Genomic DNA, 72,089 nt, shown 5'->3' on the forward strand with positions numbered 1-72,089 from the left:
TACACATATTAAGTGTGAATTGTTTTTCTATTGCGTTCTTCACTAGTGCCTGAAGCAATTGACACTGCTCGTGGCACTGCTTAGTTTCTACTTCCAATTATTGATTTTGGAACTAACAACTATGACTATGATTTTTCATAGTTGGTGATGATAATTCTAAGGCAGAATTTCATCTTGAATTTACTATAATTTTTTCTTACCTTACGTGAAGGAATATATGAAAATGTATTTTGGTTAAAAATTTCAATGGGGAGAATGCTAGTGCTACTAGTTGCCACTTACTTTGCAACTAGCATAATATAACTTGCCTATTTTGTTAGCATTTTTTAACTCAATTACTTTGAATATTTTCATGTTTCATTTTAACGATATTAAGTAGGAATTTTCAAGATTATAATTGATAAAGAGATTTAGTTAAGCAATGTTATTTCAAAGGACTCCTAGTATGATCTACTTACCTTATTTTAAAATATATCGCAATTGAAGAAGTTAAAGTGAAGAAGATAACTTTTAATTCATGCCTTAATAAAGAGTGTAATTGGGGCACAATTTCAACACTGTAAGGAAATCATACTAGCTCAAATATACAAGTCTAACAATGCCTATATAGTGAAGACTTTGTTATCGTTTTATATACAAGAGATAGAGAGCACTAATTTGTTCAAGAAATGAACTTTTGTTGAATGCATATTATATTGGAAATAAATTGTTCTGATCTATTTGTGACTAAGCTTTCAAGGGGGAAAGACTTAGTGGGAGATTGAATCTAGATAAATATATAGGAGTGAGGTTGTAACAAGATGAGTGAGTAAAACTTATGATGGAGTACTCTATTAGCAAAGCCTTGTAGATATAGGAAATCGTTCTGAGCTACGTAACCAATTTGCGTGTTCAATGTGTTAGCTTTTTAGTTCTAATTGTATTTTTAGTTGCAACTCACAATGTAACACCTCAAAAATTTCCTGATGTAAAAAATTACGTAATTTTTTTAAACTGGTAATCCAAGAATTTTACAAAAATTAAACTAATAGGTTTCTGGAAATAAGAATCGAGTCAATTTTATATCAATAATTAGTGGGTATCAATTAGTAATTAGTTAATAAATAATTAGAATTATATCGACAGAATTTTGATATATAAACTAGCTTGTAAAGGCAACAAAATTAATAAGGAAAATGTCTTAAGAGTGAGGAATAGGATTAGAAAAGGGTGAGGTCCATATAGGTAATTAACCCAAGGTTACCTAACAAGAGTATCCATAGCTTAAAAATGGGTAGAAAGAACGATTATCATCTCTTATTTCACGTTTTCATTTCCAAAACCGTGATAAAAATTCTCCAAACTTTTGCAAGAAAATTTCCTTCAACCCTGATTTTAATCTATCTGTAAGGTAAGCAATATTTTTAAATAATTTTCCTCATTTACTAACTAACTAAGCTTGGTTTCAACATTTTCTCTATAATGTTTGCGTTTCACGTTAATAGTAAATTGGAGGAGGCTTTTGGATTTGATGATTCTTGATGGAATTTGTCAAGAGATTTAATATTTTTAAAATTTTAAAATCATCTTTTGACTATTAGAAATTATATTTTTACATGAATTAAACATTTTCTCTCTTTTACTCTCATTCACGCAAATTTTCTTCTAGAGAGAAAGGGCTTTGATTTTTTTGTTGATTTTAGGGTAGATTCTAAATGTTTTTAAGTTTAGAACAACATTAGAACAATGAAATTCGAATTTTTATAAGACTTAATTGAGTTCTTGAAGCTTCAATTCAAGTTCTAGTGACAAAAAGATTTTAAGACTTCTTGTTGATTTTAGTGGGATTAGAAGAAGTTTTAGGAGTTTTTGAGTTTTAAATCATTAATGAATAAATTTCATATTAAATGAGTTTAAATTAGATTTATCTTAAATGGTTTAGGAAGTGAAACTAGGTTCTCAATTTAACAAATTATATCATTTCACTATATTTGGGTGTTTTAATTATTATTTAAGGTTATAGCAACTTGATTTATTATTTTTGACATTAAATTTAAATCCAAAGAAGTTTCGAAGGCTAAAGGAAAGGAGAAAGTATCTAAAGCATAGTTGGTTTCAATTTGTGCATTCTAACTTTCTTTATACTTTATGTTTTTGTCTAAATTAATTGTTTACAAGCTAAATGTATGATATTGATATTATATGACTAATTTGTTGAGAAACTTTTTATTTTCTATATTGATTTGAGTGTATGGTGATTTATGATTATATTGATGCTTATGATTTTTTCTTGCAAGGTTAAGTGATTCTATGATGTTGTTTAAATTGAATATGTGTTTTGGTGGAATATTTTTTGTTGTGATTACATGTTTTATTTTTTAAATGCCCTAATAAATTATTTTTGGATAGTTCACAGGTATACTTGGGGCATGTCATATAGTAGATAAAGCTCTCTTTGTATATTTTTGCATTATTTTTCACACCCGAAAAAGTCAAAGCTTTAGTTGTAATAGTGACTTTGGATACTAAATTGAAAAGCTTACAAATTTAGCAGACTCTAATGCAAACAATAGCGATTTGTGGACTGGTTGTGGAAAGGTTGGATTTCAACCTTTAGTTCGGTTACGCTTGAACTAAAGGTTTCTTAGTGGGAGATATGATGATTGTGGGTATGTACACTTGGCTGTGGAATTGATATCGGTGAAGGAAGTGTGGGAGTATTATATAAGGGAAAGATGTTGTTCTCCAAGCTATTCTTTCATTTTTTTGATCTTCCTAAATCTTTTTTTTCTAGCCTGTTCTGGAAGAAAGAAGGGTTAAAGAGCGTTATGCATGGAGGACGAGACGGAAGTGTGAGCCTAAGAAACTAGAAATTTTGTAAGCTGGTAAGCTTGCTAACCTTTCCTTATTAATGGATTTAGGAAAAAAAGAAAGAAACTTAAGGATTATGGTTATCCATCGATTCTATTCTGTTATGGGTAAGGTTGCATATAACCATTTAGATGACCTCTACATGTAAAAGAATTATGGATCTTATGATGATGAATTGTCTTCGTTGGAATTATGAAATGTTTGTTATGTTTTATTAACTAAAGAGGCTCGAGTAGCAAGGGAAAAGATAAGTAGATGGATTTTGCGTCAACTTCCAGGTGAGTTTCAGAACTCAGGTCTTAAATGGATATTTACTTTTTCAGTATCATGTGTTGGGTATGTTAACTTCTTTCTGCAAATAATGAATTATTCTACGGTTGAATGATGATATATCATGATGCATGCCGTGTGTAGATATGAAAATACATAAATGTTTGTAAGTAACCACATTGGATAAATGAAATGTTTGGAGTAATGTGTGTCATGCATAAACAGTAGTAATGGTTGACTGCTTGTGTATGAAATGCATGCGTATGAATGATATGCAGAGTCATGTAGGTCTGTCAAAGTGTGATTGAGATGGGAGGCAGAGAAGGAGAATATGATATGTTATAAATTTTGCCTCTGGTATGACATGTGAACCGAGATTGGTGAATGACCTCGTCCTTGGGGGGGAACACTTAGGTGTTCAAATTAACAAGGAAGATTTGTAGAGGCTCAGGCGGATTATAGAGAAAATGAATATTAATGATAATTGGCTTTTCAGAGGTTTGAGAGGACTGTACAGAGAAGGGTATGCACCAGTATATGAAAGGCTTTTAAGGGTGGTAAACGACTCTAAGGAGCCGAAGGCTTTAAGCCGTATAAATGAATGCAAGTCTATGGCCATGGCATGATCTAGTGGAGGTCCGCGAGATAATTTGCGTATGTGAATTTGTGCATATGTCCAAGTCTATGTTTCTGCAAATATTGGATCTGCTTTCATAAGTCTGCCAAGAATGTGCTCGTTTACTTGTAATCTATTTCTATGCATGAATCTAAAGGTATAAGCTATCTGTTTATGCAAGTCATATACAAGATATGATAGTCTACCAGATTCATTTGCTTGATTGGTATGAGTTTATTCTCTTATTTAATTCGTAATGAGGGTCTTATTTCATGAATCTGTTGATATGTATCACAAGTATGGAACCTCATACTTGGGTCTGAAGCATGAATCCATAAGGATCATACTACAAATTTGAGTCCGTTAAGACAAGCTACCAATAGCAGTCTGTAGAAGGAACCATTCGCTAAGATCTTCTTATTCAGTTATCTGTATTTGTTGATGCGAGACATGCTATGGGAATTATCTACGGGTTTTCTTCATAAGCCCATAAGTAAGAATCCACAAGGATTTCCTCTCAAGGAATTAGATGTATAGGAGTCTATAGAGGCAACAAGTGAAGATAGTATTCGCAGGGATAATCCGCCAAGAGGTCAAACATTTATAAATCTGTATTCTGACATTAACTCTATAAAATCTCATCAGTGGAAGCTTTATATGTGTTAGGTCTTGTATAGTCGAATACAAAATCTTCTGTTGTTAAGCCGTCAGTAGTAGATCAAATGCAACCGACTAAGTGGAATTATACTTCAAAATGAAACAGTAAATAAGTGATGGTGTCATTAAAGATAATGTACCAAGTACAAGTGAGCTAGTTAGTTTGATGTAAATACTATGCCAATAAGATTGGCGAACCATCCTAGTACAGACAAAGTCAGACTTGAAATCTGAATCATGAAGTACCAGCTTGTTAGCATTTTGCTGATGTAAGGTATGGATAAATCACTAAGTTCATTTGACATTACGTATGTGTTATTACGTATTTTAGGTAAATAGGGAAATTCGAAGTTTTGAGGAGGGATCAGGCTAGAATCTATCTTGTTCAGACGGACATGTTTCTTCGTAGTAATATGCATAAAATGGGTTGACCTAAAGGCAGGGCCTCAGGGTCAGAGTCAAATTTGTAATTAAGTAAATATGACAATATAGTAAAGCTACTTTTGTGTAATTTCTATATCTTAAATTAAAGGTATATATATTTGAAATAAAGTCTTAAATTGGCGTAGTCAAGTAACTAACCATTTTAATTAATATTTTTATTAAGTGATTATGAATTGTGGATTGTATTAATGAATGTATTAATTTTATAACCGTGTTTTAGTAATAAATATATTGAGTATGAATGCCAAAATATATATTAAAGAATGTGTTAGTTAAATTTTAGAATAGAAACGTAGCACCCTGTAGTCTGGATTAACCGATCGGGTTGGGTATGGGGTGTTACATTATGAGTTTGCTCAATGCACTTGGGAGATTCGTTTTGTAGCTCTTTGTGCATTCTTAAGGAATTTGTTGATAATTCGTGTCACACAATCCCCAAAGATTCGTTATTATGTACCTATTTGATTTGTTTATGCATTATTTTTTTAAGACTGGTTGGATATTCGTGTATCCGTTTACGATGTTAAATTTGGTTATTTGGAGAAATGTTTTATATTAATGAAATCTTTGTTATAGTTAAATGTATATGAAATTAGATGTTTTCCTTATGTAATGTAACCATGAATTTTAATGTGTCTTGATATAAATGTGGAATGTTATAATCTTGGTGGTTTAATTATGTCTTGTACTACTTGAAATGTTTATTATTATTATGCTTATTAAATTCCATGAGATTTAATGTTGTTGCTTGTTGGTATATTTTTAATTTAGCTTGATATTTGGCATAATGGAAATTAGTTATGCGCCACTAAGCTTAGTGGAAAAGCTCGACCGTGGATTTATGTTACATGTGCAGGTTTAGAAGGTTTGTGAACATTCATTAGGGTTGAACAATTCCACTCTTGGGAGTCTTAATGGGTCTTTTACTTTTATGGCCTTTATTTGGACTTTGTTTTAGCTTTTTTCCATGTACTTAGGCCTAGGATACTATAAGGTCTTTGGTTCACTGCCTTATGCTGATTTGAGATATATTGGTATAGTGACACTTTATTTGGTACATATGTTGCTTATGAGGCTTTTTTTTTCAAATGTTAAGATCTTGATGGTTTTGCATCATGGTTTCATTCTTATAATTTACTTACACAGTCAAATTTTGATTTAGCATGCTTTTAGTGAAGGATTTGTATGTTTTGGACTTGTTTTTACAAATCTAACTTGCTAGTATACTTTTGGTAGCATGCCTATTTTATTTCTGAAAGGTTTGAGACATGTTTGCATGAATTTAAATGATGATTTTATGGATTTTCTAGACTTATATCTTGAGAGAGTAAGAGCATGTCTCGAGACAAAAGGAACAAAATTGGTTGATCATGCATTCCTAAGTGCATGTCTCAAGACATTCCATGCTTGTCTTGAGATGTCTCGAGACATGCATTGCATTTTGATAATTTAGCCTCATAAGCACTATATGTACCCAAAAAAGTGTCTTGAGACATGATCCATTTGTCTCGAGATATACAACTTCAGAGATAAATGTCTCAAGATTTGTTTGGTACATATGGTGCTTATGATGTCAGATAAAGTGTCTTAAGACTTGGCATTGCATTTTGATCATTTAGCCCAAGATTCGTAACATGGACGTATTTTTTATTTTTATATTTACTTCAAAACATCATATGCGGGCCTCTTTAAGTTCAATTTTCATCTAAAATGATCTTTACACATCCAATGAATCGATTTTCATATTAAAATTTTGTGAGAAATATTTGTATGGCCATTCACTTGTGTTGATATGACAACGAATATGGTGTTTTACGGTCAATCTTTTTTCAAACTAGGTGTAGGGTGTTACACACAATACAATTGACCAACAACTCAACACTAACAAGTAACATATCTTAATAACTATAAAACCACTCGGATTCTCGATCTTGATTTGCTTTCCTAACTTGGTTCTAACCTTCTCCACATTAGCCTTTGTAAATGGAAACAAATTCAATCCATGCATCTAGATCCAAAATTAAACCATAATAAGTATCCTGCACACCATGATTGTAACAACCTATTTTTAGTGAAATCGAAACAGTAGTTTCAGAACCACAAATCTGAGTCAAAAAGAAAATTTATTTTAATATTATTGCATGGTCTGCATTATGATAGGAAAGACGTATGAAAATTTCGATAAGAAAATTTTACTAATTTCATGTTTAATTATAGAAAGGACCAAATTGCATACAATGCAAAAGTTGAATTCTAGTAGCTAGAAGGATTAAATAGCTATGGAATTCAAAATTTGAGGTCCTTATAAGGAAAATAGACCATTAAGAGAAGTTAGTAGATATTTATGATGGTTCATCCATGGAAATTTAAGAAAAGAAAAGGACTAAATTGGAAAGTGGAAAAATAAAATATGATAATTAAATTAAATAACAAAATATCATCTTTTTCATTATCTTCCCCAAATTATTTTCATGGAAACCCTAGCTAAGAGAAAAGAGTTCAAGCAAGCTAAATTGGCTTAATTGGGTAACCATTCTTGTCCAGTTTTTAGTAATTTTTTCTATTTTTGAGATCGTAGTAACCTAATCTACCTATTTTGGAGATTAACTTGTAAAGTTATCAAAGTATTAAAATTTTTCCATGGATGAGTATGCTGAAATTTTGAATTTGTGATAGAAAATGAAAGGTTGTTGATAGATAAACAACTTTTGTAAAGTGAATTTTGATGAAATTGTGATTTAGGGACTAAATTGTAAAGATGTAAAATTCATGAAAAATTTTTGAATGTTATGAATTACATGGGTTGTAAATGTTATATGAAAAATCTAGTTAGACTTGTAATAAGGATTAAATTGCATGAATTTCATTTTCCGAGCCTAGGGACGAAATTGTCATTTATTAAAAATATAGGTGCAAAATGGTAATTTTTCCTAGTATGTGAATTGTATGAAATTGAATGTGAATTGTATTCAAATGAGTTAAATGTACTCATATAGATCAGGATAGACCTAGTTCAGAATTGGATCGAGGAAAACAAAAAGTATCGGATTAGTAGCCTACGAACATGAACAATTATCGAGGAGGTCCGTGTAACTAAATTATGTATATTAATATGTTTGAATTGAACGTTGTATATGTGTGAATTGTATAAATGTCTTATGTATGAAAATCATCATATCCGATAATACCCGATAAACGTTAAGTCTCGTTTGAATAAATAAAATTCGATAGATACAGGATTTCCCATATTGGTTGTGGTCCTTCATATGTTGCAGACACACCATAACTCTTACGATCATCCTGTTATAAGCCCTCTTGAGTTTCAAATTACATGGTTCCTGCGAGCATCCTGATCGGTATTGATTCTGCATGTGTTGTAGTCATACCGTAGCTCTTTATGAGTGTCCTGTTATATGATCGATATGGATCCTGCATATAATACGGACATACCATAGCTCTTTGTGAGCGTCCCGATATAGGCTCTTTATGAGCTTCCTGATATGCCTCGCTTGAACTTCTTGATATATGGCTATCCGGAGCTTCCTGATAATAGCTCTTTGAAGTTACCTATTCAGCTCACATGAGCTTTCTATTTCAAAATTTTATGAGTTTCCTGTTATACATCCCGGATATGCTTTCTGTTACATGGCTTATATGAGCTTCCTATTATATGGCTCGAGAGAGTGCTTCCTGATTATGTACCCTAATGGGTACCCCTAAATATGAGTTGAAGGATTACAGTTTTGTACACTTTGAGTGTACTACATGTTTATCCATCGATATTTCAAATAAATTCAATGGGCAAAGTTTTGATATGGTTAAACTGAGCTTAAGATGATTCGTCATGGAAATGCACATGTTAAATGGAAATATGATATGAAAAACATATGTATATGAAAGTTATTACATGATGAGCTCATCCTTGATTCTTGATGTTTACATGTAATACATGACTAACAAGTTTCTTTAGATTATATGTATTTAGGCAAATTGCCAAATTTCTTTGGATGAATTTTGTATGTTTATCTTAAATTGAAATGATTGGTAAGTTAATTTTCTGTTATACGAACTTACTAAGCATAATATGCTTACTCTGTTTTCTTTCCTCTATTTTATAGTACTCGAAATCTCGTGAAGGTTGGAACTTGGTCGGAGACACATCATACTATCCCTTAGACTTCTCAGTATATAAAGCAAACTAACTTTTGGTATAATGGCATGTATAAGCTAAGTTAAGCATAAAGAAGAAATATTTTGGTTGGAATCAGCCATTGTAATGGCTTGTAATAGTTATATTTTAAAGTAAAAGTATATATAATTGTGTGTAGCTTTATCAGGCTTGGTATGTGTTCGAAATGACTAAGTGATGCAAAGCATATCGTTATATTGATGGTTAAATTGAGTTAGCACATTAGGTCCAATATGCATATAGGTGATATTATGTCATACTTAATACATGAAGTTGGCTTGATTTGAATGGTTTGAATTGGTTGGTGAACATGTTTATTAAGTGTTTTTGTAGGTGGAAGGCAATTAGGGTGAGAAATAAGACTTAGAAATGGCCTTATTTTGTCCACACAGGCATGTGTCTCAACCGTGTGTCACACACGGCTATGCGTACGAGTGTGTGGTTTGGTCGTGTGTCCCCTACATCTTAAAATTTGAGACACAGAATGCTTCGAATTGCTCACACAGGTAGAGACACGGGCGTGCGTCTCAACCGTGTGTGCCACACGGCCTAGCACATGGGCGTGTGACCCTTGCACCTAATTTTTGAAAATTAAATTATCCAGACGGCCTAGCACACGGACGTGTGGCTGGCCATGTGACCCAAGTCAGAGAGTTACAGGGGAATGGACACGGGCTGGGACACAACTGTGTGCCTCACATCGAATGCCCACACGTCCTGGGACACAGGCATGTCACTTGGCCATGTGAGCCACACGGCCTAGCCACATGGGTGCGTGTCCCCTGCACTTAAGAAAAATTTTGAGATTTTGTGAAAAATTTTTTGAGTTCCTGATTTAGTCCCGACTTGTTTCTAAAACATAAATTGGGTCTCAAGGGCCCATTCAAGGGACATTATGATTGAATATGTTTTATTTCGGTTATGAATAGTAAATGATATGTGTAAGCTATTTTTAAATCTGTAAATACTGGTAATACTCCGTAACCCTGTTCCAATGACGAATATGGGTTAGGAGTGTTACAATAATCTAACTATCATTTTCTTTGTAGATTCCTATAATAACCCATCATTTGGAGCCTTCTCTATCACATTAGAATTGGAAAAACTAATAACCATCTAATTAACACCCATTTAATGAACTGTCGTTACCGCCCTAACTCGCCAAGTATTCTGCAAAGTATTCCACACTTCCATTTTGTTTGAGGGCTTCTCAGCTATTTTTTTCATCAAAGTTAATTTCAAAACATGAGAAACCTTATCTATACTTTCATCCAGATCAATCTTACACTTATTTCCCATTTCAAACCAGACCTTAACATGCAATGGGTAAGAGTACTTATATAATATGTCCCTTTTATTGTTAGGATCTAGTGCCCTAAGTATAGTATTTTTGTTAATTTATACTTAAAAATTTTCAAACTAGTTGGTTTAAATAAAAAATATCATTATTGATCTGTCGTAATTCAATGTATTAGATTAAACTAGTTGTTATACTTGAGGAGCTTGGATACGAGCAACTTTAGTATGTTTGAGTTATGTTTTCTTAGTTTAGTTTAAATTCAATAAAAAGTGCATTTTAAGTCTTTTATTGACCTTAGGGGCCGAATGAGGCCTAAAGGTGAGATAAGGTACTTAGTAAATGTGTAGGAGACTATTCAAAGGCATAAGAACTCAAATCTAGTCGCTATGTTGCAACACAGGGAGTGTGATGTCGCAATGCAGGGAGTGTGATGTCACAACATAGGAGCAGAATGCCAGGATTGTTATACTGCCTTGGGTGTCATGACATAGCCAAGGGATGTCGTGGCACACCTTTGAAACTACCTCTGAACCATGCATACTGCCTTCAATATCTCGACACAAGGACTAAGGTGTCGCGACATCAGTCCTGTATAGGAAGAACTAACGAGCTAGGGGCATTTTGGTCTACACAATGGAAATTAAAACACGAGAACATCAGTTGACCTAGGGTTACGGACGACGACAACCCAAACTCTATAAATAGGCTATTAAAACACTTGTTTAAAGAACAACTTTTACATTCTAAGTTTTTCTTTGTAAATTTAGTCTTTAATTTTTCCTTTCTTTTAGGCTTTAGGTTTATTTCAATTCTTTTCTATTTCATGTTCATTGGAGAACGTGAGTTGTAACTATGATCAAACTACTGTGGTTTCTGTGCTTCAATTAATATAATTCAGGATTCTCTTAACCTTTTCTTTAGATTCATTATTTATGCTTATATTTATTATCAAGATTATTGTGTTCACAAGATCCACAAGGAACTAATCCTTTTATGAGGGATTAGTGAGTGGAAGTGTGATTAATTAATTGCTATGTAGGGTTTTCTTAGCGGATCAGCTATTTAGTAGAGAAAGAAGTTAAACCCTAGGCTTGATGACCCTAGGAAGTCATTTAGGTGAGAATTAACCCAAAATTAGTATGACCTATCTGTGAGCACCTTCGCCCTGAATCGGTTTAGACTGTGAGCTCGAGAGATAAGTAGTTCTTGCTGACTTGTTAGTTTAATGGAAGATAGAGAGATCTTGCTAGGGTAGCAACTAGTTAATTGAGTAGAAACCCAAAATAGCAATTAGTTATGATTACCAAAGTGAGCTAATCACTCATACTTAGATTTGATTAAGTTAGAACTTATATATACGAAGCTCACTTTCTTTTTGTTATTTTTATTTCATTATTTATAAAACCCCAAAATATTTTTTTTATGTTTTATCGTACTATAATTTATTTAAACTACTAATCACTTCTATTTCCATTTAGGTTGACATTAATTTAGTACTCGCCTCCTTTGGGTACAATCCTCGAAGTACTTACCTACTTCGTTGTAACTACTAACCAGTTTTTTTAATAACTAGCAACCAATTGTTATGTCTTTGTGTGATGAGACTAAGGTAGAGCAGCGGCGATCGAAGACTGGCAAAGAAGTGGAAACCAGCAAAAGGTATAGAAGCAGCTATGGCAATAGTGGCGAAGAAAAAAGTGAAAAGCAGCAAAATGAAGAGAAGCAGCAGTGGTGGCAACGACAAAAAAAACAAAAAAAAGCAAGGAAAAATTTAGGGATTAGGGATTGGAATGGGAAAAGAGAAGGGGAATATCGGGACTAGGGTTATTAAAAAGTGGGGACTAGTAACAAGGGTAAAATTTTGGGGCTAATAAAATTGGTTCAGGTTGGGCCCAAGCTGAAAAACCCTTGCTTGAAGCCTTGCCCATTTTTAAAGCGGGCCTCATTCCTAAACCCAAGCCCATTTTTTGAGCCTATATTTTTGCTCAAATACTCCCATATTTTGGGCGGTCCTTCAGGCCAGATCAGGTGGCTCGGGCCATGGACCGATCTAGTTTCAGTACATGACTTGTACTAGGGGAACACCTATAGAGCTAGCTACTAATTCAGAGAAACTAATTCGCCAAAATCCTCGACAGCAACAGTAAATGCATAATAAATCACCTATTGTAGGTAATTTACCACCCCAAGACAATCCATTGTTTGACAAGATTAACAATAATATCCCAGAGGACTTACCACCACAAACATAACTTCTCGCAAACATACAGGTAATGCAAAACGAAAGAACCTTAAGGGACTATATGCTGCCAAATATGAAGAAAGTTCAAGGAAACATCACAAGGCCGGTCATCACGGATAACAATTTTGAAATAAAACCGGCCATGATTCAGATGATCTAGAACAATTTGTAGTTTAGAGGCACAATGACGGAGGACCCAAATCAGCATTTAAAACGGTTCCTTCAGCTTCGTGATACATTTAAATATAATGGGGTCATCGATGATGCTATTCGTCTTCGGCTGTTCCCCTTCTCCTTAATCGATAATGCATTTTCTTGGTTAGATTCACAGACATCAAGATCTATCACGACATGGGATGAACTTGCAGGGAAATTTCTACAAAAGGCTTTCCCTATTAGCAATACGGTCTAACTAAGAAGAGATATCACAACATTTAAACAGTTAGAAGGAGAGAGCTTTCACGAAGCTTGGGAGCATTTTAAAACGCTAATACAGAGACGCCCACATCATAGGTTACCTGAGTGCCTGAGACTGCAAATGTTGTATAACAAATTGGATGTGCACACACGTTCAAGACTAAATGGAGCCATATGAGGAGCTTTAATGAACAAAACATACAAAGATGCGTTTGAACTGATAGAAAACATGGCAATAAACTCCTGTTAGTGGCCAATTGAACACTATACATAACTCAATTTGATAGATCAGTATCCAATTTTAATGAATTTCGAATTTCCCTTTTTTATGTGTTCATACAAGCTTAATTTTCTAAAAATTTTAAATTCGTGAGATTAGGTAAAATTAAAGGTTTACATTTGTAATAATAGGTTAAATAGGATGTTTAGAAACTTAATTAAGGTTTAGCAACAAAAATCGAGTGAGGAAACCTTATATTTCGGTAAAATGAGTTGATTTCTAACTCATTTGATCTAATTAAAAGGTATTTGATCTTAATTTAATAAATCCTTAATGAATTTAAGCAAATAGAATATTTTCCCCTTTTAAAAGATCGCATAAGCTTGATTTTTTTTGAAAAAAATTAAATTGGTGAAATTGGATGAAATTGATGGTCTAGATATGTAATTAGATGATAGTTAGGATGTATGAAGTTGAAATCTAAACTTAGAAGTGAGATTTAAGTGGTTAAACACCTATTTCAGCAAAATTAGTTAAGTTTTTGGTATAGATGTTAAGAGGCTTTGATCTATGATTTTGGAATAATTTAATGGTGTTTGTTGTCATTAGTAATGCCTTTGTAATGTGTTTTATGCGTATGAAAAGTTCCAATTCATTTGGGAGCCTCCACAAGCATGGACAAAGGCAAATTAAAGCTTACTTAAGCATGATAGTTGAAGTAATGGTTGCTAAGTGAGTGGTCTAATATACTGCATTTAAACTCCATTACACAGGCTAAGGTAACATATGTAAATCACCAGCTTAATTAATATGTGAACCTTGATTTCTTCTGTGCAAACCATTGCAATTTTGTTTGAGTGTAGGGTATGCATTCTGTGCGATTTTAATGAGCCAAATGCATGAATTTAAAATGTGTATGTAGTTATAAGAATAAAATAGGCAAGTTGTAGTTGTAAACCATGTACTTAACATGATAAGTGTGTATAAATTGTGCATTTCATTATTGCGTGCGTGTGTGTGAGCATAATATTAAAGGCGAGCTAATGTACTAAAAAGGTATGTGTATATATACAATATATATATGCGCGGGTTTTGTTATATATAATATATATGAGTGGGTTTTGATATATATAATATATATGCGTGGGTCTTGATTATATATATAATATATATGCATATATGAGTCTTGTTTTATATAATATATATATGTATATGGGTTTTGTAATGCTTGCAAACTAATAAAAATATATATAATGTGAACTCTTATAACATATAAATTTTACTGATAATGTACATCTATGCATGCATGAACCAATATGTGAATTATGAGCTTTACGGTAATCCAAGCTCTGATTTAGTGTAAAATTATATTATTGTGAAATGTTAGGTGCGAGCTCAACTATAATGCGAGCCAATTATATTTGTGTAATGTGTTATATTGTGAACCATGTTAACTTGGCGAATTATATTACTATGGCGAATTGTGTTAATTTGGTGATTTGCATTAATATGGCGAATTGTATTAATTTGCCAAACTGTGTATTGTGAGATTTTGAGTTATATTGTATGTCAACTAAGCTATTGCATGCCCTATGCTAAATAAATTATACGAATAATGATTTATGTGAGCTATGTCATGAATGATATGTGAATTGTGTTATGTGTGCAATATATGTTGCATAAAAGTTATATTATTTGCGAACCATGTTCTATTGCGAATTGTGAATTGCGAACTGTGTTATAATGTGTGAGCTCTGCTTAACTGTGAGCCCTATTATACTGAATATTGTGAATGTGTTAAATAGATATTTAGGCATTGTGACCTTATGGAACCATTGGATATAGTTGGCATGTCATAGGATTTTGAGTACTCGCCCTCATTATTCTGATGAGCATTGTACCCGAAGATAGCGTTGGAGAGATAAGGGAATGTCGAGCATAGCTCCATTCAACGGAGATAGCGTAGGGCTCTATGAGTCGAGTGTGTTGAAAAGTGTAAGCATTAATGCTACACTTATATCGGAGATAGCATAGGGCTCTTTGAGTCCAAAAGTGAGGCGTTATAAGAAGATCTGTTTATCCAATGTGTAGTGATAGAGTCCAATTATAGGTGGTGGTAGAGTCTCCTATATGTTTCATAATCACAAAAATGTCAATTTATCATTATTTGAGATATATGAGTTACGATGTGGTATGAATGAATTATTATATTGAATGAACTGTTATATTGTATGAACTATTATATTGAATGAACTGTTATTATGCATGAACTGTTATTTCATATGAATTGTTATTTTATGCGAACTACCTGTTCTATGTGAACTGTTTAATTCGTGTTAACTATTATCTTGTGTGAGTTGTGATAAAAAGTGAATCATTTAGGCATGCCTATTTCACTTAACCTGACTGATGTGTTTATTTGTAGATGTTTGAGCACTCACTGAGCTTTCATAAGCTCACACACTCTTTTATATCATTGCAGTGATTTAGCTTGTAAAGAGGTAGGGAAGTGAGTCATCCAAGTGATCCATAACGAAGCTATACCTTGGTAATTGAGGAAGGCAATGTGGGACCAAATAGTGAGATTTAGAATTATACTTTATTATAATCGTTGGATTGTAATTAGACATTATGGACTCTTTAATTGGTCTGATTTGGAACTTTTATCACTGCTTCAGATAGATGATTGAATGGTAGATTATGAATATATGATGAATGGTATGAGCAATTGTTCGACTAACTTGTAATTGCAGCTTGAAGGGTCGCTGGGTATCGAGGTAAGTCTTATATGTTTTATGTGTGATGTGGAAATTAATCATGAGTTTAGTTTGCATGAAATGTAAAATTGGACAAATAACGTAAATAGTAGGTGTCCTATGAACTAATTAAATGATGATGATTTTATGAAGAAATGCATGATGTTTTAATGAATCTTCCTAAATAAGATATATACGTATAAATTCTACAATACTATTTTCAGACATTGTGAAATGGAGTTTTTTTTTTCAACATTTTACTATACTACGTTTTAAATCTAATTATATGTTTTTAAACAAAACGGTTTTCCAAGCCCTTACAAATATAGACTTTTAAAAATACCTTATTGCATGCATGTATGTTTAACTGAAGTTTTCGAGGTAATTACCTGTTAAATACTAAATTACGAAGTAGTCTTGTTGTTGATTCGATGATCAGAGTAGCGCAACGAAAGCATGATTTTAGGATTTTAAATATTCTCTGAATGATGCGTAGTGTGATTGGTCAGTTGGTGTGCTTTGTGGTGGTTTAAACGAAGAGTCACTTTGGTGGCTAATGTGACCTTCGAAATTCGAGTCGGACCGTCCCGGTAGGGTTTTGGGCACCACATATGATTTCGGAATTTATTACTATAAGTATCACAAGGCTTGATTTTTATAAAAATTTTAAACTTTTTTTGTTCCTAAAAAACATTGCTTTCTAATCCAATTTTTCCAACATTTATCCCCTTGATTAACAACCACTATCAATACAACTTCCACGAAGAAGACAAAGAAAAACTCGAAAGATCTAGACCTTAAAGGAAATTCCCTACAATATGTTTGAACACCATAGAGTAATTGGATGAAAGTGTACTTATTAAGGTGGTAACCATACCCTTTTGTAATGATAAGAAATTTTAATTCTCTAGACATGTTTGGCTGATAGAGCGCAATTACACTGTAATTTTGTATGTTATGTTTGGTAATATAAATTGTAATTGCACAACTATATAAATTTAATTTCTGAAAAAGAGTAATGATTATTACGAAAAATCATTAATAATATTTGAAAAGAAAATTCTTTAAATAAATAACGATTTTCATATGTAATATGTTAGACCAAGAAAGTATTTGACAGTATGATTACTAAAAAAATTAACAAGAAAAATAAGCACCCTATGCAATTGTATCTAATTACCCTAGCCCTCCATATTTGTTAAGTTATTCCTTCTCTAACATGAAACATAAATCTCTTGTAATCGTCAGTGAGTCTTTGGCTAAATATAAAAAATTTAAAATTAATGCTATATAATTTTGTTAAAATTAGTATAAATCATGTAAAATAAATAATATATAATTTAGTAAAATATTTAGTAAGTCAAATTGTATTAAAAAAACATTTCTCGTCAATAAAAATTTTAGATTATTTAAATGAGGTTAATAAAATAACATATAATTATATTTTTAAAAATAAAATATATATCCTAAAATTATAATACTATTATTATATTAAAAATTATTAGACTTAAACCATGTACAAGCGTGTTTAAAAAGTAATAGAATAAATGGATTTGAGTATGATTATTTGTAATTTATTCATGTAATTACTCAATTTCACATTCTCCTAAGAATGAAATAGTGTAATTGGAGTGCTTCGAGTACACTCAATTCAATGGGATTTACTAAGTGTATTGTTAACCAAACATGCCCCATATAAGTAATTATTAGCAATTACATCCAAATTTAATTATTAGATAATTTTCAAACACAATGCTGTTTTGTTGGTGGAAAAAACTCGAGATCCAACTTGAAAAGGAATTCTCATGATGCGATGTGAGAAAAGAAAACTCTAAAAAATCAGAGAAAAGTACCAGAGATGATTTGGGGTTTCTGGAATATGGAGTTGTGGAAAAAAATAATTGAACACTTTAGTTTTAGGGCAGAAGTTAAAGTAGGTGGTGAAATTTCCTTAATTCAATATGGGAACAAATGAGGTAAAGAAGAAGTGGTATAAAGATCATAGCATCTTTGTTTCTCTATAATGCAAGGGTTGTTGCTTACATAATTCCACTAGTAAAAGCCTTCATTTGTCACTTTAACCATGCTTTCCCTCCCTTATCCAATCTCAACGAACCCTGTTTGTCAAATAGGGCCACTTTGCCAACATAATGTTGCACACCAATCCCTCTTTGTAGGTAGGGGCTAACAATCCACTCCCATGGCATAAAATAAGACATTTGAAAGCAACTTCACCAATGATTTTATGTAGAGGGGAAAGAAATCAAACGGTACTTCGATTAAATTATTGAAGTGATCATTTATTAATGAAATGAGTTAAGCATGGAATATATTTTTATATGTGTGTTGTTCACGGTGTGGCTCTACTTACCCCATTAGGAAAGCTTAAAATCAACCCCTTAAATGGAGTAAAAGTTAAAGATGAAAGACAAACCTCTTTTTCATAGTCACAAATTCCAACGCATCACCATGAATGTGATTATTCACTCTCTACATAAATTGAGATTAAAGTAGCATTGCCATTATAATACAACTTTGAATTTTTCGCTATATATAATTGTCAACATATGGATCTCATAATTTATTTAGTTATATTTTGATTTAAACCGTTATATTGATGAATAATTTTAAAAATCCCTAAAAAGAATTTTTTTTAAAAGAAAAACTGATGAATTTAGCACGATTAGACAATAAATCGGCGAGTCGGAGTTGAAGAAAAAGGTAAGGAGACAACGCCACGTGTACTCGTATATCTACGGCCCACTTAGCATAGTGGGACCCAAAGTCCATGCTGGTCACGGTTCCCTAGAAGCGTAAAATCCGGGAAATTTTACAATTTTAAAGAAAATAAATAATATTTGATGTAGGGGGCCGTCTCACAATATCCTGCCACGTGGCAAGCAATAACCGTTGACTACATACATGGTGCAATGTGGGCCCACATGGTGCTTTTGAGATCAATAACTGCACAAGCATCCACGTGGGTTTTTTTTTTTCACTTGGGCCCACCTGGAAAATATATTTAAAAAATTAGACGCCATCTTTGCCGTTTGTTGTGAAGACTTTGGGAAGGTTGGAAGACACAAGCGAAACTAGATATATTAGATTTTGTTGGTCTTATCTCTTATGGAAAATGCTTTTATTTTTAGTTTTGAACTCAATTCAAAATAATCACCATTTCTTTTTTCGTTGCAAAAATTCAATCATATATCTTATTTCAATTTAGGAAATTACTGGTTTATCCCTATAAATATAATATAATTACAAATATATATTGAAAAATCATAAAATATAACTATACTAAGAATATAACCTATTTATATCAACTACCCCAAGGATGAAGCTAAAAAAATTTCTTTGACGGAATTAAATTGTATATTTTTTATTATAGTGAAAATGTAACTTCACAATTTTAATAATCTTTATTTATATAATTTTTAAATGATTAAATCAAATTTTTTATCATTTTTAGAGGGTTAAAGTATAATTTTACTATTACTAATTTAAAATTTTATCAATTATAAAGGGACCTAAATGAAAAAAATTTCATTATAGAGGTGGCAAGACTCTGCCTACCCCTAACTCCGCCCCTGAACTACGCATTATGAGATTTAAACCTATCTATGATGATTGTGCATACTTTAATTCGTTAGAATTTGGTCATCATATTTTACAAAAATGGAGAAGTTAATTGAATTAGGTAATATCATTAATCTAACAATTAATATGTAGCAAATTAACTATTAAAGTTGATGTATTTATCCACAATTGAAGTGACTTGTTAGGTTTGGTAAAATATAATGACCACCTTTTGAGAAATTAACATATAAGGGTGAACTTTTCAATTTTCAGAAAATGAAATTATCTTAAATTTTATATGTAAGAAAAAAGATCTAGTAAATGGAGATCTACAGACACTAAAATAAAAACTTAGTTATATTTTTAAAAATATAAATATCACCTTGAGACACTAATTAACATATTTTTCACAAAGATATTCTAGCCATCTAAATTGGGTTGCCTCAACAGATGTCTCTAATGTATTCCTTTTTGTTTGAAGATTAGGGTTGAGTGATACCTTTGAATTGAAATGCTAATTTGGAGATGATCTCCCTCAATAATTTCCTCATCCTCAATCCTGAGCCTTGTAAAGTACTAGAGAATCATGAATGCATATATGAATACTCAATAAAATTAAAATATCAAAGTTCATGATGATTTCAGCTCAAATCTTTTCATGCATAAAAAAAATTATATTTTGTATAAAATTATTTTAAAAAACACCTCATAATGTATGTTATTTTGAAAATTAATAATAATAACACAATTTTATCATGTTTTAGTTTGGCATATAATATTCATTCTTCCTACATGCTTTTCAGATATATGCCAAATGAACTAAAATGACGTATTCTCAGTAGCTCACAACATCCCAAAGCTATGAATATATATAATATAGGTAACGTATTTAGTCGATAATAAGTAGAGAATTTGTTTTTGAGTTTTATATCCTTCTTGGATAATTTTAAAAGTGTGCCCATCAGTTTGGTTTATTTAAGATTCATTTTCCAAATAATTTTTGCAATCATCGAGTTAGATTTTTTATTTTAAGGTATTTTACGGAGCGAGCCCAGTAACTAATCATTGGCATCTGTAGACCCATTAAGGAGTAAATGTTAGCCAGGAGTTTTAAAACTGCTCTATACCCAAGACGCGGATCAAACCCTCAACCACTGGTTAAGCTAAGATAAACCCTTGTCATCTCACATTATTCTTGTGATGAATTTTTTTTTAAATATTGGGTATAATTATAAGATATAATATTTACATTTATAGTGAAAAATTTAAGTTTAAACTCTTGAGTTTTTTCTCTTATACTATCACTTTTTACTTAAAAGTATCTCGGAATTAATATCAACAATGTTGACTTATTTTGCAAAACTATCATTTTTATCATTACGTTAACCATGCATTTTACCATTGTTGAATAAGTGAATAGGGTGCAAGAAAGGTTTTTTTACTATCATCTTCTTAGTGCTAATGATATATTATAGTACTAAAAAGATGATCTATCCCATCTATTTCTATAAAAAAAATTCCAGGAAAAAACCCCTGATTGAAAGGTTGAAAAAAGGATCAGGAAGAGAGAAACTTTCAAGTGTTACAGGAAAAATAGAGGCTTTGCTTTTTAGGGACAAAATATTATTTATCCAACAATGACCACTATAGCAACCGATCAAAGTTTTAATTTGATGTGATTAACCAGAATAAAAGTTTTAAGTTGATGTTGATTATTATGACTTAAAAGATGACTGATGGATAGTGAAATTTATAAAATATTGTGATAATAATAGAAAAGGATGTCCCATAGAAAATCAAAGTTAACAATAATATGAGAGAGAGGCACCCTTTTAAACACTATTAGAAAGTAAAATTTCAATAGGATAAGCATATTATAGTGGATTACAATCCTAAGGATATTATTTTGTAATTATGATTAGATGCCATTAAATGAATTTATTTATAAATCATTTTTTAAATAATTTGAGCTTGATTTGATAAAAAAAAGAATTATTAAAATATTGACTAGAAATTTTTAAATCCAAAAGAATATGATAATGAGGTCTTTGTTTAATAACAAGATCGAGTCATTGAAAATTTTGAGATTCACATGTGTGGATTTTCAATCCAAAATTTACTATAATTTGGAATATAATTATTTGATCTAAGATAAAATCGTTTGATGTATTAGTAAAAGTTAAGTACTGAATATAATTTTTTTTGCTTAATAATAGTAAATATTGATTTTTGAAAAATCATTATTTCATAATTTTAATCTTATTAATATGATATACACTCAAAAGAATCTTAGTAATATGGCATTATTTATTTTATTTTGAATAGTTTTGGATAAAATTAGAGATAAATTTTGAATATTTTAAATTTCAATGAAATGAAGAAGTAATTTATTTTAAATTAATATTTTTCACATTAACAGATAAATAGCTAATATCATTATCAAACACAATTTAAGAAATTAAATGTTGAAAGTTTCCATTTTCAATGATTTGGTACACCCTAAATCTAGATATATTCCATAATGATTAATTATAATTATAATTATTTAGATGTGTATTATTTATATTTAAAACCCTAAAAATGATTAATTTTTCATAAATCTAAAAAGATATTCAATTAGTACTTACTTTTTTTTATAAAAAGTAGTAATTCAAAATAATCCAAATCTAGAAAATGTAAGCAAATGTTGAAAGGTGGTGATAAAAAAAAATGTAGATTCCTAATTTATGATATTTAAATCAATAGTCGACAAAATTTAACTTAATTGGTAGAGTTCTTTCATTCCAAAAATTAATTGGCAAACAAAATAATAATCCTGCCAAATTGTATAGTCGATTTCTTGCTCAAATTATTGTCGGAAATAGATGCATGCATGTTACGAAAATTTAATGGATGCATGGGAATGGTGAAAATGATTGCTTTGAAAAGTACAATTGTAGCTAAGATAGATCCATGTATATATACATAATCTACAAAATACAACAATAGAATCCATTCTTTGTCTACAAAATTTATTCTCTAGTTAGACAATTTCAATAAGGAATTACAAATTAAGTGTTTTTTCATGAAATATATTCTTATAAACAATTGACTCGAGCTTAGTTGAGGATAAAGAAAAATGTCCATGATTTCTTAAGTTTTGATTGCTATAGTTAAAAATTAAGCAATTAGCAAGAGCATCTGTCTGTCTGAGGAGGTGTAAACTTTTTTTTTTGTTTTAGACCATTTATAGTTATTAAATCTAAATTGTGAATGTTAAATTTTGAGAAACTTAAAATGTATTTAATTTTTTGTCGATTGAGTCTTAGCTCGATTGGTATGGCATTGTTGGCAATACAGGAGGACGTAAATTTAAGTGCGTTGAAGCACATTATCTTTCTATTTTTGGGTTGAGGAAGGGCTATGGATAGTTCTAGATATTATGTTAAGAAAATAGATATGATCAAAACATATAATGAAATTATTCAAAAAAAAAAAGTATGTTGGCTCCGCCAACTCGAATGTATATTATTCATATATTAGCCATAAGATGATATTCTCAATGGTGCAGCTTAGGGAAAACAAGGGACTCCCTTGATTAAATGGTATAATGCCTTTTGCAGCCCTTTTAAATGTTAAAAATTCAAATAAATCATTTTAATACACTTCTAAGAAAACAAAATTTCAAACTTTATCCTTATTTTTAAATGAAAATTTTAATTGATTCAAAAATTCCAATAGATGAAATTCTAAATTCAAAGAGTTTTATATAAATTGTAAAAGAATATAAAAGTAATTAATTGTTAACGATACTTATGTGTATATATTCCGAAGAGAAGACCCTGTAAATGGGCATCATGCAGACAAACATTAAGCCTAGCTGCCTAAGTAATTAAGAGCCATTCCTGCCTAATTCCAGTAAGACAAAATAAATAAAAGATGTAACAGAGTTGGCCCAAAATTCACGTGAAACCATGTATGGGCATGTTGGGAGGCTGTGGAGGCGCCTATTTTGATGTCATTACACACGTGGCTATTCATGGAGACGTCATCAGACAATAACACGTTTGGGTTTGGCCCCCATAGATTGTAAGACTTTGAACTGCCCCCCAGTTAAACCCCACCCACACGTGAGGGATATCTGCCTTGGTTTCCCTCTCCATCGTGTTAAGTTGATTGATGTGTTTCACCCAAAACCCCCTTCTCCACCATTTCATCTCCTCCCTGTTTGCTGATACGTGTTTCATAATCATTATATTCTTATATATACTTATGTTCCAATATGCAAAAACAGATAACATTTGATTCATATAATTGAAGGGATGATGATGAAAGATGACAGAAGCACCCAATTCTTTTGGAAAAATTATATATATATGGTTTGGTTGTTGAATAAGATGGGATATTTTAGACCAAGTTGTAGCGAAGACTTTGAAATATTATTAATTGAATCCAATCCTGGAGAGACAAGGATGCAGTTTCTCAGTAGTGACAACAGTTTTATCCTCCTTTTTTTTCTGTTTTTTTTCTGGTGAAGGTTTTGTCTGGCATTGTTAACACTAGGATAATCACAATGATTATATGATAAAAAAAATACATATTAAAAACTATAAAACATGCCTTTAAAAAAAATTGATATGATGTTGATTGGTGTGGTTGAATGAGAGGAAAGATAGGAAATGAAACAGACATTTGGACAACCTGGATAAATAAACTAAAGCTATCAGAGGTCTCAGCCACATTATTCATGCAAAAGCCGTAAAATGCTCTTTACGGTCTCTCCAATCTGAATGGACCATTTGTTTGTGTTGTGGACTCACATTATTCATTCAAAAAACAACTTGAAAACTTTAGTTTTTGCTTCATTGATTGCTGATTGAAACTTTGTTTATTAAGCAGATAATATACCTTTCCTTTTCAGAATTTAAAAAAAATATATCTGCAGATATCAATGGTGGATCAGTTAACATTCAACCAAGTTCAACACTAGGAACAGATAATGTTGTTCTTTTTTTTCTTTTTTCTTTTTGCAGTTTTCAAGGCGAATGTTTGAGAATTAAACAACCATTAAAAAGAAAAACATATTTTCAAGTTTGATTCTGAGCCAGGTTTTAACGTGCCCAACCTTTTCCCACCTGCTTAAATTCTTGGTTTATATAAACCAGACACACTGTTTGAATCTGTATACATTTGAGCTCCAATAAACAAACACTGGTTATAATAATAATAATCATCATTAGTCAACTAAACCACAGTTGAGCTTGTTATATTATATATTCTTTTATCTGCTACTAGCCTACTACTCCCTACTAACTACTCTTGTTTACTCAAACAAGATGATTTTGACTCTAGTTGCAACCTTGTATCATCATGCATTGACTAACTTTTTTAAAATAAAAAAGTTATTTAGCATTTTAAAACAAGAATAATGGAGCAAAGAGTGGTTGAGAAAACGTTGCAGATTTTCAAACCTGTTATTTTCAATGGTGATGTGTGTCTGCTAGATATGCCGAACAGTAACAGATACATCAAAAATAATAATTCATGGCGTCATGCGTGCCCTGTTGATGCTGGCTTCTCGGCCCGATCCAACGCATCAGTTCGGTTTACTGGACTTATGGCTAAAGGTAGCTTTAGTCCGGCTTGGATCTCTTTATTTTGGTTTGGTTGTTTCTGCTCTTTTTGTGTACTTTATTTCTGTTTATGTCTTTTATGCTTTGGGATTTGGCTCCTTTTGCTTCTGTTATGTTACTTTAGCTATGAAATGAATTTTCGTTTGAAAAAAAAATCATGGCTAGTTATTATTTTGACGGCACTACTTGCTTGAGTTATATGATTGCCTCTGCTATTCATTTTGGGTTCCTTTTCGAAGTCCTAAAATTTGGGTTATTCTAGTTGGGTCATAGCACCTTGGTTTAGTTTGAGCCCATTTTAATGCTTTGGCCATGTTGGTCTCGGTTCAGTGGCTATTGGTCTCGGTCATAGCACAATTCTTTTTATGAAATGAATGGTAAGAAAAATAAAAACAAAAGTAAACTCATGTTGTGCTAATGAACATGCAAATAGTATTAATTCTGTTCATATATGGCCGGTACATATTGTTACATGAAGAGATGATCCTAATTTATGTGTTAATTGATTCATAAATGTTCATATAACCAATTAATATACTGATGAGTGATTTCAGTGTCAAGTCATACTTCTTCCAGACAATTTTCAAAATAGGCAAATAGAAAATACCTATTAAGAATAATTCTAATCAGCTGAAGGGAAAAAAAAAGTTGAAGCTAGCATTAGATTTTAATTGAAGATCATTGGTAGTTTCAAATATGTAAGTAAGCTTTCATATGAAGCTAATTTCTCCATATTATTTGATGATGTAACGGTAAGAACTTGTGAGGCTTGAGACCAAGTGGATCATCTCCTCCATTGAATTAGCAACTTGGTTCTTTCTCATTTCCTCCAAACCCCAAGTTTTTCAGTGTTGCAGGGGAATGATTTCAGCATGTAACAATGGCTAACTTCCACATACCTTATTCTAGGCATCACACTCTGAACCAAATCCCACTCCACTTGTAGCCTAGCAAGGAACTTGAGACAAAGCCCCTCAACTTTCCATGTAATGGTTTTACCACCCTCGAAGCTTGGATGCACGAATTGCAGGTCTCCATTTTCGATACAAAGATAATGCAAATCACGAAGTGACTTGGGATTCATCCACATTGGCGTCGTCACTCCACGGTAATACCTCAGATACAGCTCCTCAAGATGTGGTGGAGGAGATAAGCCATCCAGTTTCCTGAAAGTCTCTTCTTTCTCGCATCCTTCTGTGTTGATGGACAAAACCTTGAGTTGTTTTAGGTGGGAAAGGACAGTGAGTTCCTCTTCTGCAATGTCGCTTTCTTCGTTTATATTTACTCGCAGTACTTTAAGCTTTGACAGCCATTGAAGCTCACCTAAACGACACCCATTCCTGTCAGCTTCACTTGGTACCGTGAATCCTGAGAGTTCTTGAAGATTTGAAAGCCTCCCAAGCCCCTGTGGGAGATATCGCATCATAGGACAGTACCCTAAATCCAGTACATTTAGCTTCTGCAGATTTGTGATGGACGAGGGAAGCTTTTGAAGATTGTTGCATCCATTCAAAACCAAAAGCTGAAGGTTCCGGAGCTCACCGATTAACTGTGGAAGTTCCTTGAGGGAAGCAACTCCTCTTAGGTTCAGATATGATAAGCGTTGAAGAGAGATGATCCAATGCAGGAGTTTGTGAATGGGGATGTTTTCTAGCTTATTCAGAGAAAAATCCAACACCCTGAGAGACCTTACTCTGAACAGTGGGATGGTCTTATCGTGGCTAACTGGAGAGCTGTTCATCATCAGGAATGCCCGGAGCTTTGATTTTTTATTCAGTGATTTCACATCTTCTTCCCCTGTAAAACCCAAACGCCGAGATTGTATGCTGGGTCTTTGTTTGCCATGTTCATCAAAGCTGCAAAAGGACTCTTCTCTAGCAATTTTAATGGTCAAGTCTCTCACAAGATCATGCATCTTGCAAGTGTAGACTCTTCCATCGAACCCTCTGTGCTTCACAACTTCAACCAGGCATCTACTGATGAGCTCTGAGAGGTAATCAAATGCTAATTCGATTGCAGTCCGGCTGTCTTTTCCCTGTACGAAACCCTCTCCCACCCACCAATGAACCAACTGCTCAGCACTTATCACCGAGTCCTCCGGATAAATGGAGAAGCATAACAGGCATTGCTTGAGGCGAGTTGGCAGCTCATCGTAGCTCAATTGTAAGGAAGCCATAACCGAGCTTTCACCTTCTCTAGTAGCCAATTCATCGTGGAAATTGTTGTGAATTCGTCTCCAAACATCAATTGACAAAGTTTTCGATTTCAACAAGCCTCCTACGGTCTTGATAGCTAATGGAAGTCCACAACATTTCTTCACTATATCCTTCCCTAGCTCTTCCAACTCGTAGTGCGGCTTTGCTTCCTTTTCTGAAGAAAATGCAATCCTACAAAACAATGCCCAGCTTTCTTCTTCATTGAGTACGCGAGGTTGATGAATTCGAGCTTTCTCCACCCCCATTTCAATGGCAACACTTTCTTTCCTGGTAGTGATTATTACAGCACTGCTCTGTCCCTCCCTCTTGGGTAATCCAGCAAGCAATCTTTCCCACCAGCCATGAACACTCCAAACATCATCCATCACTATCAAATAGTCCTTACCCTCAAGTGCTTGTTTAATCTTGGGCAGCATTTGACCCATATCCAATCCATACGTATCCTCTCCTAGTTGTTTCAACATGGTCTTCATTGTTTCTTCCTCATTCACAGTTTGAGATATGGACACCCAAATTCTCTCTTCGAATCGTTCGAGGATCGCGTGGTTGTTAAAGATCTTCTGGGTTATAGTTGTTTTCCCCAATCCCCCCATCCCAATAATCCCAACTTGGTGCAACTGTTTTTTCGTAGGAAGAATCCACCCTATAATCTTCATTGTATCTTCAGCCAAACCAACTATGCTGGATTCATCGAAAGCAGGCGACGTCCATCGACGATGAACCACACTGCTGACATCGTCATGGACACCTTGCTGTCCGATTGTCTTTAAATATGTTTTCAAGACCTTGTGCATCTTCTCTATCCGTCCATTGATGTCCTTGAGCCTTTTCGAAGTTCGGTGCTGAAAGATCATCTCTCGTGGAAGGAAATGGTTGCAGCGAAAGACATGGTCACGAAATTCAGCTCGGAGCAAGCAATCAGTAAGTATATCCTCGGCATCATAGGTCAATTCTCTGATCATGCTTAGAGTTGTCTTCACGGTTTCCTCCTTCCTTTTGAGCTTGTTAGCATCAGCAAGGAAGGATTTCATGAAGTCAAGCTGTGTTTTAAGCTCCATGAATTGGCTACGAAATTCAAGTACTCGACCACTGTGCTCTTTCAGGGCATCAATCAGCTTCCCTGCTACAACTTGTATGATTGCATCCGCCATCTTCTTTTTATGTTATTAACCTGCAAATTTTCTGCAGTAAAACATCAATATGTAGATGAATTGAAAATTTTTAAGTTTTTGGAGATTTAAATAAGATGGATAAACAACCTCACAGAACTCATGTTTTGAGCTTAACATCAACCATAAAAATTACTGGAAACATTGAAAATAACATCAACATGAAGATGGATTCAAGAACTTACTCAGATGTTTGCTTGGAGATATTATAATAGTATCCAATGAACTTCAAACCCTGAAAAAAGGAATTGAAAACATGCAAACGTTGAGTAGAACATAAATATGAAGATGGAAGGGAAATGAAGAACATGGATCAAACCTGCTGATGAAAGGAGTTTCTTGTCTCAACCGAGGGAGGTAGTTGATGTTGCAAGAGAAGAAACTCGCAAACAAAGGTCTTATAATGTAAACAAACAACTGAAAAAGAACACACATCTTCCTTGAAGTTGCTCATTATTTTTCCTATCCACCATCCAATACAAATGATTGTCAATTAAGACTAACACTAATCAAATGAAATCCCATGTTTTCTCTTAAGTGTAAACAAGAGACAAAAAGAGAAAATGTTGAAGACAGCCGATTGTAGAACAGTAAATGAAGTGGATTTCCATTTTCCATTCTTACTCGTTTGCTTTGAATTCGAAAGAATTTAAAGGGCGTGAATGGGATTAGGGTCCTACCACTACAATTTACCACTAAACGTCTCATTGTTGACCGAACCAGCTGGAAGTCAACTCACAACATTAGACAATTATCTTGTTTTCATCATCCTTCTTCAAAATGTATACTTATAAGTATGATTGTGTTAGTTCATAAGCAGTATGAATCAAATTTGAGGGCATCAAAATACTTGAATCTCAACTTTTATTAATAATACCAAAATCTAAAGTATAAAAATGGAAGTAATTTAACAAAATTAATCTATTAAAACAAAATTTTGAGGTGAAACCTTTTTATGCATGAGATAGTTTTCTATATTAATTAGATCTAAATTCCTTTTCATTTTCTCCAGTCCTTGAACCCTTTACCAATGACTTGTTGGTCGATGACTTAGAGATTTAGAGAGAGCTAATGCCTAACAATAATGAACTGAAAATCTTAATTGTTCCCTTTTTCAGAGATAATCGTTCCTTTAAAAACAGGTAAGGTTTTTTGGGGGGCGGGGGTCTATTATTAAAATGGATTGAAGATGAGAATTGAGAGCATAATTCACAAGTTTTGATTGATGTTTCATGTTGGTGTTGCATGTTTTTGCTAATTACAATGAAGAGAGTTTGTTACATAACACTTGTGTTGTAAATGAAATTGGATATTTGATTTAATGATTTTTTTGGGTTTAAACTGAACAGATTCGTATCCTAAAAAAAATATGTATGCTCATAAATTCAGCCACGATTGAAATTGAGTGCTATTGTATTGGATGAAAGCCAGTGCTGTTTTTGTAGTATTTGGGTGTTTGGGAAATGGGGTGAAATCTCGTTTCCCGGTCTTCACGTGACTAGAAGTCAACTAAAATGAAAACACGAAAGAAGGGGAAAAAAAGGCAACTTAAAACGTGATCTCTGCTTGATTTACGTTTGGCAGGGTACAAGGCTCCTTAAATTTTAATATTTTTGTTTTAATTAGGGATAAATTAGTGATCCAGTTATAATTTATTTCTTTTTTATCATTTAATTATGAAAAATTATGAAATAGTCACTCAATTATTAGTAAGTTCCTTTTTTTTTGTCACCCAACTATTCATTTTATCTTTTTTCTTATCACCAGTTTGCTAAGGTAAAAATGAAAATACTCAAAAATCCAAGATAGTTAGGTGACCGAAAAAAGAAAAATTGGATAGTTGAGTAACTATTTGTAACTTTGCATACTTCGATGGTCAAAACATAAATTTACTAATAGTTTGATGATCATTTTATAATTTTTCATAGTTGTATGATTCAAAAAGAGAGAAAAAAACATAGTTGGGTGACTACTAATGTAGTCTACCCTTTAATTAGTTTTATTATAATTTTAAAACTAGTTTTTCTTTTTTTATACTTGCCATTTTTGTGTTACTTTTCATGTTTAGGATTTAGAGTTGCTCCTTTCAATAATGTCATTTACAAGATAAGCGTTCAATAATGTAGATACTCTATTTTGGCTACTAACATTTTATCTCTTGAGATAAAGAAAATTATATTTTAAGAAATGGTGCTACCAAGTGTATCTCTTCCAGAACAATAACTCTTGCTTAGAACAGTTGTTGTTCAGAACAACTATTATTCAGGAATATTTATGTCTAGAATAGCTAGTTCAGAATAGGGTCTTAGTTAGAATAGCTACCATCCAATGTTTATTTGAGAACAACTCATGTGGAAAACAACTAAAGTTCATAATAGCTCTTGTTTAGAATAATGGCATTTCAGAAACAACCATTGTTTGCAAGAACTTATATTTAGAACAATTGTGTTTTTGTGGAAGAGTCATTATTCAAAAGAAGTTTTACTAAGAAAATCATCACCACAAAATAACATTTATTCGAAACAACCTCTACATTGAGAACAACTCATCCTAGGAACAAGCTAATGTCTACGAAACCAACTAAAAATCCGACTAAAGTAAGTGTACCTATCAATTAATAGTATAGCTACAGTGAGAAAAGAACTAAAAGTACTAGTAATTATTATCTTTCTATTATTTAACTGATAAATTTAAGTGATTGATTAAAACTAAAATTAACTAAATTAATTAAATACGAATGCGAAAAAGAACAAATCAGGAAAATAATTGAATAATAACCAAAAAGTGAAACAATACCAAGGAAAGAATTTACCTAGACTTCATCTGCCCCTATCAATCTAAATTACGTAATTTATTCACTTAGCATCTTGATCTGTATAAATCCCTAAATTATGTTAATATCTCTCTTCAGAGCAACTGACTTTAGGTTGATTAATTGAAATTTCTTTCTAATTAAAACTCCTATTATCGCATTAACTCGATCTATGGATTACCCTATTAGATTTGACTTTAATCCGGTAGATTTATGTCATCTTATTTCTAGGATTGCATGCAACTCCACTCAATTATGCTAGATCTACTCTTAAATAGGGTCTATTCATCCTCTAATTTAATCACATCAAACATGGATCAATAGTTTAGAAATATTAAATCAAGAATTAAGCACACATAATTGAGAACAAGATCTAAGTTTTTATTGCGTAAAATAAAAATCAAACGACAGAATCCATCATAGGGTTCATTTTCCTTGGTATTTAGAAAATTAGTTCATGCTAACAAATAAAAACATCCAAAATACATTATAACCACAAGAAACAAAGGAACTCATAATAATCTCCAAATAAATCAAAAGGAATCTTCAATCTTGATGGAAATCTGTTTCAGAATCGGCTTCAATGGTATTTTTCGAGTTGTTTTCTTGAATATTCTATGACGGCTCACTCCTATCTTTTTTTTTTGTTATATACAAGTGTTAGAATGCCCAAAAACCCTAAAAATCACATTTTTGGCTGTTCGAAGTACAATTCGCAAAATTGACACGGCTGTGTGGAAGGGGTCAACCAATGTGGCTCTTGTAACTTGCTCCAATTTTCCAATTTTCGCTCCTTTTGCTCTCAAATGCTCTCCTAAATATAAAAACATGAATTTAAAAGATTAGGAGCATAAAATTCACTATTAACATCAAATAATCACCCAAAAACGCATTAAGAATGAGGCTAAAACATGTTACTTTTAGCACCTATCACAAGCTAAAATAATCATTATTCATGAACAACTCTCATCCAAGAACAATCATCATCTTGCGTTTCAAGAGATATTTCGTGAAAGATGTTTCACATAGTACCGCTTCACCAAAGTAGAAGTGGAAGTAATACTGAAATATGACAGAGTTCTTATGTTATCTTCACTTTTGGGATGTTCTGGAGAGCTTGGTGTATCAAATATTGAGGTAGTTAAGAGTTCTCCTTTTAACACTTTCCTGTAATGTTAAGTGTTTCCCCCTCCTTTCATAAACATAGTGAATTCTTCTTCACTATTCACCATCACCAACAAAACCTTTCACTATCCCTTCTTATCATTAATGCAATTGTAATTAAGAAATATCTATCATTACTCTTATTAATTACTAACTTTGTAATTTGTATTCTTGAAATACTATAAATAGAAGTTTTCCACAACTGGTGAAATGACTTTTGGTACTTTGAGAATTCTGATTCTCAAAGCCCTCTCTAAAATTCTCTCAACTTATTTTATTTACTTAGCCTTATTGTTATTCACATTTTCCTTTCTCCACCTTACCAACTACTATTTGTCGCTACGCATAGTGTTACCTAATTTGCTCCACTCTTTCTCTCTGTCTTCTTTCAATCCATCTCGTTCATTTATTTACAACACTTCATCTCTCCATAAAAAGAACCCTCTATAAATATATCTTGTCATTGCACCCATCACTTGATAAAAAAAATAAAGTATATTTAATAATTAGTAATTTAATTTTAAAAAGTAATTAATAATTTATTTTTAAAAATATTAAAAATATCTTATGCTATTATTAGAAAATAAGGTATATTAATGTTTCTTACTTCAATAAAAGTTTATTTCATTCCTTGTAAAATATTTAAGTTAGAACTATAAATTTGGTAACACTTTTTATTTACTAATTATTCTACTATTCATAACCTTAAACACTTTTGGTTTAAATCTGATTTTTTTTTAAATCTCATTTATTAATTATTTTCAACCCATAAATTTCTCTTTAAATCCTTAAATTAAAAAAAATATGTCCTTAAGAACACTTAAACTCATGTCATTTTAATTGTTGAATAACAATAATGTCAACTGAATTAATGCTCAATCGGCAAATCTCATATAATATTAGTTTAATTTTCTCTATTTTACTTTTTATTAATCTATGCTATTTTTTAAGCTATTGACTGTGTTGGTGTCATGAGTCAACAAACTTGATTAGAAAATTTACAGAAATATCCTTCCGTAATTAAAAATAAGTTACATTATTCAAGGGCAGCTTAGTCTTTTTAATTAAAAAATCAATAAAAATATGCATATGATAGAATTCAAACCCACATCAATGGCATTAGTAAAATGTAAATCTACCGCTAACAAAAAATTTATTTTGATATTTTTATAAATTTTAATTTTATTATGCACACTTGTTTACCTCATTCAATTGTGTTTGTGTATATACAAAGTACTTTAGTCTTTTTATTAAAAAAGCCCAATAAAAATATAAATATGGTGGGATTTGAACCCAAACCAATTATATTAGTAAAACTTTTAATTTACCACTCAACTAAAGTTTTATTTTACTATTTTTATACATTTTAATTTATTATGCACACTTTATTATTTCCATCAATTGTATATTTATCTATAGTATTATTTAAGTCTCTGACTGAGTTGGTGTCACGAGTCAATTACCACAGTTAAAAACGGTTTTCATTTTAGTCATCTGTCCTTAATTCAATGTTATTGTACATTCATTTTAGTTGCCCAACTTTAGTAAGTTTTCATTTTAGTTACTTATTTATCATTTTATTTTTTTAGAATTAATTTTAGTTTTTTTAGTTAAAGGGAAAAACTTGTGTGTGTAGGAAAAAACTTAAAATTTTACATGAAAAAACTTGTTTTTACATGGAAAATAATTTATTTTTTAATTTCCTTTATTATTTTTTTTCTTTTTAGAATTAACCAGGTTTTATAGGAAAAACTTGAGCTTTACTAAAAAAAATTATCTTTTTAATTTCCTTTAATTTTATTCATTTTCTAGAACTAATTGTAAATATTTTAATTTCCTTTAATTTTATTCATTTTCTAGAACTAATTGTAAATATTTTCCCACTAAATTAAAAGGAAAAACTTGAGGTTTTACAAGGAATTACATGGGTGTTTATAGGGAAAACTTGGGTTTTTACATAGAAATTATTTTTTCAGCGAATTACTTGAGTTTTTACAACGAATTGAGTTAAAAGGAAAAATTTAAGTTTCATCTCTGCAATTGAATAACTCAATTCCGACTATATTTTTTATTTTTTAAATAAAATTAATTAAAAAAATAAGTAATCAAAATAAAAATTTATTAGTGTACAATAATATTAAATTAACAATAGGTGACCAATATGTGAATAGTTTTTAATGATAGTTTTTAACTGTAGTTTGGTAACCAAACTTCAAAAAATTAAGCTTTGAAAATTGTATTGTTTTAATTAAGTTTTAAATTTCGATTTAAGATGTGGGTTAATACTTAATTTTAATAATTGGTTCTAGATTCAACTTAGGGTTCGTTTGTTTATGGTCGAAAAACATTTTCCAAATTTTACGTTGTTTTGTTTGCTGGAAAATGAATTCCTATAGAACACATTCTCCAAAACACGGGTAAATCATTTCACAATTTTCGAAAAACGTCTTGCCGATTTCTAACATGTAAGACATTTTCTATTCTCTTCTCTTCACTCGCATCGCAATGGTTCTCCCTTCCTCTCTATCCATTAGCCTCCGCCTCTCCTTCTCATCTCTATCCATTATTTTTTTTGGTCGAAGAGGTTTGATCTGGATATTTAGCATATGATAAAGGTTTCCTTCACATTAACTGGGTTTTCAATCTTGGTTCTATAGTGATTGAAAATTTTCCTAGTTGTCGATCCCCTAATGCATTTTTCTTTCTTATTTTTGGTCTTAAATTTTTGAGTTTCTACTTGAGTATTGAATAATGAGATTTTTGAGTTCTGGTTCGATTAAGTTGTCTACTTTCTACCTCTGCATCACTTTGCTGTATTTGATTTTCTATTTTCCATCTTGCGGCTTGTTACTGTGTTTCATATCATAAAAGGTATTGGTTTAGCTTTAAATTCTGGACTGGTATCGCTACTATTTCGTGTAATACTGTTATTTGCAGCCACAATCAGTTGTTAAATTGTTCACATCACTATTGGGGACTTTAGCAGTGGCATTGTCGACACTGTTACACCACTTCCAGAGTGAAAGCTTGATTGAAAAAATTCCTAGTTGTCATTAATCCAATGAACCTTTCTTTCTTATTTATGCTCATGAAGTTTTATGGTTTGCTTGAACTGTGGCATAATGAAAGTCATTAACTGGATTGTTGAATGGAAGTTTATTCTGCACTTACAGTAAAACACATATTAGCTTTTATGGTTTAGTACAAAATTTTTGAACATTGGTTCATTGGCATAAGCATACCTGTAGTATTACATGTTTAGTGTAGTGCTATAAGGAACTTATGGACTGTTCTCTTGGCAAGTTGTTACGTTCCCTTGCATGCATCTTTTCCAAAACCAATGATAGCAATGGTAATCTCTTTTCTTCTATTTCTAAAATAATTAGTGACAGTGGTTATTTTTTGTTGGATTACATTAGTTTTCATTATTTCAATTGCTGTCATTCTTATAAATCAGGTTGTTGGTTATGCTGTTGGAGGAGGGCATGTTTTACATATGGTTTGTGATCTGACCATTGCTGCGGATAATGCTATTTTCGGTTAAACTGGTCTCAAGGTGCTTACAAATCACATCTTCTATTGCTCCAGCTTTGTTGTTTTTGTAATTTTCATCTTTGGATGGTGGTGCTGATGCTACATGCTTGTACATTTGTTGCCCTGATTAGAATTATCTGATTGGATATGCCACAGGTGGGAAGTTTTGATGCTGGTTATGGAAGTTCCATAATGTCCCGTTTGGTAAGCAACGAGAAAGATGGAGGCTTTTATTTGGCATGATACTCGTTGTTCGGTTTACATGCAATCTGAACAGTGTGTTTGATCTGTATTCGATTAACAGGTTAGACCTAAAAAGGCGCACCAAATGTGGTTTCTTGCCAGGTTTTACACTGCCTCTACGGTAGAAAAAATGAGGCTTGTGAATGTTGTTGTACTGGTAAGTTGTTCTTGTATGAAGAGTGCCACTCATTCAGCTTATTCCCTCAAATAGATATGTCGAAACCGTTTTTTGAAAACAAAAATTTAGTTGTCGACTTTTAAAAAACGAAAATTGGAGTCGCCACCGATCTTTGATTGAGGTGTGATCGGCTCACCTTAAAAACAATTCTGGTCTACGAAATTTGAGAAAATGGGTTCGGGAGTCAGTTACGCACAAGGAAGGGTTAACACCCTCGCAACGCCCAAAAATCGATACCAAATTTGATTGTTTAATTTCTTGGTGTCGAAAATTTGAAAAGATTTTAAAAGAAAACTTTTAACTCGTGAATGAATCAAAATAAAACATTCTTATTTCAAAGAAATAAAACATCACACCCAGTGAGTTAGGGCACAATATTTTTAAATCTTCAAAATACTGAATATTGCCTTTTGTTTTTGAAATCCTTATTTCGAGATAATAAAATGTCATGACCAGTAAGTTAGGACCCAACATTTTTGAATTCTTGAGAATAAGCTTTTATTTGAAATTTGTGGATTTATTGCAAAACAAATACTTGGCTTTCTAAATCCATCGAAAAATAATCGCAATCCAGTAAGTTAGGACACGATCTTTCTCGAGAATCATGAATACCAAATATTTTAGAAATTTGTAAAATATGATGATTTTAATGCTTTGACGCAACCAGAATATATATTTTCTAAAAGACATGTTAAAAAGTTAATGTATAACATGAAACAAATACTTCGATTTAAAATATATATGTATATATATTTACTAAGTATGAATATATATAGACATGATATATAGGTGAATTTTGCAAATATAGGTATGGCTATGAAATACCAAAGATGCATACATATTTGAAAACGTTTATGCATATATATGTACACAAAAGTCATGAAAATAACAATAATAAAATACATATGAAATATATTTATGCATTTACAAAAAAATGTATAATATAGTATATTGGTAAATATAATAATGTGGAAAATACATTTATAGTAAGTTTTAAATAGATTTGGATATATATATGTACATATTATATAAAAAATGTATAAACATGTATAAATTATAAAATATGGAAAACGTGTAACTATTATAAAATATAAATGTATATATGTATGAAAAAAACTATGAAAATAAAATAATAAAAAAACTATGTACATAATATGTATATGTATTTAAAACGTTTAAAATGTATACCTATATATTTACATACATATGTGCATATATAGATATAATGATAGTAACATATAATATAATAAATAAAAATATAAACTAATAATGATACAGTAATAATAATATAAATAAATAGTATTAGTAATAAAAAATTAGAATAATAAATTAAGGATTAAGTTGAAAATAAAAAGAATTTAAGGGCTGAATTTAAAAAAAACGAGAAAGGGAGCAGATTAAAACACGCGTAACAGGAGGAGGACCGAAAGAGCAATTTACCCAAACCACCCAAAACATTGCACAGCAGTGGACTAAAATAAAACAAATTCAATATTTCATAGGAAAAATTGGAAACAAAAAACAATGATTTTGAAACGATGAGATAAAAATGGAAGGATTAAAAACGTAAATAACCCATCAATGCTTTAAAACCCTTTTCAATCGTTAATTAAAACCCAATTCCATTTGCAGCATAGTAGCCGCAAGAATTGTTTCATCCTCTCGCCTGCTCTTCACGCCAAAATTCCCCTTTCAACTTCGATTTGGATGAAGCGAAACAAAGATGTCGACGGCGCGCCATCGTTGGTAAGAATCTTCCTCCTTCTCTTTGCTTTTATTTATTATTTTTTTTAAAAAACCAGTAGAAAAATGAAACAAAAAGCAGTAAAAAAACCGAATAAATAGATCACCTTCGACAATTGTTTTCTTTTTCTTTCGTATTTTCGTATTCTCTCAATACAATCGGTCCCCATTTTACAAAATAAAACGGCTTTATATAGCCCGAAAAAGAAAAATAAATCGAATATAATTGCTATTTTTTTTGTTGTTTCTTCTTTTTCGGACTCTTTGAGTTCGTGCTTGCAGGTGTTTGTGGAGCGCACGTGGAAGAGTCGGCCCCGAGACGTGTGGCGGCTGGAGGCTTTGCTGGAAGCGGGGAGGCTAATGCTAGGGTTTCCTAACCCTTCCTTTTCCATTAATTTCGGGCCTGGGTTAGGAATTAGCTATTGGGCCCGTTATTGGATTTGTAACAAAATTGGACTGAAACATTAGCCTTTGTTTCTGTTTGGTTTTTATTTATTTAACGGGCCTGGCAGAAATTGGGCCCTACAGCTGCCCCTCTTTGCTCATTGTCGTGTAACGGGAACAGAGCAAAGACTACAAGGCCCAATTATGCCTGGTCTTACTGAGCCTCAACTTCTTCAATGCTTCTCCTCTTCAGGTAGCCTCGTTCCTTCCTACTTCATCTTCAGAGGTACAGGAATTGGTGCTTCTATCTACTCCACTATAATGTTGGGGAGGTAAGACCTGTATCTTCGATCTACTTCACACTAGTATGGGAAGACATGGTCTGCTATCTCTGATCTACTTAATGTCAATACATGAAGACAAGATCCATTATCTTCGATCTACTTCACCACCAGTATGGGAAGACAAGATCTGTCATCTTTGATCTACTTCATGTCAATACATGAAGACAAGATCCACTATCTCTGATCTACTTCATGTCAATACATGAAGACAAGATCCATTATCTTCGATCTACTTCATGTCAATACATGTAGACAAGATCCGCTATCTTCGATCTACTTTATATCAATACGTGAAGACAAGATCTGCTATCTTGGATCTACTTCATGTCAATACATGAAGACAAGATCCATTATCTCTGATCTACTTTATGTCAATACATGAAGACAAGATCCGCTATCTTCGATCTACTCCATGTCAATACATAAAGACAAGATTCATTATCTCTGATCTACTTCATGTCAATACATGAAGACAAGATCTATTATCTTTGATCTACTTCACCACCAGTATGGGAAGATAAGATCCGCTATCTTCGATCTACTTCATGTCAATACATGAAGACAAGATGCATTATCTCTGATCTACTTCATGTCAATGCATGAAGACAAGATCCATCATCTTCGATCTACTTCACCACCGGTATGGGAAGACAAGATCTGCTATCTTCGATCTACTTCATGTCAATACATAAAGACAAGATCCGCTGCTTTTCAACTGCCCCACTGTTATTCGGGGCAATAAAGCTTTGTGATCTCACCGATCTATTCTCTGTGGAACATAACCTGTATAATTCATCTTATGAACCTAATTATGTCTAATAGGATGTCATGAACAGAATGAATCAAATGCTCCTAACTAGACATGTATAAATGACATTTGGATGAATGTAGAATGTCATTTTTTGATAATGATCGCTCCTTATCACTTAGGTTATCACTACTCAAAGTTTATTAAAGTTTTATCGTAAATGTGCTATAGTGCCTTTTTACTCGGCTGGCGTCTCCAAAGAAACACTTGACCAGATTGCTCCCCACTGTAAACCTCCCAGTTTGATCTACTGGGATGCAAAAATTTGTACCATCTTCCTCCTGTTGTAACCCAAGAGTAAAAAGTTTTGGCCTTTTCTCAATCCTCTGTTATCACAATTCAAGGATATAGGATGTGAAACTCTTTGGTCTCTTACACCATTCCCAGGGTGTCATACCAAATGCTCATGCACAAATGAAGAATTTTCTTCTCCAAGAACAACTTCTTATTATTATTCTGTGATTATTACTTGCTTGTTCATTAAAGCTTTGTCACCAACACGACATCTTGTCATTTTGTTTTAGACAACAAAATTCAAAGCGATAGTCTTAATTTAGACTCTTCCTTATTAGATTTCCAATCTTTAATCCTAGTGCGTTCTAAACAATAGTCCTGTTTTAAGTTCCTGTATTATTTAGAAACTTCTAGAGCAATATGCAAAACTTCATTTGTGAAAGTTTTATTAGCCCATTAATCATTATTCTAATACAACATGCTTGCAAAAAGAAAAAAATGATGGATAAAATAGAATTGGTTCTTATAGCTCAAAATGAATAAATTGTCAAAGATAATAAAGATGAATAACAAAGAAATTGATTTAGGAATGCATGTCTTGGAAACGAATGAAGTGTTCCAAGAATAACAAAAATGGTATAAGGATTAGGTGCCCCAAATATCATAGCTTGAACTTCTCTGTACAAACTTTTCGATGACCATTCTGAGTTTAACATGTGTTTAGAAGATCTATAGTACTTTGTCGATGCCCCAAGATGTCGCTTACCCTTTCCTATTAATTCAGGTATAGCAAGACCACTGCATGCCCCATTCTGATCAGTATTTGAGCTGCTCCGATAATCTCATGCCTCATTTTGATCAATATTTGAGCCGTCCTTTTCGGGTTTTCAACTCAAATCCCCTTTGGTCTAAGGCGCCCTTTGAGGGTTTTCACCTTAGCCTCTCTATTTTACTTTTTCCTTTTTCATTTTTCCTTTTCACTTTTTCATTTTTTTCATTTCATCATTTTTTTAATGACTCAAAGTGTCATTTGCGGGTTTTTACCTTGGTCATCTCCTTCTTTAAGCAGAGTATTTCCTGACTGAATTTGAGTTTACAGGACTTATCATCCATCTCGCTCACAATCAAAGCTCCTTTGGAAAAAAAACCTTCTCTATAACATAAGGTTCTTCCCAATATGGCATTCGTTCCCCTCCAAAACATTTTTTATAGAGGGAAGATCTTCAACATTTGGTCACCCTCACGGAATTCTCTAAGATGAACATTTTTATAGGCTCGCATCATTCATTCTGGTACATCTAACCGTAATGAATAGCTTTTAGCCTTTTTTCTTCTATCAAGTTCAATTAATCACATTGCGATTGGATCTGTTATGCTTCATCAACTTGCTTAGCCAATACCCAGAGAGAAAGAATTTCGACTTCAATAGAAAAAGAAATCGTGATAAACTAAAAAGAGAGGCATTGCTCTAGTAGAGTTTTCACTACATCATTCATGATATTAATCTGGAACATACTGTAAATTTTTTATATCGTGCTGTTGTTCAGATTCCAATGACAGTGCTTAACCCGGGCATACCCTGGTATGACCATGCGAAGACATCTTTGAATTCTTGAAGTAACTCAATAATATATTGCTTTGTTTCTTCGGTCATGCATATTCCCTCAAGGTCACAATCTCCATTGTCTCCTCATGAGGTAAATTTGTTTCTCTTATTACTTTACCATCATCAACAAGTTAGGAGATAAGTTACAATCTATGACATCTTCAAAGTCATGAGATCCCTCTAAACACATGTCTCACTCAAAAGGAGATTCTAAATCTGTAGAAGCGTCACTCATGTCATTGATATCCAGGAACCTATTGTAGGTGCTAAAGAATATACAAAGAATGTATGAATTTATAAATAATATGATTATGAATGAAAGAATGGTTTGACAGAAAAAATCCAACAGAATGAAAGAATCGTAAAATGAAAGAACGTTTGCTCAAAGATGATTGCAATAATATGTTTCATTAAAACAATAATGTTCAAACATGAGCCTATTTCATAAAGAAGTTCTTATTGCTTCTAGGCTAAAAGCAACAAGTGTGTTCTGAACATTATTCTAACAAACTCTAAATACTATAGGGGTTTCTTCTGCAGTCCAATTATTTAGAACACCTCAAAGGCGAAAATCTAACAAGGACCTTTTCATTGTGTCTGCACATTTGTCATCGATGTGAAAATTTCTCACCACTTCTTCATACATTGCATTTACTACATTATCAATCATGATTGGGTAGTAGACTTTCTGCACTAGATGAGTCACCAAACTTGACAACACCTATGTTGATGAGTCTTTCCACTAGTTTCTTGAAGGCAGTGCAATGCTCTATTGAGTGTCCCGTAATTCCTGCATGGTAGTCACATTGTGCATTCGCATCATACCATTCAGGATGCGGAGGTTGTAGAGGCTTCACATGAAAAGGAGAAACTACATGTGCATCAAACAAATTTTGATACAATTCCCTATACAATATTGGGATTGGTGTAAACTGGAACTTCTCAGTCTTTATGTCGGAATCTTGCCTCGATGAATTCTGTTGATTACCAACCACCTTTCTTGGCTGACTCATAGTAATTGATTTAGAGTAACCCGTGTTGTTCATCTCATTTTTTCTTTTCTTTGAGACTAACCTCTTGTTACTCTCCTCTACATCAATTTTCCCGTTCCTTATAGCATTTTCGATCATTTCACCATTCATAACTATGTCAGAAAAGCTCTTTGTAGCACTTCCTAACATATGCGTAATGAATAGGGCTTTCAGCATATTGATAAAGAGTATTGTTGTTTCTCTTTCCAATAGCGGCGGCTGAACTTAAACGGCAACTTCCCTCCACCTTTGTACATATTGCCTAAAGCTCTCGTTCGGTTTTTTTCCATATTTTGAAGGGTGATTCTGTCAGGTACCATGTATGTTACATGACTGTACTATTTCATGAACGCTTGTACTAAATCCCTCCATGAACCGATCATGGTACGGCTCAATTGATTGTATCATTTAGATGCTACCCCTGTGAGGCTATCTTGGAAACAATGTATCAGTAGCTGGTCATTGTTAACATATCCAGCCATTCACCTGCAGAACATGGTGATATGTGCTTCTGGGCAACTTGTCCCATTGTACTTTTCGAATTCCGGCATCTTAAACTTATGAAGGAGTACCAAATCCGGGACTAAACTCAGCTCTTTAGCGTTAATCCCAAGATAGCTTTCAGTGACCTCCATCGCCTTGAACTTCTCCTCAAGCCACTTGCACCTTTCTTCTAACTGTTTCGGTAACTCTTCCTTTATTCTTTCCTTCTCAGCCACTTCATCAAAGTCAGGAATGGCAGAGTTAACAAGGTTGTTTCCGGGGTTAGAGCCCAATCCAGCCTGGAAGTTTGAAGCACCGACCTGGAACTAATAAGGCCTGATTGTGACAGTAGATTTGTGCGGATATTCAGCTTGAGTTCGCACATGTGGAAGAGTAAAGCCTGGAGGATAGAGTGATTCATCCTCGATACCCTCTTTGATATCAGCCATGGGACCCTTTCCCTTATAACCCCCTCCAGTCAACAGTTGGGTCAACTTTGCCATCATATTGTTTTGGGATTCCTGCATCTTCTCTGACATATCCCGTTGCATCTTGTCTAACTGCTCTTGCACATGTAACTGGAGTTGGTCTTGCATTTCTTTCTGGTGCTGTTCGAGCTTTTCCAATCTCTGATCCATGTCTTTAATCTTTGCTCGAGTGCCGTAATGGTGTTTGGTTGGTTGGTTGGTTTCCAGGTTAACTGAACAGTGATTTTACTTAATTAGGATCATTTAACGGTGTCTAATACATATGATGTAATGGAATGCAAATGCATGAAATGAATGCAAAAAAAAAAGACGTTGATTCTAGTTCAATTCTTTACTAGAAAACTTCTCTAGACAACAAATCTCTTTACACAAAGCGGATATATATACGGCTTCGCCCTCGTACTCCAAGCAATGACATCGACCATTCAGGTATTAAGATGCATCTCTTTTCTATGATGAAATGTCATGCAGTCAAAAATGTCATGCAGCCAAAACAAAACACACAAGTTAGTATCATGCATAAAATCATAATTCAACGTACACAAGAAATAATAAAAGAACCTATTCAGGACTCCTCTAGGGTTTGGTATAGCTCTACCTAGGGCAAGTTCCTAAGGTTTACTATATGAGGGTTAGTTTCTAGAGCAAGGGTACCTGAACCAGCAGATTCCTCGATCCTTACCCATTATAGGCTCATATGGATCGAGTTCAGTTCAGGGGAATACATTTCCCTATGGCTGCACGGAGATGAAAATCTCACGAAGACATAGGTACGGATGTATCCCGGAAGCGGTCTACTACCCTGCACGGAGGTGAAAACCTCACGAAGGACTAGTTTTTCGCTCCAACTTAGAGGGGTAAAACTGACCATGCAATGCAAAATGCAAATACAGATCAACCGACTTGGTCCAATCATGCAAACATATCATGATGAAAATGAATGCACAGGGAAATCATGATTTGAAAACAAAGATTGGATTTTTCAATCACAAGACAAAAATTAATCAATTTTATGGCTCAACTCTCTAACAGCCCCCAGCGGAGTCGCCAAGCTGTTGAAACCGTTTTTTGAAAACAAAAATTTAGTTGTCGACTTTTAAAAAACGAAAATTGGAGTCGCCACCTATCTTTGATTGAGGTGTGATCGGCTCACCTTAAAAACAATTCTGGTCTACGAAATTTGAGAAAATAGGTTCAGGAGTCAGTCACGCACAAGGAAGGGTTAGCACCCTCTCAACGCCCAAAAATCGGTACCGAATTTGATTGTTTAATGTCTTGGTGTCGAAAATTTGAAAAAATTTTAAAAGAAAACTTTTAACTCGTGAATGAATCAAAATAAAACATTCTTATTTCAAAGAAATAAAACATCACACCCAGTGAGTTAGGGCACAATATATTTAAATCTTCAAAATACCAAATATTGCCTTTTGTTTTTGAAATCCTTATTTTGAGATAATAAAAAGTCATGACCAGTAAGTTAGGACCCAACATTTTTGAATTCCCGAGAATAAGCTTTTATTTGAAATTTATGAATTTATTGCAAAACAAATACTTGGCTTTCTAAATCCATCGAAAAATAATCGCAATCCAGTAAGTTAGGACACGATCTTTCTTGAGAATCATGAATACCAAATATTTTGAAAATTTGTAAAATATGACGATTTTAATGCTTTGACGCAACCAGAATATATATTTTCTAAAAGACATGTTAAAAAGTTAATGTATAACATGAAACAAATACTTCGATTTAAAATATATATGTATATATATTTACAAAGTATGAATATATATAGACATGATATATAGGTGAATTTTGCAAATATAGGTATGGCTATGAAATACCAAAGATGCATACATATTTGAAAACGTTTATGCATATATATGTACACAAAAGTCATGAAAATAACAATAATAAAATACATATGAAATATATTTATGCATTTACAAAAAAATGTATAATATAGTATATTGGTAAATATAATAATGTGGAAAATACATTTATAGTAAGTTTTAAATAGATTTGGATATATATATGTACATATTATATAAAAAATGTATAAACATGTATAAATTATAAAATATGGAAAACGTGTAACTATTATAAAATATAAATGTATATATGTATATATGTATGAAAAAAACTATGAAAATAAAATAATAATAAAAACTATGTACATAATATGTATATGTATTTAAAACGTTTAAAATGTATACCTATATATTTACATACATATGTGCATATATAGATATAATGATAGTAACATATAATATAATAAATAAAAATATAAACTAATAATGATACAGTAATAATAATATAAATAAATAGTATTAGTAATAAAAAATTAGAATAATAAATTAAGGATTAAGTTGAAAATAAAAAGAATTTAAGGGCTGAATTCAAAAAAAAACGAGAAAGGGAGCAGATTAAAACACGCGTAACAGGAGGAGGACCGAAAGAGCGATTTACCCAAACCACCCAAAACATTGCACAGCAGTGGATTAAAATAAAACAAATTCAATATTTCATAGGAAAAATTGGAAACAGAAAACAATGATTTTGAAACGATGAGATAAAAATGGAAGGATTAAAAACGTAAATAACCCATCAATGCTTTAAAACCCTTTTCAATCCTTAATTAAAACCCAATTCCATTTGCAGCATAGTAGCCGCAAGAATTATTTCATCCTCTCCCCTGCTCTTCACGCCAAAATCCCCCTTTCAACTTCGATTTGGATGAAGCGAAACAAAGATGTCGACGGCGCGCCATCGTTGGTAAGAATCTTCCTCCTTCTCTTTTCTTTTATTTATTATTTTTTTTAAAAAAACCAGTAGAAAAATGAAACAAAAAGCAGTAAAAAAACCGAATAAATAGATCACCTTCGACAATTGTTTTCTTTTTCTTTCGTATTTTCGTATTCTCTCAATACAATCGGTCCCTATTTTACAAAATAAAACGGCTTTATATAGCCCGAAAAAGAAAAAAAATCAAATATAATTGCTATTTTTTTGCTGTTTCTTCTCTGTCGGACTCTTTGAGTTCGTGCTTGCAGGTGTTTGTGGAGCGCACGTGGAGGAGTCGGCCCCGAGACGTGCGGCGACTGGAGGCTTTGCTGGAAGCGGGGAGGCTGATGCTAGGGTTTCCTAACCCTTCCTTTTCCATTAATTTCGAGCCTGGGTTAGGAATTAGCTACTGGGCCCGTTATTGGATTTGTAACAAAATTGGACTGAAACATTAGCCTTTGTTTCTGTTTGGTTTTTATTTATTTAACGGGACGGGCAGAAATTGGGCCCTACAAGATAAAAAGGTTAATTTTGTGGCATATGATCTAGCTAGAGAAACTAGAGCAAGAAACAATTAAATGGTGTAGAGAGATCCTAAGAAACAGTCCAACAGCAATTAGAGTGTTAAAAGCAGCTCTTAATGCTGTTGATGATGGCCATGCTGGACTTCAGGTACCAAATCGAATCATAAGCAACCCATTTTAAAAAAAAAAATTTATTCAATCTGAAAATTTACTTGTTTCATTTCCTCTACATATTTTCAAGAAGTTGGTGGAAATGCGACACTCATATTTTATATAACTGAAGAAGGGAACGAGGGGAAAACAACATATGTGGAGCGTAGACGCCCAGATTTCTCAAAATTTTCAAGGCGACCGTAAGGTTGAGGATTGGGTGGATTCAAATGGTTTCTACTTTGCAGTGTACCACATTACTTTTATTCATTTCCAAAGGATGCTTGCTCTTTTATTTAATACACCCTGTTTTGTTACATGTAAAACAATCTCATCAGTTGGTTTCTAATTAATCAATTTGCTTCTGAAAAAGCTCTCGGTTTGTATTTCGTTCCACATTGATGTAAATTTTATTGTATTAAATATAAAATTTATTATATTCAGGATTTCCAAAAAATATTTTCAGGAAACCTCCCAAACAACAGAAAATATTTTACACAGATTCATCCAAACACCAGAAAAATAAATCATTTTTCAGAAAACATTTTACTTGCAAACAAACGGAGCCTTAGTTCAGGTTGATGGATAATTAAAAGTCCACTTATGTTTGCGTTTTGAGTGGAAATAAGAAAAACCATTCCATTGGATTGAGGTAGAATGTCTCAACTTTATATTTTGGGCAAACTAATTAGTGGTCATCTAACTTTTAGAATATTTTTATTTTGGTCACTTCAAAAAGAATTTTTATAGTTTCATCATCATCGTTAGAGAAATTTACCGTTTTAGTCACTCAAACATTAAATCTCTAATGGCAGCTAATTATACATGCTTCATCATCGTTGGTTTGCTAATAATGATCTTCTTTGAGACCGTTGCAACTTTGAACTTTGATTTTTGGAGAGAAGAGATGAAAGGCTTCCCACCAAGCGAGCTATAAATTCGTACACAAAAATTTCATGTCATAAATTGACTTGAAAATTTAGAGTCAAATTGTATTGATAACTTGAAAAGAAGATGCAATCTCTAGATTTCTTGATTACAAAGAAAACTCATTTGATTCTTCTCTTTGATGGAGCTTCGACCCAAAGGTAATCTTAACTTGATCTTTGAATGATGCAATTTGTTTCAAAGGTCATCGATACTTGATCTTAAAGCTGAATTTGGTAAGATGTTTGTTTGAGAATTTGATTTGATTTAATTCAAGAGCCGCCGAGACTTGATATTGAATCAATGATGTCCCCTTCAAGGGTTGTCGAGACTTGAATCTTGAAAACAAGTTTGAAGAGAGTTTGAATCTAATATTTAGACTTGATCTTAGATGGTTGATCCCGCTTCAACTATCATGGTGACTTGCTCTTAAAACAAGTTTTGACATCTTTTTTTTCTCAGTTGAACAATATCAAAAGGTGATTTTCTTCATAAATAAAATTTGACTTCTTTTCCTCAATTAAACTAGATTGGAAGGTGGCTTTCTTCAAATTTGATATGGCCTTCATCAGAATTTTCAAATTCTTTTATTTATTATTTATCTCATACTAGTTTAATTAATTAGAGATAAAATAATCATTTATTATTATCACTTATTTATTTTTTAAGTACTAATAATATACATTTTTATTATTTATCTCTTAATTAATTTAAATTAATTATAAAAAAATTTTATGATACAAATATGATATTATCATTTACATCTATAATAATTTTAACTTAATAGGTAACACTTTGTAATCGATTCAGAAAATTCTTCATCTATAAGGATCAATAGACGACAATGTCTAGTTAGGTAATACTATTAGTATAACTTATGGTAGAAACTGTGTGATGTCCTTGAGTTATAAGGCCCAACCTACAAAATTATATTTTTATACAAAACCTAAAATTATTTATAATCTTTATTCAATTTTTAAATAGAAAGATAAATGTATTTTAGTTAATTTTAATTCATGTGTTGCTGCACTAATAACGATATTGATTCTAAAGAAGTTAAAATTAATCAATTAAATGAAAATTAAAGAAAAAACATATAATTCTAATAAGCACTTACAAAACAGGGATTTTTTTTATTTAATGTATTAAATGAAAATAGGAGTATATAATAATTAAAGAAAATACTCTTAGAAGACTTGTAAGTGTAAAAACCAGAAAAAGGTTATGAAATGTTATTATTATAACAAAGCATGGTGTGAAAGAAGAATTGCAGGCGTTTAAAACCCACAAATTGTTGATCATAATCGTAAATGAGACTTGTTTTCTGTTTATATGATATTACGTTTCCCATAATTTCTTTTATTTCTTAAAAATTTCATACATGAATAAGAATTACAAACAATTGAGAGCCACAAAACAAAGGCTTTAGAGGCCACAACTCCAACAAACCACATGAATGAAAAAATTATGGAAATAAATCAACCCACGTTACTAAAACAAAATCTCAATCTAGGAGGCTGTTAAGTGCCTCGACTCTCTTTAAAATTTTTAAAGTTTTAAATTTGTAAAAATAAAATTACACCCCTAAAAATGATAATTTTTTTATTTAATCCTTTAAAAATTACATTTTTACTATCGTAAATATTACAATTTATTTTTGGCCCCCCCTAAAAAAACTTTTTGACTTCGACCCTGGTGGTAAACGTTTAAGTCGAGATCAAGACATTATTATATTATTCAGTTAAACTACTTAGTTGGTAACTCAATTTTTAAAGCACTTTTATTTTGATCACCCCAAATGAAATCATTGCATTAATCTAGGGGCTTTTGTTGATCACACAAATATATGTATCGTTCCAAGTAGTATAAAATATTAATCCCCTAGAGAGCTATTACTAATCAAAACACCAATCTCCAAGTATTACTCTAGAAACTATCCAAATTAATTGATAATAATTTTTTAAACTAATTTAAAAGTAAATAAAAATAAGCAACGCAAACTAAATCAAATAAACAAAATGGCAAAACCCAAAAATTTCATCGAATGCGTTAGCAAATTGATCTATCTCCATCCAGTTTATCCTAATAAGTTTATTATTAACTTGGGAAACTAAAATTCACTTAATTCTCTTCCGAGCAATTAAAGAACTAATTTAATTTAACCATTGAGCTATATTCCTATGCCAATAATGTAGACTAAATTAATTAAGAATTGCCCCAATTATGGCTACCCAAGGTAATCATGTATATTCCTATCCTAATTATCAATCACGGATTGGCCCATCTAATTAAGACCAAGAGTTATTCATTCTAGACCTAAAATAAAAAGTCCTCTTTCGCTTTCTTGAGGTTTTGTCAAACTAATAGTTGGCCAGACTATTATCAAAGAAGAACGATAATAAATAAATAATCTAAACTCTATTAATAATAAATAGAGATGGAAGAATGAAATCCATTGTAACCTTAGAAAATAGATTCTGTTCATGGAGAATTTGGGAAACATTTTAAAATTAAAACAATAACTAGACGTAATAAAATGAAACAAAAAGGAAAAACGATGGAGAAACTCTGTCTTTTCATTGGAATCCATTAATTCTTGATGCAGGAAAGCTTAGGCGGCTCCTCCTCTTTTTCTTCTTCTCCCCTCCTTTTTGGTTTCGTTTTTTTCCCTTTTATAATCCTAAAAGGCGTAAGTTTTTTTTTTTAAATCAGGTATATGCACTTGGAGTGAAAAGTCATATGTTTGCTTTTTCTGGGCGAAGATATTTTTCGTTGAAACGGAGATTCGCCTGTCTATGTTTGTTGGGTTGAAGACATTTTCTGTTAGAACAGAAATCTACTTATTTCATGCTATTCTTTTCCATACTTTGTCGGACCTACATTGGATAAGATCGCATAGAAAATTAGTCCGAATTAACATTATAAATATATAGTTAACTTAAAACATCAACGAAATAAAATTCCTAAAATCTATCAAAATTAAATTATAAAATAAAATACAGTCCTACTAAAATAAGGAACAAATAACCCTAAGATATTAGAGTTATTTGCTTTCATTTTAGTCATTCAAGTGTTAAATCTCTAACGAAAGTTAACTATTCACATCATATCATGTTTACATTTTCATTTTGGTCACTCGACCTTTAGGTCGTTTTCGTTTTGATCACCTAGAAAATATCTTTTTTAAATATCGTTTGGGGTAAAAAAATCAAGGATTAAAGTGAAAAAGGTGGTAGATCTAAAATAATACACAAAAGCTATGAATTTGTACTTGTTTATCTCATTACCAAAAATTTTGATTTTTTTTAATATTGAAAATTTAAATTTTAAAACATCAAGATAAATTGAATAAATTGTTGAGAATTTTTTATCCATTAATAATATCAACTGATTTGATACTATAATATTTAATTTAATTAATTTAATATCCTTTTAAAATTTAAAATTAACGAAAACAACTCAAATAACTCATATTTAATAATTTTCTATGGAACTTAAATTTCTTTTGATTATATAATATCGAATCTTCTATGCTAAGCTAAAATAAAAGGAAAATATCATTGCAATTAATTAAATTAATCAATTGTTCTTTGTTTGCATAAATAGGTGATGAAAAAATTATGAGTTTTGTTTTGCATGGAAAATGAAACTAATTAATTTAATTAATTGTAAGGATTTTTCTTTACTTGTAGCTTAGCAAGGAAGATTCGTGATTATATAGTAAAAAAAAATTGGGCTTCATAGACAACAATTAAAGATAATAATTTTTATTGATAATTTTTAAAAAAAATTCAAAACATCAAAATAAATTATTGAAAATTTTTATCCATTGATAATGTCAATTGATTTGTTACTATAATTTTGAATCTTAATATTTAATAATGTATATTTCAAAACTCAAATTTAGAATTTGACAATATTTTTGTATTATTTTAGGTTTTAACGTCTTTTCACTTTAATCCTTGATTTTTTTTACCCAAATCAATATTTAAAAAAGATATTTTTAGGGTGGCCAAGATAAAAGCAATCTAAAAATTGAATGACTAGAATGAAAATAATGTATATAATTAATAACCATTAAAAATTTAACGTTTTTGTAAAGATTTCATTTTGTAACAACAAAATGAGTGAAAAAGATAGTTTTCTAAGTTTGTTCATCATACAGCTTTATTTGGTCAACTCAACTTGAATGTTTTATCTGATGATAAAACGGTAAATATAGAATTATGTGAGTCATAGAAATGATAATCTCGTACAATGTTTTCTTATGCAACCATTTGTATTCTTTACAGCAGGTTTTTTGCTTTTTAATTAAGTACAAACTTTTACTTTTATTTTTTAATAAATATTAAATGAATTATTATAAAAATATGTTAGCTAAATTCCACGATCGAAAGTGGTCAAGCAGCGTGGGGAGCTGCATGATCCATACCTTCATCTTATTAGATACAATGATAATCAAATTTAAATTTCGAGATTAATTTCAGTGTAATTCAAACTATATGGAAAGAGATTTTACTAAAAATCTTTAATCCGTTCAGTACGTTGATTGTTTATGCATGTCACCGAATTTTAATTTTTAACTTAATTTCGAAAATATTAATTGAACTTGACATTAGAAAATGAGTGTATAAATCAGTAACGTCACATAATTTAATGTCACATTAATATTTTATTTTAAATTTTAACATTTTCATCTTAAAAAAATTATATAAAATTTTAAAATTCAGGATAAAATTATTAACTATTAAAAATAATACAATTCTTTCTCTTCCATCCAATTCTTTACTTTAATTAATTAAAACATTAAAAATCCAACTAATACGATGTCTTCCATATCCAATTCTTACAACGTTGAACTGAAAATGATCTGGCCAGCTAGGAGTGCCAGATGTGTCAAATCATTTGGGTGGGTCATCTGCTAATAGGTCCCTCCGCTGTAACGCAATCATTTTTGCCCCTCAATAAATCCAAAACAACTTTCTCCATTTGAGCTACTTTGGCAGAAAAGGTAATTAAAGAATTTATTTTGTCCTATTTTCTCAGAAAATTCTTTTCTTTAAATATTTTCTTCCGACAGTAATTCCAAATAAAGCTAAGTTCTAATCTTCAAAGCCTATAGACATAAAGGAATTTTAAAAAAAAAAAATCAAGACTCTAAACTGCGGAAGGTGAAATGGTATATATGCCCCTCAGTTACTACTATTACAACATCGGCATTTGAGTGGGGGGTACTTGGAGAGTTTCATATCTTTTTAACTGCAACATGCAACCGTTATGTTGCTTACCTATATTAATTAAAGGTGGATTTGGATGGGCGATTAAGTGCGGTGCGGTACGGTACGGTGCGTTTAGCTTACTTTTTGTCTCACGCTACAATATCGCTATAGTATCTAATTTCACCGTCATTACTATTTTTACACTAACCGCAGGTAAACGCACCGCCCATCCAAACTCACCTTAAATGTAAAAAGATTGAGTACCCTCCTATGGGTTAATTAACCCTAGTTTATGATCATCATTGCGATTAGGGTTAGGGTTTTGATAAAAGAATAATAATTTTGCTTGCCTTAGAGCAACATCCAAATCTAAACAAGAAAGATTGGGATTGATTGATCTTTTGTCCACACAACAATTTGGTAGGGTATCCAATTTCTTGTCTCAGTTATTTCATTTTTTTTCCATTTTGCTTGTGAGAAAAGAAAAGAAAATTCCTAAATAGTATGACATTTTAGTTTATTTTATTGCTAATTTTTTTTATGAGATGTAATAATTAGGGGAAGTGTCAGACAAAATTATTTTGCATCTTATCTTAGAATGATTAGAATTATGATATTGGGAACTTGTAATATGGTCCAATATATTATTGTGTAAATTAGAAACAAAACAACAACGTAATTACTAATATGATAATGTTCAAATTAATAGACTTTTAATTCATTTTCAATTTTGTTTATCCTACGTTACGTTTTAGTTACTTATATTTAAAATGTTACGTTTTAGTCACTTACGTTATCGTATTGTAATATTTTAGTCACTAAGTCATTATTGCCGTTAACGGTGTAATGATAAGTTGACATGACACGTTAAATCATCATTTCAAACAAAAAATTTATGTTAATTTATGCAATCAGTCCCCATATTTTTTCGTTTTAAGCAATTTAATTTTTTTCCTTTAATATTCTTTTAATTTTCCTTTTTTTCTTTTCTTTTTCATTCTCTTTTGTTTCTCCCTCTGTTTTTCTCCCTTCTCCATTTCTTTTAACGTAAATTTTGTATGTTAACCATTTGTTAAAACTAGCCACTATAATGTTTATTTTTTTAAACAATTTGATTTTTTTCGAGTGAGGCAAGCTTGTAGACTAGTTTTAACAAATGGAAAACATAGAAAAACTACGTTAAGAGAAATGGAGAAGAGAGGAAAGCAGAAGGAGAAGAAGAAAAAGATAATGCCAAAGAAAAAAAGAAAAAAGGAAAGTTAAAAGAACATAAAAGAAAAAAATTAAATTACTCAAAACAAAAAATATAGGGACCAATTGTGGAATTTAACCTAGAATTTTAGTTTGAAATGATGATTTATAGTGCCACGTCAGCTTACCGTTACACCGTTAACGGTAATTAACAGCTCAGTGACTAAAATGTTACAACACGATAACGTAACATTTCAAACATAAGTGACTAAATGTAACTTGAGGCAAACAAAAGTGACTATTTTAATAATTTATCCTTAATTTTTATGAAAACATTTTCAATTGTTTTATAATGAGATGCATTGTAGAAATTAAGAATATTGTCAAACAAAAAAAAAATCATATACTATTGCCCTATTCAAGTGAATGAAAAAGTAAAAAAGAAGTAAAGAATTTGATAATATATATTTTTCTCCAAATAGTATGTATAAAATCTAAACCAAATACATACCATTTTTTTCGTAAAAGAGATTTGGTTGATTTATTTGTTTAATTTAATTCAGAAGCTTACCAATAAAAGTATCATGGAGATCCTTATATTAAAAGTTGGATTGTATTTTGTTTCCTTGATTAAAAAATGAGCAAATTAGTCCCTATAAGTTAGATTAAAAAGCAAATTAAAATTTTTATTCATTTCAAATGTTAAAAACTACTCACTGTATGACAAAAAAACATGTAACATGTAATTATCTGATTATTTTATCAATCATCCTAATTTTTAATAGTAAAAATTAATAAAATTTTTAACATAAAATACTAATTTAATTTTTAATCTAACGTACAATGACTAATTTATCTATTTTTTAATAAAGGAAACAAAATTAATTAAAGCGGAAATAAAATTGACATCACCACCTTTAATATAAATAAATTGGCCCCATTCACCAACAAAGGACAAAAGAGTCATTCCAATTTTCCTAGCCATTTATTAAAGTCCTTTTCCTTTTCTTTTCTTTTTATTATTATTTATTTTCGTATCTCCTTTTCCCAATCTTTCTATGCATTCATGGCTATTCTGAGAAACAAAAAGAGCAGCAGCGTCTATACCTTCGTATTTTCATTATTTCCCTTACTCTTCTCTATTTCTCATTCCACTTCCATCCATGATGTTCTAGTTTCAAGGGGATTACCAGCAGGGCTACTCCCAAAGGAAGTGAAATCGTATACACTAGCAGAAGATGGAAGCCTAGAAGTATTGTTGGATGGACCATGCTTGACCAAGTATGAAAACAGGGTGTTCTTTGACAGCGTAGTGAGGGCTAACCTTACCTATGGCAGCCTCATTGGGGTGGTTGGGCTAACCCAAGAAGAACTATTCCTTTGGTTACCTGTAAAAGATATCATAGTAGATGACCCTAAATCTGGTCTCATCTTGTTTGACATTGGTGTTGCTCATAAACAACTCTCCTTATCTCTCTTTGAAGAACCTCCTCACTGTAAACCTCAAGGTAAACCATTCTCTTTCCTAATTTTCTCATCTTCCGAAACTGAAAATCTTTTCATTAAAGAAAGTAGGGTCATAGCTTCATTAGTAGGATTTTTTATTATAAATTATAACTTCATTTTGTTGGTGCGTTTAATGTTTAGATAAATTCTGATTTTGTGGTTAGTTAGGTAGGGTTATTATATTCTTAGTAAATAAAAATGTTTTTTTTTTCTTTTGATTGTATCGATAAAAATGAGGTGATATTGATTTAAATTCAAACAGTTAGATATAATCGTAATTTAAAAAAATGGATTTTAGATTTTAATTTAATTATGTTTAGAATTATTTATAATCTCTTTTCACTCGTAAATAAAAACACAAACACGTTTTAACATGCTTAAACCTACAATTTTCTGTCTATGCCCGGTGAAAACTCAATCCGCATTACTTACTAACAAAAGAAAAATGAATTTAAAAATCCGTTGAAAAAATTGAATTTAAAATTTTGGTTTTTTAAAAGTATTTTGATTCATCTTTTGTATTATTGGGTTATAGTTCAACTAATAATGTGAAGGTTTTGGCAGGGATGTTGAAGAATCAAGGGAGAAAGGAGAAAGGATTGGAGGCTGTGAGATAGAAAAAAAATTCCAAGCACATAATTAATTAGGTTTTTCTTTTAATTACAGGTATAATACAAACAATTTTAGTTTCTGTTTAAGAGTTGTAAAGAAGTGTTACTTTCAATCTGGCTTCCATTTTCTTTTGTTTTAAATAGCACAACAAATCATTTTAAATTTATATCATTTTATTAGTGTAATAGTAAGATATATTACATTTTATAACAAAAATACTCGTTTAAATATTAGAAACAACAAATCTCATAAGTTAATGTAAAATACATAAAAATCGATATATCAATTTTTTTTATAAATTTGTAGTCTACTTTCAAAATAGAAGATATATTTGATCTTCTAAATATTCGAAGATTCAGATGGTCTGAAATATATATTAATGTGTCAAAGTTAAATAAAACATTTATTTCTGAGTAGTTTAATCAAATTTTAAACCAAAGAAAAAGAATGATTTACTCAACCATTGAGCAAAGAAAATGAAAAATGAAAAAGCCCACCTTCGCCTTCACCACCAAATTTGCTACGCCGGAAAAGTGGGTTTACCATTAAACGAACCCACAAGCAGCTACGTGTAGGGGCGCATGAACCATTTTTGCACCCTTCTATTTATTTGTTTGTTGTTTGATTTTGTTTTTGGCATTATTATCATCAGTCTTTGCATTCCTCTTGGACTTTTCCCTGTTCTTTTTCTTTTTTTTTTTCATTTCTTAATTCTAGCTAAAACTATTTGATACAAATTTATAGAGATTTTTAGATTTCACAAGTGAGTTGAGAGTGTGATTTAGTGTATAGTAAAAATGTAAAAAATTTATTACATAAATAAATAAATGTGATACTTGTCATATCCTTTGTCGAAACCTTTTTTTTTTTGTAAAAGGGGTCGATTTAAAAACGAAAATGGAGTCACCACCAATCTTTTTTATTTAGGTGTGATCGGATCATCTCATAATTTAATCATTTTAATAAAAGTTTAAATTTACTAAAACGATAAATTTTTTTTGGTCTACAAAATCCAGAAAACGGGTTCGGGAGTCGGTTACACACGAGGAAGGATTAGCACCCTCAATATGCCCAAAATTGGTACCTAGTTAATTACTTAATGTCTTAATGTCAAAAGTTGAAATTTTAAAAAGATTTTAAAATACGATCCTTTTTTATTAATGTTAATTTTAAAACTACTTGAATAAATCTAAAAGAATGTTAAAGACCCTCTCGTCTCGAGTTAACGAAATGTCACATCCCGTAAGTTAGGACACGACACTTGGAACCCTTGAGAATAAGCTTGCCTTTAATTTGAAATTTCATGTATTTTGAAATTTTAAAGGATATTTTACTATTTAGGTTTAACAAGAAAATTGAAACCCCGTAAGTTAGGGTACGATTTCTCGAATCTCTAAAACGCGAAATATTGCCTTATTTTAAAAATTTTCCTTTTTTGAATAATAGCGAATACAATACTTAAACGAGGTGCATTTATTTTATTAGGGATAAAATGTTACATTAATGAATAACAATAATATGAAAATACGAATAAACAAATTATAGGACACATGATGACAATAATCACACAATGTACATCATTTTTAATACCAATTAATAATCAAAGACAAATGAAATAAAATAATATAAAAAACAATTTAAAGTAAATAATATAAAAAGTTTAAAATAAATAATATATGAAAAAATTTAAAATAAATAAATAAATAACAAATTTGCAAAAAGTTGAAATCAAACAGGTTAGGGACTAAATCAAAATAAAAATGAAATTTAAATAAAAATTATGACAAAATAAATAAATAAGGACTAAAATATAAAAACGCGAAAACACAGAGGACCAAATAAAATAAAATAAAAACCAAATCCTGGACACGTGTCCATTTTCTAGCGCGTCAGTGAGCCGGGGTACAAAACCGATCATGCGCATACAAAACGTGGATCCCCCAGGAGCGGGTCGAGTCGTGCGCGGGTCGCGTCTAAGCGATGCCATTTACCGTCTGGGGCAAGGGTACAAAACGACAACATTTTGCTGAGACTATTTAAGTTAAAAAAATTTTAGAAAAATCATTTCAGCCCATTTTTTTAAAAAAAACTTTCAAAAACATCTCAAACTCTTTCTCCCTCTCCCCTAAATCCGGCCAATAGGGCCACTGTCCGTCCGTCATGGCCACCGACCGACGACAGCGTTGACCTCAGTGTACGGCGGCCGAAGTCCAAAAACAAAGGGCTATTTCGACCGTTTCGACCTCTTTAAGCCCGTTTTGAGGTTGAAACTTCCTATAATCAAACGAGGATGCCCAGACAAGCAAAGGACCCCTCGACTTCCAGTCACCTTTCATCGGAGGTGCCTACCTCAGACATCCACGACGATGGAGCACAACCCTTAGGTACGCCTATTTTAGACTTTTTCTTTTTTTATTCTAAGCCTTCTTATTTAAAAAAATAAAAAGAAGAGAGAAAACATAAAGAAATCAGGAAAAGATCAAAACCACCACCTTTTAAAACTTCTATTCTGCTTTTTGATTTACTAGTGTGCGTCAAAAAATTACAAGAAGATGTTGTGGCTTTTTTATAACCGAATTACAAGACCGTTTACTTTTAGTTTTTTGTCGTTTTGCTATTGTTTCTACTGTCTTGCGTGTTCTTGCTTTCTGCCACTGTTGTTGCTGCCATTTTTGTTGTTTCTCTACAGGTTAGGCGTGGTCAACAGAGGGAGGTCAGACCTTGAGACGAGGCGCGGGCGGTGCGCCCGAGGAGGAGCGGCACACATGGGGGCTAGGGTTTCTTCTTTTTTCTAAAAAGATGTTTAGGCTTTGGGCTTGTTGGGCCACTAGGGTTTTTTGTAATTTGGGCCTGTTGGGTTTGTTGTAAATGGACTTGGTATTTGACTTTTTATTCATTTGATTTTATTTATTATTTGCATTTAGTCTTGGGCACGGGCAAAATTGGGCCATTACAGCTGCCCCTCTTTGCTCGTTGTCGTGTAACGAGAATGGAGCAAATACTTTTAAGAAGGACTAATTTTGCCCGGTCTTACTGAATTGGGCCATTACATCCTTAACCCGCTTGTGGAGTCTAAAATTCTCCATTAATGATATATCAAATAATTACATTAATTCTAAAATCATTTGTAATACTAATTCATACTACATTAATAAATGTCATCTTTGGAAAATCAGATTACAAGGTGGAAAGTAAAAAAAATGTAAATATGAATAATTTAAATAAAAAATAATTAGTTTACACTAGAATAAAAAAAATCTACAAATGGATTTAAGAAATTATCATTTTTTTTCATTTTATAATAACATATAATAACATTTTAAAACAATAGTTTAAAATATGTAAAAGTATATAATTAAAAAATAAAGATTTTCTTAAAAAGGTCGTTTTTATTTTATTTGAATTTAAAGAGGTAGTTTTTTTTTCCCAAAATAAGTTAATTTTTTAAATATTTTGGCATTTACCAAAAGACATAAATACTCGTTTTAGATTAACCATTAAATACAAATTAATGAAAATAAATATTTTACTTATTTCTACTCACAACCTATCCTTACTCTTAAATAAATTAAAAAAATAAACACATTTAAACAAGCAATTTACCAGAAAAAGTCCTTTTTTTTAAAAATTTACCGAAATGGGCCAATTTTTTTTATTATTTACTGGAATGATCCATTTTTCGGGAAATCGCTCCCACGTCAGCGCGATGTCAGGGTACATGGCAGGACATCGCGTCCACGTCAGCGCGACCTGCTGACGTGGACGCGATGTACTGCCACGTAGCGCGTTCCTGGGGACGCGATTTTGACATATTTTTCACGTTTGGTTTTTTTGGCTTTTAGGGTTTAGGGTCAGGCTTTTTAGGCAGAAAATGTTCCAGAATAAATTATTTCGAGTTGACGTTTCTGGTCAAATAGTATAAAATCGCTTCTACCAGGATGCTATTTGAGAAGAAATTGTGAAATCGTGCCCTCGTGGACGCGATTTTGCTACAGTAGGTCATGTAAGAAATAATTTTTTTTCTGATCTTTCTGAGCAAATAGTATAAAATTGTTTCTACGAGAATGCTATTTGAGAAGAAATTGTGAAATCGCACCCTCGTGGACACGATTTTGCTACAGCAGGTCATGTTAGAAATAATTTTTTTGTTGACGTTTCTGAGCAAATAGTATAAAATCGCTTCTACCAGGATGCTATTTGAGAAGAAATTGTGAAATCGCGCCCTCGTGGACGCGATTTTGCTACAGTAACAAGTTTGGGCTGAGGCTATAAATTAGGCAGAAAATGTTCTTAGAATGCATAAGTCATAGCAGAAAAAATTTAGAAAGGCTAAGAAAGTTAGAATTTCAAAATGAGTGAACGTATTAGTGCTGTTATTTACTACGATGGTGAGGTTTTCCACACCGAGAATGGTGTTGTTTTTTTGTCAAAGAATACGGTGCGACTGTCATTTAACCAGAACATAGATTTGACAGAACTTCGTAAAAGAATTAGGCGTAAAATCTTCGGAACGACGCCAATGAAAGTTCTGTCAATCACGTATCGATTTTGTTCTTGTGTTGATCTAGTGACATATGACTCGTTCAACATAAAAGGTGCTCGTAGCTTGGAGGTAATGGTGCAGACTCATCTTGCTAGTGGAGCAACTTATATTGAGTTATATGTACAATTTACGTCGCCAGCTGATGTACTGCCGTCCGGTGTTCGAGATGTATACACGACCCCTGCCCGACACTCGGTTAGCGGGTTACAAAATACGGAACAACCCATGTTCGGTAAAGGTGTCGAATGCACATCCCCTGCAAGACACTCTGTTGGTGGATGGGACATGTACGTCGGTGGCTCGACGCTTGATGCTGGAAATACGTACTGGGGAATTGCGTCAAGTTTTAGTGGATGGCAATCTACATCCAATTGGGGACGTTATCAAATGCCCAGAAGAAAGGATGATGTACTACCTACGACGTCAACCGGTGAGGGGACGTCGTACGCTGCAGATGATTGTGGGTTAGAAGATGACTCCGATGTGGATCCACCTCTAGAGCCCGGGCAGGATGGTGCAGAAGTGGGATTATTTTCTAAACCGGAGTCTATTTTAATAGAAGGTGAAGATGCTGAAAGGAGTTCAGATGATGAAGAAAATCCACGATTCAGAGCATACTCACCTCCAGTCCACATGCATAATGTCGATCTGTCAGCAGATGATGTGTTAGAGTTTCTAGATCTACCACACCGGTTGCGCGATCGTACAAGTTCGGGGGTAGATTTCGGTGAACTTGAAGTTGGTAATCAATTTACCAACAAGGATAGTTTTATTGGTGCTTTGAAACAGCATAGCATCAAAAACGGCGTTAATTACCACGTCGTTAAATCAAAAACTGATAAGTTTGAGGCGAAGTGTGCGGTGCAATACGGCACATGTTCATGGAAAATCATCGCCTCGTTAAGGAAAAGGAAAGGGTTGTGGGAGATAAAAAAGAACAAATGTCCACATACATGTGCTACAGGTACAGGATTGAATGTATTTGAATAATAATTTTATTTTGCAATGTTGTATTATTTAATGTACTCCCTCTGTAGGTGTTTCACAAGATCATCCCAAAATAGATTCAGCTATGTTAGCCAGCTTGGTAATGCCCACGATAAAAGCAGATCCTAGGACTTCAGTGCCGGTGATAATTGCCAATATCCGTAGCCAAATAGAGTACACGCCCTCTTACCGCAAGGCTTGGATAGCTAAGCAAAAGGCGTTGGAGAAGATACATAGTGGGTGGGACGCCTCATATAATGAAATATGGCAGTGGTGTCAGGTGCTAGAGAGATACGTCCTAGGTGCCATCACAGACCTTGAAACGGAACATGCGTACTACAACGGCTGATTGCTATGTGGATGCCAAGTGTTCAAACGCTTATTTTGGACCTTTAAGCAATGTCGAGACGCATTTCCATACTGCAAGCCGTTGGTACAAATTGACGGTACCTTCATGTTCGGTAGGTATACTCATCGGCTATTGGTTGCAGTGGCACAGGACGACGGTGGGAGAATTCTTCCAATTGTATTTGCAATAACACCGGGGGAGTCATCTGATGACTGGGATTTCTTTCTCTCTAGGTTAAGGAGGCATGTCTGCCCCCAACCTGATATCTGTGTTATTTCAGATCGAGGCGCCGGCATACTAGCTGCATTTGATCGAGAGGGAAGCTTGTGGCAGCGCACACACCATAGATATTGCCTAAGACACGTTGCTTCGAACTACTACAGGCAATATCCATCCAAGAGCGAACGACGACAAGTGACCAACATGGGTATTTAGTTTATAACTGTATTATTTCGTTTGTCAATTTTAATTAGTTTTATTGGTAGAAGTGGTATAAAATATTCGCAATTATCTTATATTGGCAGGGTATGAAATAAATAAAGATCGTTTTCAAGAGATGTTGGCAATTTTACGATCCCAAAACGGAGAAGGGGCAGACTACCTTTGTAACATACGTTTCGAACAGTGGACATAAGCATACGACGGAGGCCTACGATATGGCCATATGACGTCGAACCTGGCTGAATGCATAAATTCTGTTCTTAAAGGAACACGCCATCTACCGATAACATCGGTTGTGCGAGAGACATATTTTCGTTTGGCGGCGCTATTTCCAAAGCGAGCAGCAACTTATGCTGGCCAGATACAGGGTGGACATGTATGGTGCAGTAAGGTAGTTTAAGAAATTAACAAAGCGAAGGCGAGGGCAAACATCATGCATACAGTGTGTCACGATCGAGACAATTTATGGTTTCGCGTGACAGAGTTTGACAGACCGCACCAAGGTGTTGTTGGCGGGCAGTATCATGTACACTTGCGAAACAGGACTTGTGACTGTGGGAAGTTTGATGCACTTTGTTATCCATGTGCTCATGTTATTGCAGCTTGTCAGAAACTCCATCTGGATCCGATGAGTTATGTGGACGAAGTCTACAAACTAGAAAACATGTACAACATATGGAGACACGTTTTCCCACCGGTCCCAGATGAATGTAAGTGGACGCCTGTATCTCTTGCTCCTTTTAAGCTGTTACCGGATAGAGAATTGCGTCGCAAACCAAAGGGCCGACCTTGCTCCACTAGAATACAGAACAATATGGATATCCGAGAAACATCCAGTCAACAGAAGTTGTGCGGATGTTGTAGGAATCGGGCCATACAAGTCGATCATGCCCTAATCGCAATAGCTGAATGTAATTTTAGAAAAAATTATATTTTCTTCAATTATTAATTGGTAATTGTATTAATTGTTAGTAAAATTATCAAATTAGTTTAATTTCTTGTCAAATTTTTAGTACCAGTCAAAACATTTTACCAAATCTAACATTATGTAAAATTATGTAAAATTATTAAGCCAAAAAAATTGTGTTAATGGTTAGTAAAATTTATCAAATAAACTAAAATTATTAAGTCCGGAAATTGTGCTAATGGTTAGTAAAATTATCAAAATATGTAAAATTATTAAGCCAAAAATTGTATTAATGGTTAGTAAAATTTATGAAATAAACTAAAATTATTAAGTCCAGAAATTGTGTTAATGGTTAGTAAAATTATCAAAATATGTAAAATTATTAAGCCAAAAATTGTATTAATGGTTAGTAAAATTTATGACATAAACTAAAATTATTAAGTCCAAAAATTGTGTTAATGGTTAGTAAAATTTATCAAATTAAGTTACGTTAGGGTTAGGGTTAGGGTTTAAGTTAGGTTAGGGTTAGGGTTTTTAATTAAGTTATGTTAGGGTTAGGGTTTTTAATTAAGTTAGGTTAGGGTTAGGGTTTTTAGTTAATTTAGGTTAGGGTTAGGGTTAGGGTTTTTAATTAAGTTAGGTTAGGGTTAGGGTTTTTAATTAAGTTAGGTTAGGATTAGGGTTAGGGTTTTTAATTAAGTTAGGTTAGGTTAGGTTAGGGTTTTTAATTAATTTAGGTTAGGGTTAGGGTTTTTAGTTAATTTAGGTTAGGGTTAGGATTTTTAATTAAGTTAGGTTAGGGTTAGGGTTAGAGTTTTTAATTAAGTTAGATTAGGGTTAGGGTTTTTAATTAAGTTAGGGTTAGGGTTAGGGTTAGAGTTTTAATTAAGTTAGGTTAGGGTTAGGGTTTTTAGTTAGGTTAGGTTAAGGTTAAGGTTTTTAATTAATTTAGGTTAGGGTTAAGGTTTTTAGTTAATTTAGGTTAGGGTTAGGGTTTTTAGTTAATTTAGGTTAGGGTTAGGTTTTTTAATTAATTTAGGTTAGGGTTAGGGTTTTTAATTAAGTTAGGTTAGGGTTTTCAATTAAATTAGGGTATTTATTTTATTATATCAAATAATATCAGTTATGTTCTTCAAAAATTTCTATGCGTATTACATCAAATAAACTTCTATTTTATTACATCAAATAATAAATTTAAATACGGCAATCAATGTCTATGCCTGGGAGATTCAGTTCCATATGGCGGCCGTCGACGGTTGCGCGCTGGATTCCTCCTTCCTCTAGCTTTTGGCGGCGGTTGTTCTTCCTCCGGTGGTGATTGTGGTTCTTCCGATTCGGCATCTGGTTGTCGGACTTGGGACGATGATCCACCTTTAAAGAATAGTGTATGTGGAGGTGTTTGCATCATGAACGGCGACGGTGTTTGAAAGCCATACATTGCAGGCGATTGGTAAAAAGGAGAGCTCCCCGAAGGCATGTGCGATCCCTCCTGCGCCGCTGGCCTAGATGTCGACGGTCCGCTCGGCATAACAGGAAATGGAGCTGAACGGGGCATTTGGCTCCAACCTGCCATAGTATTCGGAAAAGGATACATGTAAGGGTTAGGGTACATATAAGGGCTAGGAAACATACCTGGCATCATAGGGAAAGGCGGTTGCGTGGGTATCATCTGTTGAATTGCTGCGTCAGGTGACTGCGTTGGTGCTCTCGTTGGGGCCGGTGATTGCATGCCCGCTGATGATGCGCCGGGTGACTGTCTAGGCCTCGTTGAGGGGCTGCCTTCGAAGTCTTCTCGTCTTGGATTTAGAGGCCTGCGCCTTTCCCTTCCGAGACGTAATTGCTGTTGCCTCTCCTCTGGCGTAAGTAAATACGGCTTGCCATGGATCCTAAACCATGGCATGTATTTTAGAACGTACGCTAACTCCGGAACGATGATTTCTTCCCGAGTAGGTAGATATTCATGCCGATTTTCCCATATTTCTGTGTACTCGGACCAGTATCTAGGCCAATCCGTACCTAATAGCCGAAGGTCGATTTTGTGGTGCTCGTCAAACTCCTCAGGGTCTGTAGGAATCAGTTGTCTACATCCAAACTGTCGTAGCACTCTGTCTGTCTGGTGGGGCTCCACGGTTGCATAGTTGATCAACACCACTTTCATGTGCCAAGCGTTCGGATTTTGTAAAAACTCTTCTGGGATTACTGCCCGAATTGTCGGATCCTCGTATGGTGTCCATTGAAACTATATGAACATGATAGAAATATTAGTTATATACATAATACTAAATACTAAATACTAAATATCAATCGACTAGCGAATGTATGAAAATATATATTTGCAATAATACTTACTTCTGCTTCTGACCGTTGGTCCAATAGAAGTCGTATATCTTCAAGTTCAGACGGTAATCCACGATAACTTGCCGGATGGTTCCACCTAATTAAATAAATTTTTAGCATACTTTTATTCTTACAAAATCTACATAATAATTTTAAAATGTAATATAAAATTTACCTCGTTACGAGTGGGAATGTATATGGGTGGTTCACTCGAGGACGTAGAAATGGAAAGTGAAACCGTGCCCATAATTGCAGTAGTGACAGGCAACCTTCGATGGTTGCTCTCCTCAGTCGCGTCTCTCCGCACATCTCCCGATATAATGTTGCCAAGACGGTAGACCCCCAACTAAATTCACCGGCTCTTCTAAAATCAACGAGTTTTAGCAGCCACCTTAGATGTACACGGTTCCGTGACGTGTCCGGCATCAGATAACCTCCAATTATTTGAAGAATGTATGATCGAGCATATCGAATTCTTTGGATTTCGGTTGAATTTGCATTCGGATCGGGGAAGGTGGCACGTAACCACCCCATCTCAACCTTACCTCCATCCATTTTTTCCGGAATAGTGCCCAAAAGCTCGTAGCACACCGCCTCCCAACTGCTAGATTGGGCAAACCCGGTGACTGGGTGGTCGTCCACCGGCAATCCCAACTGCATGCTGACATCTTCTAGAGTGATAGTGCACTCTCCACATGGAAGATAAAATGTGTGCGTCTCGGGTCTCCACCTCTCGATCAACGCACTAATCAGTTTCGGGTCCAACTTTCATCCTCGGCCTACCGTCGCCACGTGCCAAAAACCCGCTTCCCGCAGGTAGTTCTCTACTAACGGTGATGGAGGAGCATGCATATTCCGGATATGGCATTCCAATACCCGATCTTCAGACTTTTATAACAAACAATAAATTAATAATTATCTAAAAATACTTAAATAAAAAAATCTTAAATAATAATTACAAATTAAATTTAATACTTACCATTTTCATTTGCTCCACCGATATGTGATTGCTATCAAGACGAATCAATGATCCGACCATTGATGAAAATATAAAAAAATTTAAAATTATTTTAAAAAATATAAAAAATTTATAATTATTTTAAAAAATAGATTTGAGAGAATTTTGGAAGGAAATTGAGAGGAAATTAAAATTAAATATGGGTTTGAGAGAATTTTGGAAGGAAATTGAGAAAATTTTGGAAGGAAATTGAGAGAATTTTGGAAGGAAATTGAGAGGATTAGAGAGGAAAAATTAGATAGGATTTGTTTGTATAAAAAATAAAAGGGTGGGGGTATTTATATTTTTTCTTTTGACCGTTGGAGGGGAGGGCAATGGTCAAATTTTTGACCGTTAGGGTACTGTTCACGCGCGGAGGACATCGCGTCCACGTCAGCGCGACCTGCTGACGTGGAAGGAAATCGCGTCCTTAAGGGCGCAATTTACTTCCACATCAGCAGGTCGCGCTGACGTGGACGCGATGTCCTGCCATGTACCCTGACATCGCGCTGACGTGGTCGCAATTTCCCGAAAAATGAACGATTCCGGTAAATAATCAAAAAATCGGCCCATTTCGATAAATTTTGAAAAAAAGAGAACTTTTTCTGGTAAATTACCCCATTTAAACGTGGTAGAACCCGTTGCTCCCTTACTAGCAAGAGATGATTTTATCCTATTTAAAGTCATTTTCAAAGTCAATAATACTAAAAACAATTTATTGATATAAAATATTTCCAAAAGATTGATCTTGCACGACATGGTACACCCGACAATGGTACGTATGAAAAGGCTAATCGGCTTCATTACTTTAGTTGTGGTGAAATTCTCGGTCACTTTCCATTTATCTTTGCTACAAGTTTTCAATCCCAAAATTACAAATGGTGTATAAAGGTTTCGTGCAAATCAAGCAATGTTACAACAAGAATTTGTAAACCTACAAAACTGAATTTCCATGAATTATGTTGGGGGGGGGGGAAGAAAAAATCTTTGGGATTTATTAGGTTTTCCTGTTAAACATCACTACTAATATACAGGATATCTTCCTTTGATATTTGCATCTGTCCTTTATCTTTCCTACTATTTGCTTGTGTCCATTCTGGTTGGCCACGCTGGAAACATAATTTTCCGACAAGTTAGTAACTTCGTATCGTAAAGGAATTCGAAAGACAGCTCGAGAATGCATGATGCACATAGCAAATACGCAAATAAGAGGATATGGGACCAACCTTCTTTAAAACAAATGCGAGGTATAAATAAGCCACCTCCCATTCCTCTGGAGATAATGTGGCTGGGTGTAACACAATGGAGAAACAAAGATAATAATTTATCAGTGTGGGAAAAGGTCAAAAAGAAAATAAAAATGCTGGAAGTATTTGGGAAACGATGAACTTACTTTGATCTCGGTTGCCATCACCTAATGCCCCAAGCCTCCTCATAAGCTCTATAAATTCCGGTCTTTTCATGTACTCGTGCACAAATTCATGCGAGTTTTTGACAAAAACTAGTTCAAAACCATACTGCAGAGACCGATGCAAAGAAAGCATGAGTGTGACAAATTTACGGTCACATAATAAATCCCAAAAAACAATGCTAAGAGTTGACTTATAGAAACCTCCATGTCCTCAAAAATGAGTTTGGTGCGATCAGAATCATACCTCTTCCGCTAATGACTTGAAGAGATGGAAGGGAACAATCCATTCAGGGCAGTCAACAGCATCCTGCAACAAGACATCCGGATGGAACATATTATTCTCTCAAATTAGAATACTAAAAGCAATAGGGTTCCCATTATTTGATATTAAAGATCAATCTCGAGAATAGGAATCATAAAAAACTGTACCTCTAAGTGAAACTTGTACTTGATACCAAAGGGGCTTGAAGATTTAAATTTCTGAACCATGTTGTAAAAGTGTGTCAGAATTAGATAAAACTTGTAGTCAACATCAATATCTTTCCAAAAATGTAGTTGCAAGACAAATGTCATTTACTTTATCAGAAAATTCTTCATCAAATTGTATCCAGTAAACGCTGTTGCCAAAAGCCATTCCTTCGGCTGCATAGTTACAGTGAAAATAAATCAAGAACAAGAAAAAGTAGTCCAACATGCCAACAATCATAACTTTCAAAAATGGCAGGGGGGAAAGAAGAAAAAGCAGAAGAAAGCTTGGAATAATTTAACCATCTCATTGCTTTGCTAATTGGTCTACAGAAACCATAAAACTACATGATGTTAGTTACTAGAAAGACTAGCTTTCATCGTTTTAGGGTGTGCTTGGTTGCATTGAAGAATGGAGGGATGGAAGGAGGGAGTAGAAAAGTGAAAGAAAATAACTGAAACTTTCTATGTATTTTTTTAAGGACAAGAACTATTAAAGCAAGTTGCAATAATAAACCTTCTCGAAGCTTTTTGATTATCACATTGGCATCTGGCATTGTTCCGATGAATGTGCCTCCCGGACGAAGTAAAGCTGATACATTAGCCAGCGCCCGACGTGCACGTGCCTCTGTAGACCAGGAATAATGCATTGCAAACTGCAAAATCCAAAAGTGTCGTGTTACAGCCACATTTATGGTTCAGTCATATAAAGAGCTTACATGAGAAAACAGCTAGTTTATAGCATCGGTAGCTCTTCTACATATGTAGAGCTCTATTAAAAATACTGTCAGAATACTAAAGATTAAATAACTCCAGGTCAAACTTCTGAACAATAAGTAATTAAAGACAAGGCGACAAATAGTTAAATAGCAATTTTATCATAGGATAAAAAAAATACACTTAATAGTAGAATTTCCAAATTCCAACTATCGAAGAAAACATCAACAGCACTTCAGTCACCTGGCAACTGCAGATATCAAAAGGAGCATCATTTGCCAAAACTTTATCGAGACGCACCTGAAAATCATCAACTTGCAAAAATCAGAACTATATCCTTCAATACCTGCTAAACCATGTACATCCTTAATAAGTTGGTCCTCAGGTCCAATTGCCCAAATAAATTTTGTTTCACTGTTCAGATAATTTATAACCCTATTCAAATTGACCATGACTAATTATGCCATTGAATGTGATAAGTAATCCAGAGACGCAGAAACTATAAATATGCTGGCTAGTTAGTAATTTTCAAAGTGGCTACTGACAACATCATTACCTCAAAACAATCCCCACATAATAGACGGGCAGGAAAAGTGAACTTTTTGCGACGTTGATGATGGTCTGCATCACCATTATAACGTGTACGACAATCTTCCATCTGTGCATATATAGAGAATGCAAAATCAATATAGCAACTAGTGACATAAATAGGTACCAGAGAAATATTTAGTTTTCCTGCTGCTGTTTTCTAGTCTCTAATTTCCTTTTCAGGTATAGAAAGACATCTAGACTGCAGGCTGTTAGTGCCTTAGAAGCACACAATTTATCCGTGATTTTAAGCTAGAAAACATCTACACTACCATCCACTATTGCACAAGACTCATGTTTCAGAGAGCTGTAATTTAAAAATTATTACATGATATCATAAGTACAACAAATCGTGCAACAAATAGTTCACATGTATCTATAAAAAAATGCACTAATAGGATTGCGGTTACAAATGCTGCTGCTTAAGAAATTAGTGGCTCAGAACAATTATGATTAGTACTGAAGGAGGCCCAGATACCAGATAGGTTGACCACGGCTTAACGGAGCTACTAAATTGGAAAAACGAGTAAACAAATAGGGGGAAACCCCGAGTGTTTTAGCACTTTACCGAGCCTTCAGCTATATCAACACCAACATAATATTCAACTTTTGCTTTATCCCACTTGATGAGATCACCACCCTAAAACACATAAAAGCAAAACATATCACAAGGATAAAAATAAGTTGAATTTGGCAAAAAACAAGTAAGCTAAATACAAATAAGGGTCCTAAAATACCTTGCCACAGGCAAGATCAAGAACGGCATCCCCCTTACGAGCATAAAGCTGAATCAAGACACTTTTAATCTGTCCAATCAAGAAGAAAGTGAATGACAAATGACTCAAAAATATATCCTAAGAGCAGAATGTAGTTCATATGGTTCAACAACATACCCAATTATTCAACTTCTTTAAGTGAATGATTGGACTTGCTTCTCGTTCTTCCAGAGTCTGATTAGTTCTTGCACTATAATGATCAGCTACTTTCCTAGCAAAAATCTTCGTGCTCTCATCCTCCGGAAATTGTGCATCACCTAATACCACAATACAATTTCAGCTTCTATAATAATTTTTTTCTACTGAATTCTGCATTATAAGCTGTAAAGCTAGCAATTAAAAACATTGGAATATTTTTCTTCCCTCTCAAATTAAATCCTACGAACTTTAAAACCTAACTCATTAACCAAAAACAGAAAATACAGTACACAATTAAACTGGATCCTAAGAAACTTCTAAGTATCGGAAACCTGAAGCTTTTTATTCAACACAAATTTGGCAGCTTAGATGCAAACCATTTAATACCGCATTCTTAAAAACTTTCATTTTCACGTAACAATCAAAATTCACCGTTCTTTTTTTTTTTTTTTTTTTGCGTTTTCTGAAATCTTACATAAACTTCAAAACTCATGTCACAAAAAACTGCACTGTAATCAAATAGCCACAAAATAAACTAAAAGAAGAATATTTCATCAATTTTTTAACCATATGGAAACTGCAATTGAATAAAATATGAAAAACCCAAAGTTCATAACATACCTAATCACAAATGTAACCCATGAAAAGAAACAAGTCCTAACAAGAATTTTACCTTGAGGGTTATGTTTGAATCGGGATTGAGGTGGACCTAAAGAGGAAGAGAGAGATTCAGGGTATCCACGCTTCATAGCCAAAATTATGAAATTAAAGGGGAAAAAAAGAGTTATAAATTACTTTTGAGGGTCCTCCAAGAAAAGGATCAAATGGATGATTGATTAGTGTTTTTTTAAAAAAATTTGGGTAAAAAAAAAAGTGGGAAATTGCTTTGTTGGAGGGTTCGGTTTTTGTCAGTGGGCTTGTTATTGGATCAAA

At 32.8% G+C, this 72,089-nt stretch overlaps 3 protein-coding genes, 2 long non-coding RNA genes and 1 other non-coding gene across 8 annotated transcripts; 3 read left to right on the forward strand and 3 right to left on the reverse strand.

Annotated features, from left to right (window-relative positions):
- Positions 1-12,978: 12,978 nt before the first annotated feature.
- Positions 12,979-13,084, reverse strand: LOC121214233 (small nucleolar RNA R71). Its single transcript, XR_005909819.1, has one exon. It is a non-coding gene; the product is annotated as a small nucleolar RNA R71 (small nucleolar RNA).
- A 12,706-nt stretch (positions 13,085-25,790) lies between these two features.
- Positions 25,791-29,103, reverse strand: LOC107951773 (disease resistance RPP13-like protein 4). Its single transcript, XM_016886908.2, has 3 exons — positions 28,857-29,103; positions 28,723-28,772; positions 25,791-28,539 (listed from the first exon to the last, which is right to left on the reverse strand). Exon 3 carries the CDS (start codon positions 28,517-28,519, stop codon positions 25,973-25,975), a length of 2,547 nt encoding a protein of 848 aa, XP_016742397.2. The 5' UTR covers positions 28,520-28,539; positions 28,723-28,772; positions 28,857-29,103; the 3' UTR covers positions 25,791-25,972.
- Positions 29,104-34,828: 5,725 nt separating this feature from the next.
- On the forward strand, positions 34,829-36,486 carry LOC107951772 (uncharacterized). Its single transcript, XR_001698596.2, has 4 exons — positions 34,829-34,978; positions 35,971-36,069; positions 36,204-36,251; positions 36,352-36,486. It is a non-coding gene; the product is annotated as an uncharacterized lncRNA (long non-coding RNA).
- Positions 36,487-46,016: 9,530 nt separating this feature from the next.
- LOC107951771 (uncharacterized) lies at positions 46,017-47,486 on the forward strand. 3 transcript variants are annotated; one of them, XR_001698594.2, is made up of 3 exons: positions 46,122-46,362; positions 46,641-47,043; positions 47,137-47,486. It is a non-coding gene; the product is annotated as an uncharacterized lncRNA (long non-coding RNA). The 3 variants fall into 3 exon arrangements; XR_005909259.1 differs by having other exon boundaries at positions 46,017-47,043; XR_005909260.1 differs by having other exon boundaries at positions 46,017-47,043; positions 47,140-47,486.
- A 7,920-nt stretch (positions 47,487-55,406) lies between these two features.
- On the forward strand, positions 55,407-56,666 carry LOC107952604 (uncharacterized). Its single transcript, XM_016887807.2, has 2 exons — positions 55,407-55,890; positions 56,453-56,666. Exons 1-2 carry the CDS (start codon positions 55,449-55,451, stop codon positions 56,503-56,505), a joined length of 495 nt encoding a protein of 164 aa, XP_016743296.1. The 5' UTR covers positions 55,407-55,448; the 3' UTR covers positions 56,506-56,666.
- An 11,175-nt stretch (positions 56,667-67,841) lies between these two features.
- LOC107951770 (mRNA cap guanine-N7 methyltransferase 1) lies at positions 67,842-72,014 on the reverse strand. Its single transcript, XM_016886906.2, has 13 exons — positions 71,830-72,014; positions 71,136-71,275; positions 70,980-71,048; positions 70,811-70,882; positions 70,211-70,312; positions 69,898-69,954; positions 69,455-69,593; positions 69,050-69,114; positions 68,902-68,952; positions 68,717-68,779; positions 68,455-68,578; positions 68,288-68,349; positions 67,842-68,170 (listed from the first exon to the last, which is right to left on the reverse strand). Exons 1-13 carry the CDS (start codon positions 71,903-71,905, stop codon positions 68,072-68,074), a joined length of 1,119 nt encoding a protein of 372 aa, XP_016742395.1. The 5' UTR covers positions 71,906-72,014; the 3' UTR covers positions 67,842-68,071.
- Positions 72,015-72,089: the final 75 nt, after the last annotated feature.

Source organism: Gossypium hirsutum, chromosome D01 (genome assembly GCF_007990345.1).
Source record: "Gossypium hirsutum isolate 1008001.06 chromosome D01, Gossypium_hirsutum_v2.1, whole genome shotgun sequence".
NCBI classification, from domain to species: domain Eukaryota; kingdom Viridiplantae; phylum Streptophyta; class Magnoliopsida; order Malvales; family Malvaceae; genus Gossypium; species Gossypium hirsutum.

Coding starts and splice junctions, on each gene's coding strand:
- LOC107951773 (XM_016886908.2), bottom strand. CDS start 28,519: ATGGCGGATGCAATCATACAAGTTGTAGCAGGGAAGCTGATTGATGCC.
- LOC107952604 (XM_016887807.2), top strand. CDS start 55,449: ATGGCTATTCTGAGAAACAAAAAGAGCAGCAGCGTCTATACCTTCGTA. Junction 55,891..56,452: donor TCCTCACTGTAAACCTCAAG/GTAAACCATTCT, acceptor AGGTTTTGGCAG/GGATGTTGAAGAATCAAGGG.
- LOC107951770 (XM_016886906.2), bottom strand. CDS start 71,905: ATGAAGCGTGGATACCCTGAATCTCTCTCTTCCTCTTTAGGTCCACCT. Junction 70,313..70,810: donor TTGATATAGCTGAAGGCTCG/GTAAAGTGCTAA, acceptor ATATATGCACAG/ATGGAAGATTGTCGTACACG. Junction 69,955..70,210: donor TATGTGGGGATTGTTTTGAG/GTAATGATGTTG, acceptor GATGATTTTCAG/GTGCGTCTCGATAAAGTTTT.